Here is a 60,055-nt window from a genome sequence, read left to right as displayed (position 1 = left end):
TCCCCAGTCGCTGGGACTACAGGCTTGCACTACCACCCCCAGCAATATTGATAAGAAGAACCTATTCATGGAATTTAACATGAATGAATACAGGTAGTAGTGAAGAGCAGCTCAGGGAGGCATGGACTGTTCTGGGCCTGCACCAAATCAAGCCATAGGTTCATCTGTTGCCTGGTGAAAAATCTAGGCGTGGGAAATTGGCAGACCTGTCCCCACCTGGTGTCCCCATCTGGCTGCATGACCTCAGGAAGGTCCCAGCCTCTTTCCTGGCCTCAGTGTCCGCATCTGCCCAATGGGAATCAGATTTCTGCATCACCCAGGGATGTGGGAGGATAAAGGGAGGGCACAAAGGGGAATCCCATGAATGTAAGAGATTATTCTCTGGGTCAGGGGAGGAGAGGAAGCGGAGGCTTCCCGTCCACCTGCCAAGCCCTCAAAGGCACAAAGGAAGTGGAGGGCGGGCCAGGGACCACCCAGGCAAGCACACAGCCATCTGCTGGACAGGCCGGTGTGTGTGGGGAGGGTGCTGGGTCTCTTGGATCTCTCAAGGGCTGGAGCTGGCAGAGCCGCCACCCAGGCTGCCTGGAGAATTGGGATGTCCAGCTGGTTTCTCACACTGAGCCCTCTTAGCCTAGTCACCCTTTCAAGCCCCCAGCGTCCCCTCCCACCCCGACACACATACACCCAACCCAGAGGACTGTACCACAGCAGCCCCTGTTAGCCCACCCTCCCACCAGAGCCAGAGGGGCTTCACCAGGCAAACCCAGTGATGCCCGTGCTTGCTCAAACCCTCTGACAGCTTCTCATTGCTCTGAGAACAAACTCCAGAACCTTATTTTCAAGAAGACTTGGCCTGAGCTGCCACTTCCCTCTTCAGCATCTGCCATCCGTGTTAAGAGCCTGGACTCAGAAAGAATCCATTTTGGTGAGGATTTGGGCTCATCTCTTCACTCTTTTATTAAAAAAATGTATATTGAGCACCTACTATGGGCCAGGTACTGTTCTAGGCATTTAAGACAAACATTCCTGTCTTCATAGCGTGTCCTTTACAGCAGAGGGAGGTCGACACTAAACTTAATCAGTAAGGAAATTACATAGCCTGCTGGAAGGTGACAGGCTACAGAAAAGAAGAAACATCAGAGCAGAGGAAGCTGATCAGAAGTACTGGGAGGGTGTAGGTTGCATTTATGATTAAGGTGGTCAGGGTGGGTCTCATTACGAAAGTGACACTTAAGCAAAAACTTATAGGAGGTGAGGAAGAGTCATGTAGGTAGCAGAGATAAGAGTAGGCAGAGGGGGCAGCCAGTGCAAAGGCCCTGGGGTAGGACCAAGTCTGACTTTTATGAGAATCGCCAGGAAGTAGGAGAGAACTCAAGGAGGGAGGGTAGGTCATGTAGGGTCCTGTGGGCCTCGGTGAGGAGTGAAATGGGAGCCTTAGAGGGTTTTGACCATGAAGGTTTGGGGGAGACAGGACAGGGAAGAAGAGGAAACAGAGCAGGGTTGTGATCTCAGAAAAAGTTCCATGGGGGGACTGCTTTAGCCAGATCCTGCAGAGCAGCTCCAGGATGTAAGCTCCACCTCATTGCCACCCACCCCACCCCTGCCTTGCCACAGGCCAGGAAGATGGCTGAGATGTTAGGCTATGCTTGAAGGTTCCTCCAAGAGGCTCCAGCAGCCCGAGGGCAGTCCTCCCCAAGGAGAGATGGGGGTGGCTGGTCACTGAACCTACAGAAGTGGCTAAAAAAAAAGACATAAGGAGAATAAATGGGCATTGTTCCTGTTGGCTCCAGTCCTCACACACCAAAGCCCCGGAAGCCACCTCCCTGGATTGGGATGGCTAAAGCTGGGGACACACTCCAGAATTATGCTATGGAGGTTCTGGGTTAGAAAAGACCACCCTGCCCAGACCTTGAGCTCCTCTGCACTCTCCGGGCACCTGGTGGTCCAGCCGTGACTCCCCTGCCTGCCTCCTGTGATGGTGAGCTGGTTGCCCTGAGTTCGCTCTGTTCGTCTTCATATAGTTTGGATTTTAGGAAGTTCAGTCATTCATTCCATAAACAGTGCACGAGTGAGTGCCTACTGTGTGCCCTACTGTGTACCCGGCTGCATCCTTGCATCTGGAGATACACAGTAAACATGAGAGACTCACTTCCCATCCTGAGGAGCTCATGGTCAAAGGGAGAGATTCAGAGAAACAAAACAAAACAAAACAAAACAATCCATCTGATAAATGCAGAGATGGGAGAACCCAGGAAGCTGCAGGGGTCAGAAGAGATGCTGGCCTAGTGGGGGATTTGAAGAAGTTGTGCAGGTGAAAGAAAATCCATCCAGGCTGGTGGTGGAGTGTGTGCAAAGGCCCCACCATGGGTCACTGCCCCACTGTCCCTGGGTTCAGCAACCGTCCTCCTCTGGATGGTTGCAGCCACAATCCACAGGACAAAGACACCGGGAGGCCATCATTAATTCCTCTGACTTCTTGGTGGGGTTCCTTCCTGCAGGTGTTAACTCACCCGCATTCCCTACTTAACCTGCATCAGCAAGCAGAGACCAGCCACAGTCACAGGCTTGCGGTCCAGGGAGGAGTTTGTGGTTTGGGGCGGGACACTGACAATGCTGTCTCCAGCCTGGTATTCTCAACACCTCCATTCCCCCTCAGACCCCATCTCCTGCTCTCTCCCTCTCTTTCTGGCACTGGTCTCTCTGTTCTTCCAAAGGCTCATCTCAGGGCCTTTGCACCTGCTGTTCCTTCTACAGCAATGCTGTTCCCCCAGACAGCCACCTGGCCCACCATCACCTCCTCAGAGAAGCCCTCCTGAACCACGTGCAAAGTTCCCTCTCTACCTTGCTCAGTTCTGTTTTCCCCTCTAGCACTTATCACCACCTAATTTGAGGAACATTTACATGCTCCTTTGTGGATTATCTGTCTCACCCAGTGACTGGGAGCTCCTTGAGGGCAGGGACCATGTCTGGTTTTGCTCATGGCAGATTCCCTATCACAAGGCTGGGAAGTCAATACACATTTTTGAAATAAATGGATCTGAAACGTTAAGTGATCTCCAAGAGCCCTTCCGGGTCTAATCATCTTGAAGTTTTGGTTATGACAATGACTCACTTCCCCAAATTCCAGCGGCCAGGGGTGGCCTCTAAGAAACTGCTGATGTGGGAGCCTCCATCCACCCCTCTCCATGCAGACCCATCTGGCAAGGGTCAGGGGTCACCCTGTCCAGCCCTCATTCAGCCCCAAGGTGGGAGACACCTGGTGCTAGGGTACAGGCATCTCTGAGGCCCGGAAGTAAGGCTCGGCTCTCCTTGGCAAATGCCCCGCTTCCTTCCCAGGCCTGCGTCTGCATTTCTGAACCAGAAGGTGTTTACACAAAACATCCTGGGTTTGACGACAGATTCACCCTCGATGAAGAATCCTTAATGAACCTCCCTTCTTCCCCTCACCAGGCGGCTTCAGGGAGAATTAGCTGTGTCTCTGGTAGTTACAGGCAGCCGAAGGCCAGGCAAACAAGAGGTGCTACTGCGTTTCTGGGGCCACAATTTTGGCAAGAGTCCAGAGACAGCTGTGGAGTGGAGACAGCGCACTTCCAGACCCGGTCTGAGCCTGATTGGCTGTGTGACAAGGCGTTGCCCTTCTTGTGTTTTCTTTCTCTTTTCTTTTGTAACTAGGGATTGAACCCAGGGGTGCTTTACCACTAAGCCTCAACCCCAGTCCTTTACTTTTCACTTCTTATTTTGAGACAGGATTTTGCCAAGTTGCTGAGACTGGTCTCGAACTGGTGATCCTCCTGCCTCAGCCTCCCAAATCATTGGGATTACAAGTGTGCACCACCATGCCTGGTGAGGCATTGTCCTTCTGGCCTCAGTCTGCAACTATAAAATGGGGCAATAAGAATCCTGTCTAGGCGGGCATGGTGGCGCAGGCCTGTAATCCCAACAGTTTGGGGCGGGAGGTGAGGTAGGATGATCATGAGTTCAAAGCCAGACTCAGCGAAGGTGAGGTGCTAAGCAACTCAGGGAGACCCTGGATCTAAATAAAATACAAAATAGGGCTAGATGAAAGAAACTCTTGCTTTCTCACTTTCCTTTCACTGGGGATGTGGCTCAGTGGTCAAGTACCCTTGAGTTCAATCCCTGGTACCAAACAAACAAACAAACAAATCCTGTCTATACAAATGTTGCTGTGATTAAGTAAGACAAGAATGTGAAAGGGCGATGCTGCCAGGAGCCAAAAGAGGAGAATAAAAAGCTGGAATCAGGGAGGCAGGAGGTCAGAGTCTTCTCCTCTCTCTGAGCCTTGGATGTGGCTGCTATACTAATAAGGGGTTTAGGCATGGAGATCTTTAGGGGACTTCTATTATTTTGTATGTTTTGTTTTTGTTTTTTACAATAACAAAATGTTTATTTGGTAAAGCAAACAGACGCAGACCAAATACAAATGGCAGGAATACCAAAAGTTTAATTGACCATTTTATGTTTAAGTTCTAGATGTAACAGTGTAGCCGAAAGCCTCTGTCCTCCTCGTCTTCAATCCAATAACGAAGACAAGGTCTTGAGAAAAAGGGAGAAGAAGGTTTATTGCTTTGCTAGCAAAAGAGAAACAGAGGGCTGGGGATTAGCTCAGCTGGTAGAGTGCTTGACTTTCAAGGGTGGGGAAAAAGAGACCATGAAACTGACATCTCATTAAAAGTCACATGATTCTGAAGACAAGAGAACATCATCTTTCAAGTGCTTTAAAAAAAAAAAAAAGTCAACCTACAATTCTAAACCCAATAAATTTCACTTAAAGAAAGAAAGTGGGCTAGTGGGCAGTGGCACACATCTGTAATCCCAGCAACTCAGCGAGGCGCTAAGCAACTTGGTGAGACCCTGTCTCAAAAAAAGAAAAAAAAAAAAAAAAGAGCTGGGGATGCGGCTCCGTGGTTAAGCGCCCCTGGGTTCAATCCCTGGTACCGGCAACAGCGGCAGCTGGGAGAGTCGTGCTGTCCCGGCCTGCAGAGGGCGCTTCAGACCTACCCCACGCTAGGCCCCGCCTCTCGGCCCCGTGCGTGAAGTTTGCGCGTCACCGTTCTTTGAATTGCGCAGGCGCGCCGGAAGCCCTCTCCAGCGGCGCTTGCGCGGACGGGGCCTCGGTGCGGCTTGAGTGGAGCTTGGGGCCTGATCGGATCTGTGACCGGAGCTGTCAGGAGCCATGCTGTCACCGGAGGCGGAGCGGATCCTGAAGTACCTGGTGGAGGTGGAGGAACTCGCCGAGGAGGTGCTGGCGGATAAGCAGCAGGTGGGAGGCCATCCGCGGCCCTGGGCCCAGCGGCGAGGCCGTGCGGAAGTGCGCGGGGGGCAGTGAGTTGGCCTGGGCTTTGCTGTGGCCCAGCGGCTGCGCCGACGTGGGTCCGTCGCTCGGCCTGGGCCCTTTTTTGGCGGGCGTTGGTTAAGAGGGCATTCCCGTTCTTGCCCCTCTCTGGCCCCGCGGGCTCCCCAGCATCCCTTTCAAAACGCAGTTCTGAACCCCTTGGTGGATTTCAGTGCTGCACCCGATCAGGGCTCCGAGGGGACAAGAGGAACACGGAAGAGGCCCGAGGGGCCTTGTGATTCGGCTCGAGAGGAAACGTTAGGGCCTGGTAGACCCGCACAGGGAAGTTTGGGTGGGTCTGGTTCATAATTTTAATGCTTGAAGGTAGTTCATAGGTTGGGGGGCGGGTAGGTTTTTAAAGGATCCCTGAGACTGCTGCGTGCAGTGCACAATATAGTGGGGGCGGAGACAAGGGTGGAGGCAGGGAGACCTGCAAGGGGCCGTCGTCCTAGCACAGACTCGAGATGGATCTAGACCAGGTGGTGGTGGTGATGTTAAAAAGGGAATGGATCAGAAACATATTTTGGAGACGGACTCAGTAGGTTGTGATAATGTCTAGATAAAGGAGTGACTGAGCCATTGGAATCAAGTATGGTTCCTGAATTCCTCACATCTCCAGTGAGAACACACGAGAGGGGGTCAGGTATTCACTGAGAAGAAGAGGGTCTTGGGAAGAGCCTGTCAAATTACTGTTTAAAGGTCTGCCAAATGAGAATCAAAATAGCAGCTAAAGTTTATCATGCAGTGTGCTAGGTACTGTGTTAGCTTATTCAGTTTCTTGTTCAGGTACCTACAAGGTAGGTTCTGTTCATAGCTCCATTTGGTGGGGTGGTGCACCAGGGATTGAACTTTGGAGCACTCAATCACTGAGCCACATCCCCAGCCCTATTTTGTATTTTATTTAGAAACAGGGTCTCACTGAGTTGCTTAGCGACTCACAGTTACTGAGGCTGGCTTTGAACTGGTGATCCTCCTGTCTTAGTCTTAGGTGCTGCTGGGATTACAGGCTTGTGCCACGGTGCCCAGCTCTTTTATTATTGGGTTTCTTATAATACCAGATCAGAATTAACAAGAAGAGCTTTTCCAAAAACAGAGCTTCTTAGGTCTGCTTAATTACAATGTCTGGGGAAAAGGTTTCCACTCCATGGTAATTCTGATATATCCACAAGTGTGAGTGGATAATATAAAATCCCCCACTTAGTCAGTGAATGTTTTCTTAGCACCTTCTGTGGGGACTAGATACCTGCACAAGGCCTCATCTTTAAAGACCTGGAAGTTGAATCTAGTTTAGGCAGGATGTTATCTTCGCAGCCCCTCATCTGTTGAGAAGAGACAGGTTGGGGCAAGAGACAGCTAAGTTTTAGTCTGCTCCTGTTTCAGATTGTGGACCTGGACACCAAAAGGAATCAGAACCGAGAGGGCCTGAGGGCCCTACAAAAGGATCTCAGCCTCTCTGGTAAGTTGAGACTTCCTTACCTGGAGATCTATTCAGTCTTTGAAGTCGTTCACCTTGTCTTTGTTAGATATGGGGCAGGAGGCCACAAATGTGTGTGATTCAGTCTCATGGGAAATTAAAACAAGTCTGTGGAGGTGAAGGAGCATATGTCACTGTTCGATAGGCCATTATTAGCTCTTGTCTCACTGATGATGGTAGACATTGAGATGGGGGATATATATAAAAATGACGGTTTAGGCCCTTGAGCTGTACAGATAAGAAAAACAACATAAGATATATAACTGGAAATTTTGCAAAAGCTAAAGATAAGATTGGATGTGGGTAGGTATTGAGACTATCCAGGAGGAAGGGAGGGGGTGATATTCTTTGGATAAGGCCAGATGGCTGTGGCAGAGTAAGTAAGAGGGGCAAGGTGTGAGATAAGCTTGGAGATGGGCAGCAATCAGGTCATAATGAAAGGCCTTGGGGCCAAGGGATACATTTGCATTTTGTTTAAAGTTTAGTAGCATGTACAAAACCTTCCAGTTGCTTTCTATCTCACCAGAGTACCAGAGTTGTCCTACAAGACTCCATGCAACCCAGCCCCCATAAACATTCCCCCCACCCCCACTCATTGACTCACACTGTCTTTGTTGTTCCTAACACCAAGCACACTACAGATCTTTGCTGTTCCTGTTTCCTCTGCCTGACTCCCTCTTCCCCAGATGTCTGCCAGGCTTACACCCTCACTTTCTTCAGTTCTTTGTCAGATATCACATCATCAGTGAGGCCTGTACCACCTGGTATGAGTAATGCATCCTCTCCCTAGTATTCCTCTTAACTGGCTTTCTTTTCACACCAGCTCTTATCAGGCTCTAACAAATCATAGTTATTCCCTGCCATCTACTATAACACGAGCTCCATGATGGCAGGAGCCCTGTCTTCTTTTGCTGTGTTCTCAGCATCTGAAACAATCCAGCAGATAATAGGTGCTAAAAATAAATACTTGTTAAAAAAATGACTGTTTTCTATTTCAGAAGATGTGATAGTTTGCTTTGGGAGCATGTTTATCAAGATGTCTCACCCTCAGACGAAGGAAATGATTGAGAAAGGTAAGGCCTCCAGAGGATAGGGATGTGGCTGCCTTTCACATCAGCTGAGCTTTAACCCAGGCAGTGTGATGGAGGGCAGCTCTGCTACAGGGTTCAGACTGATGTGTGTTTTCATCCCTGCTCTGTCACTATGGGCTATTTCCTCATCTGTAAAAGGGGACACATCCAAATAGCACAGTTAAAAAGTTGAGATGAAATAGCATATGTATAGCATAGTGCTTGTTTATAAGCTGGGTTACAAAATACAGAAGACCCAACAAATTGAGGCTTAAGGAACTGTGATTCTATTTTTCCCGTGTAGGAAGTTGCCCAGAAGACTGCCACAGCTGCCCAGCAGTGGCACTTTAGTATATTCTCATGTCACCGTTATGGGCCTCATATCCCATAATGTGCCAGACTGAAGGAAAGGCAGATGACCCTCTACATATGGCCTTGCATTCTGTTTGGAAGTAAGGCCATCCTCCCCAGGGACTTCCTGGCAATACCTCATTGGCCGAGGCCATCCATAGCTAAGTCACAAGCCTACTCATAGTTGCAAGTGAGCTTTGTGTTTACGTCCCCTGCAGTAGAGACTGGTTGAAAACAGAAGTTTGGGGAGAGCAAACTTCTAGTGTCTGCCACAGCCTGGGCACCTAACGTGTTGTTTCCAAAACCATGAAAATTCTGAAAGCTCTGGAGAAACATCATAGAAGCCAAAAGGCTTTGTAAACATGGGTTCTTGACTGGGAAAACATTACACATATTTCTCCTTATCTTTGAAATCATATGGACCAACAGGATCAGCAAGGTTTCCTCGGTTCCTGAAGACAGAGTGTCTTCTTTATACATACCCTTTGAAACCAAAATTCTCAGGAAACTAGATCAAGTCTATAAGAGTTTCCAGCTTTTGTTTGAAAAACACAGTCACAGTGTGGTTAGATAAAGAGTTCCTGTGCTTGGTGGTGGGCCGGAAGCTGCTCAGGCTGAGCTTTCAGCAGGGCCGCTTATCTGGGTTTAGGATCTAATTCTGGGTTCTGTTGGCCCACAGATGTGATCTAGTCACTGTACCTAGAGAGGTTCTAGGACATATCAATGTTCTCAGGGATATACACTGACTAGACGGACTCAGGAGACACTATTTCCTATTTACAATGAGAAATAGAACCATTGAACCAGATGCAGCGGTGCTCACTTGTAATTGCAGTGACTTGGGAGGCTGAGGCAAGAGGGTCTGAAGTTCAAGACTGGCTCAACAACTTAGTGATACCTTGTCTTAAAATTTTAAAAAAGGTCTGGGGATGGAGCTCCGTAGTAAGTCACCCCTGGGTTCTATCCCTAATACTGGGGGTAGGGGAAAGAATAAAGAGGATCATTGTCTAGAGCCTGAAGCTTGGCTATCCAGGGCTTCTCCCCAGCCAAAAGATCGAAAGTCTGAGGGAAGACAGATTAGCCAGAAAGTTACCCATAGCAGGTGGGATTTCATAACATTTGATAGATGGTTAAAATTTGAGAGCTGCTTCTGTCATGTACAACTTCTTAGGTTCATGTCACCTAAGAAGTGAGTTAGGGTCACTTTCTCTGTCCTCAAGGTTAATTATATTAAGCTGAAGCATTAGAGTTGCCCATTGATTGTTCAGGTCACACATTTTCTAAGAATCCCTAACCTTGATGGAATCGGGTTTGTAAAATTCGTCAGTCATCTATTTTCCAGCCATCAAGGTTGGCTAGATCCCTCATTTTGTTTCTCACATTTAAATCTTCCCTTGCTCACTGAGGGCCGGTGGCCTGCCGTGCTGAGGTGGCCTAGCCATCCACTGGCCACCTCAGTGTTCTTTGCATAACGAAAAAAAGATGATTAAACCAGGAGTCGGGGAACTGGATGCCTAAGCCTCGTCCTGGGCAGGTCATGTTCCTCTTGCCTTTAGCCCTTCCTCAGTTGGTTTCTGAGGTCCCTTTTTCTTTCCCAAATTCTCCCATCTTGAGGGGGTTAGGGGGAGGCTGGGTTTCTCTCTCTCTAATACAGCCTCATTTTTTCAGATCAGGACCGCCTGGATAAAGAAATAGAAAAACTCCGGAAACAACTTAAAGTGAAGGTCAACCGCCTCTTTGAGGCCCAAGGTATTGCCCTAGGGGACCTGGAACCAGGAGGGGAGGGAACCATCAGTCACACTTGGAAGGACAGGATGGACAGTGATGGGAGCTTCATGTGCTGAAGTAGTGGTTGTAGCCACCCAGAGATAAAATGGATAGGGAGGTTTGTGGGTCTTTTAACTCCTGTCTTAGCTTCTTTTCCAGGCACCAGAAACTGCCTGGGGTGATGTCATATCATATGCCAGCACTTGATGTAGGGACCATGATAATTCTGACCCAAATAACTCAGGTGGTAGGCTGGGGCTGGGGGTCAGTGGTAGAGCGCTTACCTGGCACATGTGACACACTGGATTCGATCCTCAGCACCACATACAAATAAGTAAACAAAATAAAGGCCTGTGTTCATGTACAACTAAAAAAATCAATTAAAATTAATTTTTTTTTTTTTTTTTTTTGAAGCTCAGGTGGTGAAGGTCAGAACTAAAATCCTAGGTAAACCTAAGCATTTCTGTGATGGGGTCTGGCATAAATCTGTAGTTCTGTAGGCAGCAGCTGTGACTTTGCAGGTTCTTGAGGCCCTGGAGCTGTGTTGCTGTGCATCCTCTAGTGCGCTGCAGAACCTGAGGCCCATCCTGTCAGACAGGCTGTTTGGCAGCATTAATGCAGAGTTAGCCGCTTTCCTGGGCCTGACTCCAGAGCCAGCAGTAGGTTGGGCAGCAGGAAGCACAACTTGCTCATGAATTCTTCTCCCCCCAGGCAAACCGGAGCTGAAGGGTTTTAATCTGAATCCTCTCAACCGGGATGAGCTTAAAGCTCTCAAGGTCATCTTGAAAGGATAAGACTCAAGTACCAAGATGGGGGACCTATGGACCGGCATCCAACCCTCCAACCTTGAAACCTGCAAGGACAGGATCAGCCCTATAAGGGCACGGGTGTCAGAAATATGGCTATGGCTCCTCTATCTGTCTGCAGCACTTGGCTGCTGTGGGATCCCTCAGCTTGTCCCTCTCTACTGTCTGACCACTGAGGCTTGGTGGACACAAGACCTATTGACAGGCCCTTCTGCTACCAGTAGGTGTGTGGGGGTGTTGAATGACTGCAGCAGGCACTTCTCAACAATGGCCTGCTGTCCAGATGGGCCCTGGGTAGGGAGAAGGGAGAGGTGGAGCGCAAGCTCCTGCCAGCATTCCTCTAGGTGGGGGGAGGCCTTTTCAGGCAGCATGTGTAACAATGGAAGGAAAGCAGGAGGCTGGGCTGGCAGGTGGCTTCTGAATGAAGCTCGGACTCTGTTCATCACCGCCATCCATGAGGCAGACCCATGTTTCCCCCACCTCCAGTTTTGTCCTTCCTGCTGGCTTTCTGGAGCAGGTGCTGCTTATCAAGCCCCACAGCTGCTCTCAGTGGGGCCTTGCAGAATGCATTAGGGAGAGCTTACCTCCTAGCTCATGTTCATATCTAGTGCCTCTGAAAGCTTTTAAAGGCAGTGGTGCTGCTCAGACTTGGCTTCTTCCTGGCCTGAGATGCTAGGATAGCTGTGCTGTGAGGACAGAATTGTCCTTTGTGTTTATTGAAGGATCAATAAATGTTAGCTGTACAAACAAGTAGTTTCTAGTTGTCACTTCATTCAGTCTTTCACTGAGGACATAGCATTCCTTTAAAAATATAATTTATGAAGGGAGGAGGCCCTTCCCTTAAAATGATACCAGGCTCAAACAGGTAAAAAGTAACAAATGAGGTGTTGCACTTCACACGGTCCCCTCGCTCCACTTGGCCCCAAGTGATGGAAGAACATGGGCCAGTATGGCCAGATCATAAGACTTCCAAGAGGAGCTAGAAATCAGGTGATTAGGTTGAATCTCCTGTTTTTTAAATATTGCTGATCAAATGTTTAGAAACTTGAGTTTCAGTCAGGTAAAACACCTTATGGAAGCCAAATCTGACCCAGACCTGCAATTCGCATCTCTGTGTAGAAATCCCTGTTTTCCCTGTAATAACCCTGAGACGTAAAAGGTGGAGTCGAACAAGCTCCACGTCTGTTCGCAGGGGACTAGTTAGAGGAGTGAGTAGTTCCAGAGTGGATAGCCACATGGCTGTGAGCAAGGAGAGGGAACTTGGACCCCAAGGTAGAACAAGTAGCAAGCTACACTGAGAAAAGCAAGAGGCAGAACAGGTGTGTCCGGCTGTGTGTCGACACTATGTGGTTCCCTCAAGGAGAAACTAGGGTGGGCACAAGGGTGGGAGGGAAGGTGTCACTGTTTACCCTTTTTTGTAGATTTTGAACTTTATGTAAATATATTGCATATTTTAAAATAGAAATGTAAAGGTAGGAGTTGCAGAATTAACTTTGGTATATGCCGTCTGGTATGACTATCTGGCTTACAGTGTCCCCTTTGGAACATTGCTCCTGCTTGCCTGGTGGGTGGGTGCCCCAAAAAGCCAATCAGATTCTTTTTCCTGGAAACAGGAAACCTGGAGCCCATGCCTTGAGTTACATAGCCTTGCCACTCAGGGATGAAGGGAAGTTCCCCTCCTCTGGAGGCAGAAGGTCCAAAGCTGGGTTCTTGGCCTTTCCAAGACCAGTTGGCTCACTTTTTGAATTGCTGTTATTTTTCTTCCCCACATTTGCAGCCAAAACAACCCAGAAATGGAGAGTTAGAGGGAGCCACCTGGATCCCTGGGTAGGTAGGTCCCCATGGAGCAGTTAGCCGACCAGTCAAGGTTGTTGTAACCCCTCTGAAACCAAGAATAGAATTTGGACTGGAATGTCGAAGGCGGGGGTGGGTAGGGATGCAGAATATTTTACTTATACCCAGTTCCCCAGGCAATCTTGTTTACCAGCCCAAGGATTTCTGGTTTTGAAAACTCAGCTCCCAACTCAAATAGGAAGCCCCAGATAGGTGCCTAAGGCACCTAGATGACAGACAAAAGCATTTTGGGGTGAAGGGGTGCTGGAGATTGAACCCAGGGGTGCTTGATCACTGAGATGCATCCCCAGCCCTTTTTATTTTGAGGTGGTCTTGGATAAGTTGCTTATGGCCTCACTTAGTTGCCGAGGCTGGCTTTGAACTCACAATCCTCCTGCCGAGCTTCCTGAGCCACTGGGATTACAGGCATGTGTCACCACTCCCAGCCACAAATGCATTTTTGAAGAGGCACTAAGCAGCTTTACCTTCCCAACTCTCATCTTTTCCATCTGAAAAATGGGCATACTGGCTTTCAGATGGTGACCAGGGAAATCCATGGGTTCCACTGAGAAGCAAGGTCATTGTGTTGCAAAAAGGAGGGCTCAGCACTTCCCCAGACACCTAGTAAACACAATCTAATAATTGCTTGCTTTGCAAGAACAGTTTAAAGAAATTCCCTGGAGCCTGAACTCTTGATCCAAGGGACCCTTCCAGCATGATCTGAGAGGCACCAAAATGCCAAAGCCAGCCAAGCCTGGTGGTGCACACCTGTAATGCCAGCTACTTGGGAAATGGAGGCAGGAGCATTGCAAGTTCAAGGCCAACTTTGGCAACTTAAATAGACCCTGTCTCAAAATTAGAAAAAAAAAGGACTGGGGATGTACTCAGTGATAGAGCACCCCAGGTTCAAGCCCCAGTACTGCCACATTAAAAAAAAAAAAAAAAGCCAAAGTTCAATGAACCTGGCTGCAACCAACAGCCTCCCCTGAGCCAGACCCAGTACCCAGTGACTTTCCTCCAAGTAAGGCCTGTGCTCATTTATTAGATGTGATCTCTCTGGGGTAGCAGAACTTGCTGCACTTGTCTTCTTTGGGTCCATTCACCAAGCCAGTCTGTCAAGGTTAAAGCCCCTCCAGTCCCAGGGATTGGCTGTCTCCTGGTGCAAAGAAGCGGCAGGGTGGGGGTAGGGATCCAAGGGGCCCATCCAAGCAGCAAGCAGAGGCTGCTTAGCCAGCAAAGCTGCTGCCAAGCTGGAGGGAGGGAGAGAGGGAGGGGGAAGGCCGCAAGGTACCACTGTGCTGGAATCTGGGGTGGCACCTTGCAGGGCCTCTTGGCTCCCCATGGCAGCTGGGGTCAGCTGGATGCTTTCTTCTGGGCTTGGAGGGAGCGGAACAGCTGCCTCAGCTGTTTTTTCCGATCGTTGACGCAGCCTGGAAGGGAAGTGAGATGTTGGCTGGGATGCTGTTCTTGGGGGGAGTGGAGGGCCCCATGCACCCATTAGGAGGGAAGAGGGGACAGCAGGAGTTGTGCAGCCACACGTGGCCAGGGTTTGCATCCTGGCTCCACTCCTGAGCTGCCAGGGCCCTCAAGCAGTCATTTACCTCTGTGAACGTCAGTTTCCTCAGTCAGGACAATACCACCCACCTTGCAGAGAGAACATAAGGACCCGGCAGCAAGAGCTGAAGCTGGCTGGCCTCCAGCCAGGTGCTGCAGGTGTCACACACGCATAAACGTCTTAAACCCTCACAGAGCCATGTGCAGTCAAGAAAGTGGAAGCACAGAGAGGCCATGTGCCCCAGCTCACACAAGCGGCCCCGTGCCGTGGGGACTTGAACCCGGGCTCTCTGGTGCTGGAACGAAGCTCATAACCGCTGTCCCACCCACACTCACTTTAGTCCTGCTGTAGCTCAGTGAAGATGCGTAAAGCTAGCACAGCATCTGAAGCCCAGGAAATGCCGGCTTTCTTGCCCTACCCAGCCTGTGTGCCAGGCACAATTGTCTAAGAGATGAGTTGTCCCCACAAGTGGCCCCTGGCTCACCAGAATGTGTCCCTGGGCAGTCCATGCCGAGGCCACCTCCCAGCATGTTCATGGCGTGGCCTGTTTCTGCCTGCTTTCACAGCTGATCCTTAAGGCACCTCCACACTCATTTAATCTGTGCCAGGCATATTGATGGCACTCATCAGTGCTGCCTGAATGACTTGGCCACAGTACTGACCTGGAGGTACCTGCCATCTTAGCACTCAAACCCCTGCCGGTCATCAAGGCCTCCCTGAGCTGAGAGCCCACTATGTCTATCTGGCCTTAGGATTTTCCAAAGTGAGTCCCCTGGAACCCTACCTTAACTGTCTATCATTGGCTCGTTCATCATGCCAAATCTTCCTGCCAGTGCAAACCCCTTTTTACAAGTTGCAGACTGATCTCTTATCTGCTGACCTTGTCATCCAGATATCCCTGAGCATATCCCTAACTCAGTCCTCAATTATCTTCCTCCTGCCCCCAACCCCCACCTCCTGTGTTTACCACCACCCACCCAAATACTCAACTGGAAACTTGGAATAATTCTAGAGACTTTTAAAACAGTGGCTCTCTACCTGCACTGAGTCATTGGGAGCTTTTTAAAATGTCAATGCCCAGTCCAACCATATCTTTATTTCTGATAGGCATATATTTTTTAAAGTTCCCAGGTGGTTCTGATGTGCCACTGAGATGAAGAACTACTGTGCCCTCCCTGGGCTACCCAAACAGGTGCCCAGGAGCCAGCAGCACTGGTATTGGGAGTGTTTTGCCCACAGAGATGGCTGCGATTTTCCCCATTGCTACACATACCTCTGTGAGGTGACTGCCACTCCTCTCATCAAGAGGGGGTCTATTTCCTCACTCTGCAATTCTGGGATGGCAGAGCAAATTGAATTGAGCAATGGATGGCAGCAGAATGCCAGTGTGAGATGTCCAAGCCTCGTCTCGAGAGGCTTTACCTTGTCTTCTCTTGGAACCCTGGGACTACCAGGGGAAGAAGCCAGGGACAGGCTGTTGGCCACATGAAAGAGGCCCAGCTGACAGCTAGTATCAACCCTCAATTGGGATAATGAGATTCTCCTGGGTCATTGTGTCCCAATAAAGCTGCCAGGGGCCTGCAACCCATGAGTCACCCCAGGAGAGACTTGAAGAATCATGAAGAAATAGTCATTTGAAGCCGCTGGGTTTGGGGAGGGCTGGTGACAGCATAGTTAACAGAGCATCACCTGAGAGCCTTTCAAAAATGCAGCTCTCAGGCCCCAGCCCTTACTGAATCCTAATACATATTTTAACAAGATTCCCAGGCATTACAGTCTCCACCAACAAGGCAGCACGGCAGACACTGGGGCTCCATGTGGAAAGGCTGATCACAAGCCCCCTCATCTTTGCCTTCATCAAAGCAAACTGTTTGTTCCAAACTTGTAGCTGGGGTGGCCATGTGACCCAGTTCTGGCCATTAAGATGCCTTACAGGTCCCTGGAAGGGCTTCCCTTTTGGAATAAGAAGTTGATGCCTTTAGGACTTTTCTGTCTTCCCTCCTGGGACAAGGCACACAGTGTCTGGAGTTGGTGCAGCCGTTTTTGCAACCATAAGACAATAACTATGAACACCAGACCAACTGGTTAGTATGGCAAGGCAGAAAGAAGAAAGAGCTGGATCCTCAGGGTATCACACAGCCATGTGTCAGCCCTGTGTGGCCTACCCAAGACTTCTGTGGCTCAGACAAGCCAGCCCCTCTCTATTAGTTGGCTTTTTAGTTGCATGCAGCCAAACCTGATCCTAAGTCCTACCTACCTAAGTCCTAAAAAAGATAAAAAGTTTCATCAAAAAAGAAAAAAGCCACCATGAAACAAAACTTAAAAACAAATGACAAACCCAGGGAAATCTTTACAGTAAGTTTGACACAGGGGTAATGTCTCCAACACATTAATATCCAAAGCTTTTATAAATTGAAAAAAAAAAAGCTATAAGCAACCCATAGAAAAATAAAGAGCATGGATAGCTTACAAAAGAAGAACTGCAAATTTAAGAAACTGAAACCTCACCGGGATCAATGGAGTGCACATAAAACAATAATGTGCCACTGCTTTTTACCTATCAATTGGGTTGGCGGAGACTTTTTTCTAAATTACAAACTGGCAAATTGGCGTGATCTTTCTGGAAAGCAGTTCGGTTGTAATACGTTCATTCCTTTGGCCCTGTAAGTCTGCTTCTAGGAATCTGCCCTAAGGTAATAGCCAGAATTTCAGTTGGGTTATGGGAGAGGAGTCCATTATGATATTATAAAAGTAAAAAGTTAGACTTGTGCCAAATGGCCAATCAGAAGAGACTGGCTTGGTGAATTTGGGCACACACGCAAACTCAAGTATTTCGCAGCTGTATGGGAGTTTTAACTAAGAGGTCAGGAGAGTCCAGCAGTGAATGTTCGGGCCTTGGGGTCACTAGAGTTCAAGTCTGACTCATCACTTAAGACTGAGGCCTCCAGCAACCCATGACCCATCTGGAGACCATTTCCTCATCTGTAGAACGGTAACAAAACTCACCTAAAGATACAAGATAATGTGTGTAAAGGGTTTAGTCCAGACCTGGCCAAAACATTCTTCCAAATGGGAGGTTCTGCTTAATATTCTTGAATGGGAGATGCTGGACTCAAAATTCCAGCCCAATGCCAATTTTATAGAAGAAAAAGTATGAATATATGCATTTTTTGTAAAACTCAAAGGAAACACACCAGATTGTTAAAGATGGTTATGTCTGCATGTTTTTTTTTTAATTTCCTTCTTTAGTTTTCAAATATTCTACAATGAGTGTGAATATGTATATATGTGTGTGTGTGTGTGTGTGTGTGTGTATTTTTTTTCCCCAGTACTGAGGATTGAGTCAGGGGTATCCTAACCACTAAGCTACACCCCTAGCCCTTTTTATATTTAATTTCAAAGCAGGGTCTAAGTTCCCCCTACTGGCCTTGAACTTGCAATCCTTTTGTCTCAGCCTCTCAAGTCACTAGGATTATAGATGTGCACCTGGCTGTGTGAATAATTTTTGGTCTTTTTTTTGGGATTGAACTCAGGGGCACTCAACCACTGAGCCACATCCCCAGGCCTATTTTGTATTTTATTTGAGACAGGGTCTCAAATAGTTGCTTAGCGCCTCTCCGTTGATGAGGCTGGCTTTGAACTCAGGATCCTCCGGTCTCAGCCTCTTGAATCACTGGAATTGCAGGTGTGTGCCACCATACCTGGCTGTGTGAATAATTTTTATAATCAAGAAAAAAATTTCACTTTTTAGAAACTAGCTTAAAGCCAAGGCCTGAGGCCCTTAATTTCTCTTAATGACATTATGCATTTTTTCCATTGGTTTTCCACTTAAGCCTTTTGAGATCCGCCTCCTGACAGATTAACAATGTCTCTCTGTGTGCCAGACAGTGTTCCAGGCATACACGGGAACTGTTCCTCTTAATTCCACAGATGAGGACCAGGGAGGTTGACTCCCTTGCCTGGGGTCACAGAGCTGGTGAGGAGCAGACTGATTCAGACATTCCAACTGCTCCTTGAGGCTGCCTCTAGACAACCCACCACCTCCTGGCACAGCCCTGGTGCCCACGCCCCACCTGGCACGACATACCGAGGTGTGTGTTGGTCACAGAGTTTCCCATCCCTGACAGGTCAGCAGCCCCCTCCTCTCTGCTGACAGGGCCATCATTCCACATAAGGTCAAAGCCTCCGACTCGCTTTTCCCTTCCTGTGAGCCTGCACAGGCAGAGACACGAAGGTTAAAGAGGCCAGGACCCCGCCCTCTCTCAACCCCACGGGTGTCCACCCTGTCAGAAGCCCTTTTTTTGGTCCAACCATTCACTGTCTGTTCCCTGGACCCCACAGTCTCTAAGAGGTTGAACTCTATTTTTATGCTGAGGTCCCCACACTTGCCCTCAGGAAGATGCACCCAGTTGTGATTTTCAGTTTAAAGTCTGTTTTCCTCCCCAGACCATAAACACCACAAAGCCAGGGACCAGGTCTGCCATCTTCGTTACCGTATTCCTAGTGTGTGGCCCAGGGTCTGGCACACAATAGAGTCTCAAATGTTTATTGAATGAATAAGTAATGGTAGGTTTAGTGGATGCCTGAGGTTTTCTCTGCTCAGCATCCATTTCACCTTCTTTCAGTCCAGTGGTGCCTCTGCTTTTCTTGAAGAGTCACCCCTCTCTCCCTCACCCCTAGGCCTCAGGTGGGTTGCTCCTACCCCCTGGTCTATCAGAGTTACAATGATTGGTTCAGGAATGGGCATTCTCACTTCCAGCATTGAGAGTTGGCCCTCCAACTTTTGCTGGAATAATTGGGAGAAAGCTGATACAGAAGAGTGGAGGTGGGCAGAGAACAAGTGTGTGAGTGTGTTTGTGCAAGAGAGGGAGGGAGACCAACCAACTAACATTGACTAAGTACCTGATGCACCCATTCCTGAAGCTAACCCTGGGTCCTTCCCATTACATAAACATTGTTATAACAATAAATAGTCTCTTATTGGGGCAGTTACTGTGAGCTAAGCATTTTGCAATAAATGATCTTAGTAAATTAAAATAACCCTGAGGGACAGTCATTTCCCATTTTACCTCTGAGGAAACTGAGGCTCAGAGAGGTGAAGTGATTGGTCCAGGGTCCCATAGTTAGGAAATTTTGAATAAATCCTGCTAGACTGAGTCTCAGAAAGCTGCGGATGGCCTTGCTCCCTTCTGGAGAGGCCGAGTCCTTGGGCCAGGACCTGACCCTGTGTGGACATCCATAAAATGTGGGGCCATCCAAGGGCCTGAGTTCTCTTCCCTGGTGGAGCGCCAGCTGCCTCGGCCAGGGCTGCCTCACCTGGCCTCCATGTCCACCACGTGCAGTGTGTCCTGCAGGAGTCGGGTCTTGAGCTCATAGTCCTCCTGGCTGCTGGCCGTGAGTGACGGGGATGCGTTGACCTCCAGGAGCCACCTGGGGAGGAACGGGAGGGAGAATCTGAGGATTTCCCTGAGGCTAGATGCGGTGCCTGGGACCCACTGTCACTCCACCCAGGCTGCTCCGTCTTTCCCTCTGAAGAAAGGGAGCTTAGAGCAGCGGAGCCGGCCCTGGGCGAGGGGGACCGTGGGGCCCTCCTGCTGGTGATGCTTTTCCTTTTCCAGTGGAGACGTGAGTGCAGGAAGATCCCTTCGAGAGGGAAAATTTGCCACGGCTGGCAACTGACCTGCCGGGTCAGGGGCTAGGCAGGCGGGGATGGGGGTGGGAGGTGGCGGGAGACGGCATCTAAAGGGAGAGCTGTGGGCAGCTGCAGGACAGCGTTGCCCCAGGGGAGCGTGAGCCCAGAATTATGAGATCATCTGATTTTTCTAGAAAAGCCCCAAATCCTGATTTTTAGGTAAACATCTCCCAGATTTTGTCAAAAAAATTAAACACAGAAACATTCTGAAGATCAAACCTAAAATACCTGTATTTGCAGGTCCCAAACAGCCCAGGACCTCCAGTTCCCTGGAGCCCACATGGGTCCGGAGGTTTTGTGCAGCCTGGTCATTTTACAGACAGGAAGCTGGGGCACAGGAAGAGCAAAGGGCTCCCCCACTGGACAGTGGGGGGCCAGAGACCCCCTTTCTACTCCTCCCAGCTTGTTCCCACCTCAGTCTACCCTAATGATGCAGCCAGAGCTCGCTGCCAGGGGCAAAGGAGAGAGACTGCTGGGTGCTGGGACTCAGTGTCCCTTTAGCCAGGAGCTGACTCAGGTGTCACTACTCCTGGCTCTGAAAGCCCACAGCACCTCTGGAGTGACCTTGGGCAGGGGAGTGGCCTCCTGCATCCAGCAGTGCTGGTGGGGAGCAGCCCAGCCCGGGCACTTGACCCTGAGCTTCATTTTGCCCTTGACTCGCCGCTGACCTCCCCCTCCCCCAAGCCGACAACCCACGGGTTCCCATGTCCTGTCGTGTCATGTGAGGCCATCGCTCTGGTCCCTGCCAGCTCTAGCTTGTTCTCCTCGCCAGCTCAACCCCCTCCATGGGCAAGAATGCACCACATTCTTGGCAGGAACAGCCACCGTGACAATATTCCCTTACGTGGCACTTCACATCCTCCAAGTGCCAAGACTTCCAGAGGGGAAGTGTTTTGCCGGGTATGAGGGGAGCACCCCTCACTCTGCCCACCAACAGGACAGGCTTCCCAGAGCCAGCACCAAGCCCCGTGTCCCACAGACAGCTCATTTGTCCCTCCTAGAGGCACAGCAAGGTGACCAACCCTGTTTTACAGACTGGCAAACTGAGGCACAGAAAAAAAGAAGTGTGTCCAAGGTCACACAGCCAGGAAGTGGCCGAGCTGGGCTCCCAGACCAGGGTGCCCGCGTGTAAAGCCAGACCCCAGGCCCGGCCGCCCACTTACGGCTTGAGGTCCTGGTCGATGAGGATGTCGTAGCCGTACAGCTCGAAGCAGTGCTTGTCGCTGATGATCACCTTCTGCACACTCTGCAGGCTCTTGATGAAGATGTTGTCCATGTCGCGGAAGAGCGCCTCCACCGCCTCGGGCCCGTGCCTGGACGCCAGGTACTGCCGGAAGCGCTGCAGCATCCACTTGCAGCCCTGGGACCCGGGCAGTGGGTTGGCAGAGGAACTTGAGCCACCGGGATCCGCCTGCCACGACCCTCCTGCGAGCCCATCGGCACTACCCTAGGCCTGGGCAAGGGGGGCCCAGCCCTGAGTCCCAGGATTAGGACAGCTAGAGTGTACCCCCCTCGTGGGTGGAGATTCTGATCACCCATAATTGGCTACCCAGGCCCCCAGAGGCCCCTGCCCTGATGGCCGGCACAGGCCCTCTCCCTGGGCCTGCTTTTGAGGGCATCTCAAGGCCTAGGATGGTCAATGGGCTGCTGGTCACAGGGTCGTGTGTGTGTGCAGTCCCCCTGTGTGGGATGGAGGCACAGGACAGAAAAGAAGGGAGCAGGTGTGAGCTGAGGCTCACTCTCCCGTGGCCCTAGATCAGGCCCTTCACTCCCAGAAGCCCGAGCTCTCAGCATTTCAACCTGGCTCTGCAGGTTACTATATAGATGACAGATAGATAGATAATAGATTGACAAAAAGAATGTCTATATGATACACCAATCAATGGATTGATCAATAGGAGGTCTCTGTCGGATGGAGCACATTTTCTTTAGGGGTGCATTTTTTTGACCTGAACTTTTAAATATTGAGGTACATGGTCCATGGACCTCTGTTGTACCTTGTCCTGGGCTCTGCAAATGGCAAGGGTGGGCCTGTCCTCGCTGGTGAGCTATGAGCCCAAGACAGGCCTGTCCTGGGTGCCCTGCCTCTGCCCTTCCCTCCCAACCTCATCCCAGAAGGCTGCCGGGGAGGGTAGAAGCCCAGCTTCTCACCTTCTTTGGGTGGTAGTCCGGAGATGTCTTTTGCACAGCGACATTGGTGAGGTGAACATCTGGCAGAGGTTGGTGGTCAAGGACAAGTGTGGACAGGAAGGACAAGATACCCTCCATAGTACCCCCAGGACTGAACTGAGACCGTTTGGGAATTGATGAGGAAAACTACAAAACAGCTTAAAGTTCACATATGTGGGCTGTGGAGCCAGATGGGCCAGGATTCAAATCCGCCTGCCTCTTTACTACCCGTGAGCCCCTGAGCCTGGGGCCCTTGCCCTCTCTGAGCCTTTCTGCCCACCTATTATAGTATGTTGGTTTCACAGGATTATTTGAAGGATCAGATAAAACACTGTATAAAAATGCCTCTTAGCCAGGTGTGGTGGCCCACGCCTGTAATCCCAGGTACTTGGAAAGCTGAGGCAGGAGAATTGCAAGTTCAAGGCCAGCCTGGGCTACTTAATAAGACCCTGTTTCAAAATAAAATTCTAAAAAGGGTTGAGGATGTAGCTCAGAGGAAGAACACTCCTGGGTCCAGTCCCCACTCCCAACAATCACAAGTGCCTCTCACAGGGCCTGGCAGAGCTGATATTCTGATGATTTTTTTTCAACTCAAGAGAGTTTTTTAACAAGTAGAGACACCAAATGTAGCACAGTCATCTCAGGACACACTGAGCTCCCTGTCACCAAAGGAGTTTGGACTGGGTGGCCACTAGTAGGAATACTAGAGAAGGGATTCAGCATTGGGATGGGGTCAGGTGGCCTTAAAAGGCCCAGCCCTGAGAGTCTGCTTTTGGTATAATCACTGTTGTTACCTTCAAATGACATCAGTGACACGGTGCAGCTCAGAGTTCACACACATCATCTCATTTGTTCCCAGATACTTCCCATCTAACACATGAGACTTTGGAAGCCCACAGAAGGCAGTGACAGCCATTTGAGATACCCCTTCCTCAGCACCCTCCCCCAGGGAACAGGATGGACACCTGAACCTCATGAAATGACCACTGTACGCAGCTTCCTCCAGGACTCATTGGGAAGGTAGAGGCTCTAGGTCGCTGGCTCAAGTCTAGTTCCCCTAAAGCATGCTTCTCCCTGTCTGTCACATATGGGACAGGGCAGGGTGGCTTCCACCTCTCTGAGAAGGTGGGTTTCCTTGTTAGTGTCTTTTTCCTAGAATGTCATCTTCAGAACTTTTCAAAGACATTTTTCCTTTCATATTTGAAAATTTTCCTGCCTCCACTTCTAAAGAAGGAGCACACAGACAATCACTCCATAGGATGGAGCCCTCAAGCCTGTGTCCAGGTCATTTTCCAAAAGGTGCTGGGGCGATTCAATAGGGTGTGTGTGGGGGGTGTCTTTTGAACAAATGACAAATGGAGCAGGAACTCCTGGATATCCAGGTGCAACAGAATAAAACAGAACCCCTTTCTCATACCTTAGACCTACATATAAGAGACAAAACTAAAAATTCTTAGAAGTATACATAGGAGTAAGTTGTACATTGGCCTAGGCAGAGTTTCTTAGATATGACACCAAAAGCACAAGCAATAAAAGAAAAAATAGATAAAATGGGCTTTACCAGAATTAAAAATGTTTGTGCTTTAAGGGACATTATCAAGACAGCGCTAAGACACCCCACAGATGGGAGAAAGTATTTGCAAATCACATATCTGATGCGGGACCAGTATCCAGAAAACATAAAGCATTTTTACAAATCAACAATAAAGAGACCAACCCATTTTTAAAAGAGCGAAATTTGAATAGACAGATCTACAAATGGCCAACAAACCCATATGTGTCATGAGGGAAATGCAAGGTAAAACTACTTCACAACCACGGGGGCTGCTGTAATAAAGTGGTTAGACGATATTGTGTGTTGGTAGGAGGTGGGGAAATCGGATTCCTTCACAAAATGCTAGTAGAAATGAGAGATTGTGCAGCACTTTGGAAAACAATTTATCAGTTCTTCAAAGGGTTCAACAGAATTACCACGTGGCCAGCAATTCCATTCATAGCCAGCCATGTGCTCAAGAGAAAGAGAATAGCCCATAAAAAAGTTTGTACCTCTCTCTCTACTCTTTTAGTACTGAGGATGCAACCCAGGGCCTTGCACCTGCTAGGTCAGGGCTCTGCCACTGAGCTACACCCCAGCCCTTTTGCACAACAAGTTCTCAAAGCAGCATTTTTTCATAATAACCCCAAAGGGGTAACAACACCTAGTGTCTATCAGTAGGAAAATAAGTATCATGCCCCCTTTATTGGAATAGAATATTATTTGGCATCAAAGAGATAGGAAGCTTAATCCCAGCTACCTGGGAGGCTGAGGCAGGAGGATGGCAACGTTCAATTCAGCCTGGGCAACTTAGACCCTGTGTCAAAATAAAATAAAAAGGGCTGGGGAGGCAGCTCAGTGGTACAGCACTTGCTTAGCGTTTGTGAAGCCTGGTTCAATCCATCTCCAGTACCAGAGAGAGAGAGGGGAGGGTATTGGTACATGTTACAATAAGAAAAATCTTGAAATCATCATGCCCAGTGAAAAAAAGGTGGACACCAAAGACCACACACGATTGCTCCCACTTACATTAAACGTCCAGGACCTTGCACATTCTGGGCAAGCGCTCTGCCACTGAGCTACATCCCCGTGTCTAGGAAGATGCCTGGAGACAGAAAGTGTTAGGGTCTGTAAACAAGTCAAGATGGCACCTGGCATTTTGCCAGAGGGAGTGGTTTGTGAAGTAACGCCAGCGAGCCATTAAGTGTGGAGATTCCTTATTGGTTGACTGCTGTATCTAGTTTATGTTAATTAAGATAAGCTGTGTGTAATGTATATATACCCCTCCTGTCCTACAATAAACGGCTCCCACTCCAGCTGTATCAAGTTGTTCGTCACCCCCCGGGTTATTTTGCTGCAGCCTGACTGTGGCAAGAAAGCAGTTACAAAGGGCTGGGAGGGGAGCCGAGGGGGCATGGAGAGTGCTGGCTAGTGTGTGTGCGATTTCTTTTGGGGGAAGATGGAAATATTCTTACTGACTGTGCTGATAGCGGTTTGATTATGATACACACCATTCCTTTGCTTGCTTTATCTGGGTGAATTGCACGCTGTACAAATTATATCTCAATGCTAGATATAGATCTCAGTATAAAAATAAGTTGTAAAGCTCAATTATATCCCAATAAAGCTGTTATTAAAAAAAAAATAGGAACAAGAGGAAGCTCAGGAAAAACAAGTTCCTGACGACGACGCAGGGGAAGAAAGCTTGGCTCCCAGCTAGACCCGCTTCCCTCTGCTCCTTCCTGCAGGGGGGAGGAAGCAGGGCCTCCCCAGAGCAGAGGAGGAGCAGGGCTGAGGGAGGAGAGCCAGTGAGCCAGCCTCAGCCCTCGCCTCCACCGGCATCCCCAGATCAAGTCCTGACGGACCCAAGAGACAAGTAGCAAGGAGCAAACAAGCCATCAAAATCAATCTGTGAGAGGTGCAGCTGTTGTGAAGTCTTTAGGGGAAGAGAACTTCCCTCGCCTAACGATGACAGTAGAGATGACAGCGGATCTCAATGGACAGCGACGGAATCAGCTGAGTGCAAATGGAAACAATCACATCAGGACAAAAATTAAGGGGCAAACCCAATGAGAGACTATGGCAAATGTGACAGCCTAACATTTCTGCCACATGAAAATCTCCATAAATTGTCAACAGTAAAACGCTATGTCCCTAATAAATAAAGGCTGTGAAAACATAAAAGAGAAACTGTCCCTGGTAAAAGGCCATCTGGGAAAATGCTCAAAGTTTCTAGTAATAAAAGATACACAATGTAAAAGGAATGTAAATGAGGGGCATGGAAATTGATGAAATCCTGAGGCAGAAACCTCCTTCCTCATCAAGGCAGTTACACCTTTGTGCTTTTTCATTTTGGAAAATTTATAATTCAGAATAGTTGCAGGATAGCGTCACGAAGGCCTGGGGATTCTTCACCCAGTCATGCCCATTGTCTTAGAAATGGCTTTTTAAAATAACTGTCCCCAACAGTGGGGACCGGAGATGAAATGAGTGTGTTGGGGTTGGGGACATAGAGAGCTCCTCTGGAAAGAACCCGGTCAGATGCCCTTGACCCAGTATTTACTCCTTTGTCACATCATTCAAAGGAAAAAAAATGCAGTAAAATTGTTGACCAGTAAAGTTGTCCCTTTCTCCTAGAAGACAATGTACGGTCGACACTCCAATGTGTAGGTGCAGGCGCGACTTTCTCAATAGGACCCTAAAGCTCAGGAAGTAATGCCAAGAGTTAATAAATGGGATGGTATCAAATTAAAAAGCTTCTTCACAGCAAAGGAAACAATTAAGAATGTGAAGAGAGCCAGGAACAGTGGTACACACCTGTAATCCTAGCAGCATGGGAGGCTGAGGTAGGAGGATCGCAAGTTCAAAGCCAGCCTCAGTAACTTAGAGAGGCCCCAAGCAATTTAGTGAAAGCTTGTCTCAAAATAAGATATTTTGGGGCTGGGGATATGGCTCAGTTGGTAGAGTGCATGTTCCACATGCACAAGGCCCTGGGTTCAAACTGTGGCACCACACACACAGAATATATATATATATATATATATATATATATATATATATATATATATATATATATTTTTTTTTTTTTTTTTTTTTTTTAAAGGGCTAGGGATATGGCTCAGTGGTTAAGCACTGCTAGATTCAATCCCTGGCAACAAACAAACAAACAAAAAAATAATGTAAAGAGAACCCATAGAATAGGAGAAAAATTTCCCTAGCTACTCTTCTGATAGAGAATTAATATCCAGGATATAGGGGCTGGGGCTGTAGCTCAGTGGTAGAGCACTTACCTAGCATGCATGAGGCACTGGGTTCGATCCTCAGCACCACATTAATAAAATAAAATAAAGGCATTCTGTCCATCTAAAACTACAAAAAAAAATTTTTTTAAATCCAGAATATATAAAGAACTAAAAAAAAAAAACAACTAACACTGAGGAAAACAAATAACCTAATTAATAAACGGGCAAATGAGTTAAACAGACGATTCTTAAAAGAAGAAATACAAATGGCCAACAAATATATGAACAAATGTTCAACATCATTAACAACTGGGGAAATGCAAATCAAAACTAGACTGAGATTTCATCTCACAGCCAGAGCATGAACATGAACATGAACATGAACATGAACAAGCTGGGCACGGTGGCGCACGACTGTAATCCCAGCAGCTGGGGAGGCTGAGGCACGAGGATCAGCCAGCCTCAGCAAAAAGCCAAGGTGCTAATCAACTCAGGGAGACCCCGTCTCTAAATAAGTACAAAATAGGGCTGAGGATGTGGCTCAGTGGTTGAGTGCCCCTGAGTTCAATCACCCGCATCCAAAAAAAAAAAAAGGAAAAGGAAAATAAAAAGAACACGAATAATAATAAATGCTGGAGAGGATGTGGAGAAAAAGGGACACTTACACTGTTGTGAGGTTGTAAATCAGCACAACCATTACAGAAATCAGTATGGAGGTTCCTCAAAAACCTAGGCATGAAACCACCATATGACCCAGCCATACCATGCCTCGGAATTTATCCTAAAGAACTGAAGTCATCATACTATAGCTATGCATGTACACCCGAGTTTCCAGCAGCACAATTCACAATAGCAAACTAGGGAGCCAGCCTAGGTGTCTATCAACAGGTGAATGGATAAAGAAAATGTATCTATATACACAATGGAGTTTTATTCAGCCACAAGGAAAAGTGAAATCATGTCATTTGCAGGAAAATGGATGGAACCTGAGGATGTTAAGTGAAATGAGCCAAACTCCCAAGGTCAAGGGTTGCATGTTTGCTCTCATATGTGGAAACCAGAGAGAAAAAAGGAAAAGAAGGTGTGGGGGGTGGGCAGGCAACTCATAAATATGGAAGGGAGGTCAGTAGAGTAGAGGAAGGGGACCAGGGGGAGAGGGGAAGAAAGAGAAAGGGGAAATATCAGGGAATGATATTGGCCAAAGTATATTGCATGTACAAATGTGTATCAAGTCCCACCATGTGTACAACTATAATGCACCAACAAAAATATGGGAAAAAAGTTCCCTTGGAGCTTTGTATGTTATGACAGTAAGGAATTGAACAGTTCCCAAGTGCCCACGGCATGGAAGATTAGTACACCAGTACGTCCACTCAGTGGGATGTTTTATAATTTAAAAAATGTGCACAAGGAAAATACTGATGATAATGTTTAGTGAAGAAAAATTTATATTTATACACATGGGATCACTCATATATAAAATGTAAATGACAGCAAGATTTTTAAAATGTTCTACAAATGAACCTGGAAGAAAATACACCAAATGCCAAGTAGTTTGTTTCTAGGAAAGGACACTAGAGAAGGTTTTTTCCTCTCTCTCTCTCTCTCTCTCTCTCTCTCTCTCTCTCTCTTTGTACTTTCTTGAATTTCCTGATTTGTCTTTAACAAGCTATACTACTTTTAGGATGAAACCCATATTATTGTTTTTATTATTAGAGTAAAACGTGTCAGTTGCAGACACAATTCATACTGTAGAGAAATGTATGAAGCTGAAAATCAACGTGTCTTTGCCTGATTCTCATCCTTTGTAGTGTTCAGAGTTCCTAGATCAGTAACGATGAACTTCCTTTCATACATGTTTCCTAAACAGGAACACACATTTTTAAAAGCAAAAATAGGATTGCAAACAAACGGGCACTACAGCTTGCACTTCTTTCCACTTAGGAGTCTGTCTTGCACACCTTTCCATGTCATGACATTTCTACTATAGACTTTTTTTTTTTGTACTAGGAATTGAACCCAGTGGTGCTTAACCACTGAGCCACAACCCCAGCCCTTTTTATTTTTATTTTATTTTGAGACAAGGTCTCACCAATTTACTTAAGACCTTGCTAAGAATCTTTGAACTCTCAATCCTCTTGCCTCCGTCTCCTGAGTCGCTGGGGTTACAGGAGTACGACACCACACCTGGCCTTTGACTATAAACTTTATTGTTCTTAACAGATGCACAACATTAGTAGGTGCTTTATAATTCAGTTCACCATCCCTCGAGGATGATTTAGATTGTTTTTACTTGATCATTATTATATACAATGGTTCAGTTAATATTTTTATAATTTGTGTATGTTTGCATAGGTGTGTATTTGAATAACTGTGTGTAAACTATATATAAATATAATACATATGTTAAAATCAGGTTAAAGATATTTCCTGTTATTTTGTGATCCAAAAATTTATCTGCTTTTTTTTATATTATTTTTTAGTGATGGACACAACCTCTTTATTTATTTATTTTTATGTGGTGCTGAGGATTGAACCCAGGGCCTTGAATGTGCTGGGCGAGCGCTCTACCACTGAGTCACAACCCTGGCCCCTTATTTGCTATTTTAAAGTTGGCATTGTGGGAGCTGAAGCAAATGGGTAAAATATGATAAATCTGGAGGGTAGATACATAGGACCCTGCTATAGTCTTTTCTGCAGTTTCTACACATTTTAATATTTTTTTCCAGATTTAAAAATCAAAAACAATTTAAAAGAAGGGGTGGAAAATAATGCGTATTCACTCCATTCACTCACTGTGAATGTTTAATGAGCACAGGCTCATTAAATAGAAACTGGCCCCGGGAGAGGGCTCAGTTTGCTTAATAATCCCTGAGATGCCTGGAAATGTACAAACACTCATGAATGTGGTGGTGCGGGGGTGGGGAACCCTGAGTTTACCCAGGGTCACTCCGGCAGGCACAGTTCTATGTGCTTTGTACGCATTATTTAATTTTAATAACAAAAGAGGTGGCAGTAAAACTAAACTAAATTTGATGACTTGCATGTGATAAATGTGTGTTAAAATTATACAATAAACATGCAGAAAATGAAGTCAGCAAAGTAGGAAAAAAACAATTTGTGAAAAGTACTCAGAAGGGCCTGAGGTGGGTCCCTTGTTGAGGCAATGCCAATGCATGACCCTAGACAACCTCAAGTTAAGTGACAGAACCAAGGCAGAGAGGTGGGTTCTGAGATGTTTGGGGGGCACTGGAGGTTGAACAGGGGACACTACAGCTGAGCTATACCCCAGCCCTTTTGATTTTTCATTTTGAGACAGGGTCTAATTGCCCTGCCTCCACCTCCTGAGAAGGAGAGATGAACTGACTAAAAACATTGCCTGGGGTTCCCAAGCAGGAAACTAGGCTGCATCATTCTCTGTTTCCAAACACAGATTGTCTTCCACATGCAGGTAATCTAGCTTCTAGACCTTTCTGAATTGACTCTCCATTTTCTTCTAATCTCAGGCCTGGAAATCTTAAAAACTTTCTCCTTTTTTGGCACCTGGGATTGAATCTAGGGGTGCTTAACCACTGAGCCACATCCCCAGCCCTTTTTATTTTTTAGAGACAGGATCTTGTTCAATTGCTTAGGGCTAAATTTCTGAGGCTGGCCTTGAACTTGTGATCCTCCTGACTTGGTCTCCTGAGTTGCTGAGATTACAGGCATCAGTTGTGCAGTACTGTAACTGGCTAAAAGCTTTTCTTGATGTGTATCATTTTATAGCTAATACATTCACATGACCCAAAAGTCAAAAAGTGCAAAATATATAGAAGAAAAAAAAAATCTCCTTTTCACCTGTCCCTATCTACACATTTCTTCTCCCAGAGACAACTTCTGTTTCCAGTTTTTCTTCCTTTTCTCTCTCTCTCTCTTTTTTTGTGGTGCTAGGATAGAACCCAGGGCCTTGTGTGTGCTAAGCAAGTGCTCTCCTGATGAGCTACACCATTAGCCCTGTTTCCAGTTTCTTGTCTGGCCTTCAGAGATATCTACGCACAGATAAACAGACATATATAGATATATAATTTTTAAACATAATTGGGAACATGATTTTTGCTATTCTATACTTTGCACCCCACCCCAGGCACCTATCAGTACATAAAGCACTCTCCCCTTTCCATTTTAATGGTTGCATAGTACTCCGCAGTATGAGTACACCATTTGCTTCATTGTTGCCTTCTTTTTTGCTCTCACAAGTGAGGCTGCAAAGTGCCTGACCTTTAAGCCTGTCTTTCTCTATACTGTGAGTATACCTGTAGGATGGAATTTCAGAGGGAAATTGCAGGATCAGGAGGCGTGAGAATTTGGCCTTCATAGATATTTACCAGATTGCCTTCTAAGGGTTTGTGCTAATTTAAGCTCTCACCAGCAACAGAGGGATTCCCCCAGCCTTGCCAAGTCAGCGTGTTTTCAAAGTTTTGGTCCCTGACAATCAGATGGATGAAAATTGAGTTGTATTTGAGCCAACCACCAGGCATTAAAGAAAAAGGCATGCGCGCGCGCACACACACCCAAAATGCAAACATTTTCGGGGGTGAGGGGGTGCTAAGCTGTCTGCTATTTTGCATATGAATAACATAAATCTTAGGCATCAGTCAAAACCTGCCTCAAGCCTGGCGCAGCGGCACATGCCTGTAATCCCAGCGGCTCTGGAGGCTGAGACAGGAGGATCAAAGCCAGTTCAAAGCCAGCCTCAGCAACAGGGAGGCACTAAGCAACTCAGTGAGACCCTGTCTCTAAATAAAATACAAAATAGGGCTGGGGATGTGGCTCGTTGGTCGAGTGTCCCTGAGATCAATCCCCAGTACCAGAAAAGAAAAGAAAAAAGAAATGCACCTGCCTTAAGCAAAGCAGTCTGCTCTGCGCCGCTCCCTCCCGTCCCCCCCAGCCCGGGATGCCCCGATGGAGAGGCCCGCGCCGGTCCTGTGCCTGTTCACGCTGGTCCCCCCCGCCCCCCAGGCACCCAGCAAACATCGATGGGGTGAAGAGGCGCGCGGGGGCTGGCCCCTGGGTGGGACCCCAGGCTGTGGGCGGTGGCTGGTGGGACCCAGGATACACTGGTCGTCGATGCTGTTCAGCGTGAAGCGGGTGTTGGAGAACCGGGCGAAGCCATCGCGGTAGAGCCAGGCCCGCAGCGGGATGTACTGAGGCGGGGGCGGGGGCGGGGGCGGAGGTGACCCGGGTGCCCGCTGGCACCCGGCACACCTCGAGCGTCGGCGCCTTGGGGTCCTCCACCTGGAACCGCCCCCTCTTCCTTTCTACCTCCTCCGCGAGCGCCGCGCTAACGTCACCCCTTGACTCCACCCCGTCCTTCCCTGGGGCGGTGGCATGCAGGAGGGAACCAAGGTGCTGGCCACCACGTGTGACACCCCGCCAGAGTGAGAGGTTCAGGAGGAAAGGGGCCAATCCTGTCTCAATCCGTCTGTGGCCTTGTGCCCAGGGAGGAGTGGCACACCGAGGGCTTCGCCGTTTGCTGAATGAATGAATGAGTGAGGGGCGGGGGTGGAGCGAGGTCAGCGACTCCCTAGTTAAGAGAGCAGCCTGGAGCCAGGCTGTCTGGATTTGAACCCCAGTTCTGCCATTCACTCGCTGTGTGCCTTTGGGCAAGTCACTAAACCTCTCTGTTTCTGTAAAATGAGGATAATAATAGAACCTACTTCACTGTGTTATTGGAAGGACTGAAGAGATACAACCTGCTGGGTACTAACTAGGGCCTGGTACTTAGTAGGTGCTCACTACATGTTCACTGTGGTTACCACGGATGACTGAATGATAAAGAAGGACAGGCAAGCAGGGCATGGTGGCTCAGGCCTGAAATCCCAGTGACTCCCGAGAAAGGATCATGAGTTCAAAGCCAGCCTCAGCAATGGCAAGGCGCTAAGCAACTCGGTGAGACCCTGTCTCTAAATAAAATTCAAAATAGGGCTGGGGATGGGGCTCAGTGGTCCAGTGCCCTGAGTTCAATCCCTGGTATCCCCTGCCCCCCACCCCCCCAGAAGGACTGGCAAATCCAGATGTTGGAACACCTAGGATAATGAAACTGAGGTGTATCTGGTGGCCCACTCCAGCCCTAGATGTCCCCTCTGAGCTCTCCTGGGCAGAGAGAGAGGCTCACACAAGCTGCTCTCAGGCCGGCGCCCTGTCCCCTGCCCTGGTGACTCACCGACATCACCAGCACATAGACACGCAGGTCAAACTTGCGTCCTGTCAGGCAAAGAAAGAATTAATCGGTGGAGCGAATACTGGTTACCAGATGTTGGGGTGCAGCAGTGCAAAGACGGAGCTCCCCACAAAACACGTGAGGAGCCAGGAGAGAGGAACTGGGGGGTCCCTGTTGGGGAAAAACCTATGACTTAGTGGCCAAGGAAAGCCCCTTGGGAAGTGGTGGCCTGCCAGTGAAGAAGGGGCCCACCTGACCCAGAGGGGCACAGGGCCTTCGGGCAGGACAGAGGCCCTGAGGGGGCAGAACCGGGCCAAGGGAGAGACAGGAAGGGGATGAGGGGCGTGCAGTTGGTGGGGTCCCTGCGATCTCTGGGGTTTATTCTACAAACCGCAGGAAGCTGCTGGAGGGTGTCTGATGCCTCTGGCTATTGGTGCCGCTGTCCAGGGAGAGGACAGTGGCCAGGATCCAGATGGAGGCAAGAGGGACAGAGGTGAGAGGGGTGGCAGACAGCTGTGTGGGGGCTGGGGGTGTTGCTCAGTGGTAGAGCACTTGCCTAGCATGCATGAGGCCTGGGTTCCACCCCCAACATGCAAAACCAAAACCAAAAAATCAGACAGGATGCGGGGGGAGGGGAGGAGAGACCCAGGGGCTGCCCCCTGGGGAGGGTCATTGGCCCAGGAGATAGTGGAGGGGAGGGGCACTAACTCTGTTGCAATGAAGTGCCACCTACAAGAGCCCCCAGACCCTGTCCCTTCTCCCCTGTGTGGGCAAAGGGAAGAGGCTCCCTGGGCCTCAGAGAGGAAGCCGGCTCCACCAGGAGCCTTTGTCCTTGCCATTCCCTCTTCCTGTTTTCTCCCTCCAGTTCTACCTACAGATGACTCCCAGGTGTCACTGGGTCCCCTGACCCAGCCTGATTTACTTCGCAATGGCTGCAGCTGTGTGGGATTCTTGTATTTCTTTGCTCTCTGGCTTAAGGCTGTCCCCTCACCTAGGGTAAAAATAGACTCCACAGGAGCAGAGCCACAGCGGGCACCCAGGCCAGCGGCTGGCACTGAGGAGGGGGCGTCATACTTGTTGGGTAAATGCATACGTGAAAGAATTGGTTCTCAAAGGAGAATTTTCATGAATCCAGAGCGGGAGGGAAGGCACGTCAACCACAGGGAATCTATGGGCAGCAGCCAGGACAGATCTTTCCTGTGCATCCCCCTGCCCTGAATGTGAGCCTGGGCCCTCAGTTGCAGCTAGTCAAGGTTTGCTGAGTGAGTGAGTGACTGGTCAGAAGGGCAGGGAGCTGGGCACAGCCATCTCACCTCCGATCAGGTATGGATTTTCGATGTAACGCTGAGCTACGTAGTTCTCCACAGGGATCTCATCTCTTTGGTCATCAGAATTTCTTGGGTCCTAGTTGCAATAATATTATTAACATTTATTGAGCACTCTTGTGTACAAGGAATTACGTTAGGCACTCTACTTGGGATATCTTTTTTTTCTTTTTCTTTTTGGTGCTGGGGATTGAACTCGGGGCCCTTAACCACTGAGCCACGTCCCCAGAGCCCTATTTTGTATTTTATTTAGAGACAGGGTCTCACTGAGTTGCTTAGGGCCTCATTAAATTGCTGAGGCTGGGTTTGAACTCTCGATCCTCCTGCCTCAGCCTCCCGAGCCACTGGGATTACAGGTGTGTGTGTCTCTCCGTGCCCGGCCCTTTCACAATTTTTTGAAAGGAAACAAACAAAAACTTTAGTCCTTCAGTATCAGTGGCCACGGGACAAGTGCTCGATATGATGTCCACATGTGGCCAGTGGTCAGATACTAGACAGCTCAGATATGCTCTGTTGCCATCACTGCAGAAAGTCCTGTCAAGGTGCTGCCACAGGGCATCAGCAGCCCCTGAGGCCCGGAGGCCATCCCTGGCCCTTCTCCACTTGCCCACCCAGCTGGGGACGATGCCATGCTCTCACACAGGTGCACAGCCCTCCAGGTCTGCAAACTTTTTTACCCATTGTCCCCTTCACAGTCACCTGATGAGGAGCCCAAGCTCAAAGACAAGGGTCACATACTTCCTGGGCTCACACAGTGGCCCTGTGCTGGGAACACTCTCCTGAGCAGACTCCCCGCAGACCTCCACACTGCTCCCCACCCCGACAGCCAGACTTCCCTCCAGGGACCCCGGCCACCCCCTCTACTCACATGGCTTCCAGAGGAATTGATGGAGTAGCGGGAAGGCTGGGCCTCAAAGCCCTGGAACTTCTTGCAGGCAGTGCCCTGACAGGTGCCCAGGGAAGAATGGGGACGCAGGCAGCAGGGGGAAGTGCATTAATTGAGCACCTGCTGTGAGCCCACAGGAGTCAGGTCCTCCAGCTCCCCCCACCCACCCACCATCTCACTGCCATGGTTCAGAGGGCTTCAGTGATTTCCCCAGGGACACATGTCTGTTGAGAGGCCGAGGCAGGATTTGACCCAGGATTTCTACTTGCCCAAGGTCACACAGCTATTGTTTGCAAGGTCAGAATTTGAACCCAAACAATCTGGTTCCAATAACCCTGCTCTGTGGGCAGGCCTGTGCTGGCTCTCTGAACTTGGAAGGGAGAGGAGGGGAGAGGGCAGAGGACGTGTGGAGAGCAAAGGGAAAGAGGCAGACTCACCTTCCTCCAGTCCATGATGTCCTTCAGTCTCCGGAAGAGGAAGATGCCCTTGCCCTGGGACCGGGCTACCTGAGGGGAGGGGTGAGGGACACGGAAAGGCCACTGTCAGCTTGGTAGTTTCTTGTTGACCTCAGTACCTGGGAGCCCTCCCCAGCGTTTCTCTATGTCCTTCCCCCCCCCAAACCCCTCAGGCCCAGAAAAATGGTCCAGGACCCCCCCCCCAAGGCCTGGGAGAGCAAAGATGCTAAACACAGGAGGGAGCTCAGACAGGAGGGGGAGGAGAGACTCCTCTGCGCACAAAGACGCGCATTTGCATGAATAATGCAGAAGAGGAGACAATTAAAAAGCCATTCCTACAGTCCTGGGAACATATCATCCAATTCTTTTTTTGGAAATCAATTTGCCTTCCTAATTAGGTTTTGCTTCTGCTAATACGGAAATCAGTCTGCCTGTGCTGAACTTCAGCATGGAGAATTCACAGCTCACAGGGGCTGGGGCCCAAGGATCTTGACTGCGCTGCAGAGTGGTCCTCCTGTGTGTAAGGGGGCCCCAGCGGCCCTTCCACCCTGGTCACCTGTCAGATCTTGCACATCCACAGTGCCCAGCAGCTCAGTCACCCTTTCCTCACCCCCAAACACAGCCCATCTGTTACAGGATAGCTTTGCAAAGTGTTCATCCAAAATGTATATATTGGGTGCCTACTGTGTGCTGGATGTTACGCAATAGCTGTGACAGACGGCAGGAAGCGTTCCCAGTCTAACCTGTTTTGAACTGAAATTTGCCAGCCAGGCCTGGCTTCTAGGGCCTCCTGGAGCAGGTCTGATTCCTGGAACCACCCTATGGTTATCTGTGGCTACTGAGCCTGTCCCCAGAGTCACCTTTATTTCAGCACAAATGCAACCAGCAAGTGCAAATTCTCATCTCTCTCTGTTCTCCTCTGAGCGTGGGCCACCTGGACCGCCAAGGCCTTCTCTATAAACTCGGGGTTGGCAGAGCTGCCACAGGGCTGTAGGTTGCCCGTCGGTCGTGCTGAGGCCCCCTGCCCTGCCTGCCCTCTGTGCACCCGGGTTCAGGGTTATGTGTGCCCAGAAAACAAGGTGGACACAGTGAACAGGTCCTGGGCTTCCCTAGCCACCAGGGAGACGCAAACGAAAATCACACTCCTTGAGCAACAGCAAGTGCTGGTGACACTGGAGAAGCGGGAACTCCCACATGCTGGACAGACAGGCACATCCCTAGGAGGGTCACAGGGCGGGCCTTCCGGGAAACTGAAGCAGTGTGAAGACCCCCCTTCAAACCCTGATTCTGCGATCGAGTCAGAAAGATTTCAGACATGTCACTCGGAGTAACAGGCGGGAGTTTATTGAAGGGATAGGGAAAGGGATACTCCCGCGGAGAGAGTGGGTCCTCTCTGAGAGGAACAACGTGGCTCCCCTGCACTGGTTTTCCTGAGATCCCAGAGAAGTTTCCAGAGAGTCCTGCCCAGGTCCACCTCTTGGCTTTTGACTAACAGCAGCATGACATCACACTTTCAAGTCCCCACTGCCATGACAACCCTAGGCACTTTGTCCCATGCTGATGGGTTCTGGTTTTTTTTTTTTTTTTAATATTTTTTAGTTGTAGATGGACACAATGCTTTATTTTGTTTATTTATTTTATGTTATGCGAAGGCTCGAACCCAGGGCCTCACACATACTAGGGAAGAGCTCTGCCACTGAGCTACAATCCCAGCCCCCTAATTGGATTCTTAGCCATATATTCTTATGTGGTTTTATGATCAGGAGGAATTATGCTTATCTCCCTGAGTTTCGGGATCTGGTCTGTGGAAAGGGTTACAAAAATCCCCCCCTCAGGGAATTTGGTTCCTTTATTCAACATTATTTCGGGCCTGCATTTCTCCTGCAGACAACAGGTAGTTTGCTGAGGAATGTGACAGAGCCTGTCCACCTAAGCCAGGCAGGGCTGCAGGGAAATTGCTTCTTGGAAAAGAAAGCATGTGGGGGTCAGCACAGCGGGGCCGTCTTATATAATTATTCCCTTAACCTTGTGTTCCCACCAGCCTCATCTGTCTGTTACATGTCAACAGCACCATTCATAAAAGTGCCAACCTTGGAAATACTTTCTCAGTGGAACAGTATACAGCAATGACAGTTAGCAATTCCCAATTACTTACACCCGTAGGGTGAATCACATGACTAAACTGTTGAGGGAAAGAACTAGAAACTGTGGAAATATTCGTATTCTGAGTATATCGAGTACAGAATCAGAGAGAACAAATCTGTCAGTGGCTTAGGGGGTCGTGAATGGAGGAGGTCAGAGGGGAAACGCTGAGGGGCTGGTAGGGTTCTGTTTGTGACTTGGGTGCTGGTTACTTGGATGTGTTTACTTTGTCAAAATTCATAGCAGACCCCTATAACGTGGGCACCTTTAAATGTTTATCTTCAATTAAAAAGTGTCTTTTGGGGCTGGGGTTGTGGTTCAGTGTGAGGCACTGGGATAGACCTAAGCAACACATAAAAATAAATAAATAAAATAAAGATATTGTGTCCATCTACAACAAAAAAAAAATCTTTAAAAAAAATGTGTCTTTTAAGGCATCTATGTACCCTTTGATCTCAGAACCTCTCTCACCCCGGAAGCCATTCTCCCTCTGTTTCCTTGCAGGCAAAGTCCCTCTCTCTGCGATGGGGCTAGAAAGGCTTCCTACTCGTTTTCCCAGCTTCCCTTGCAATTACCATGAGCCAGTTTGGGCTAATGAGACCTAAGGAGACATCTTCTTATCCATTCTGGGGAGATTTTCCTCTGTGTTAAAAATATAAAGAGAGAGGGAGGGGCCAGGTGCAGAGGCTCACATCTGTAAACCCAACTACTATGGAGGCTGAGGCAGGAGGATCGCAAGTTCAAGGCCAGCCTCGGCAACTTAGCAAGACTCTGTCTCAAAATAAAAAAAATGAAAATAAAAGAGCTGGGGGTTTAGCTCAGTGGTTAACTAACCCTGGCACCAAAGGAAAAAAAAAAAAAAAGAAAGATAAAAGAAAAAAATTAAGAGAGAGAGCAGAAAGGGAACACAGGGAGGGAGAGGGGGCGTCAGAGAGACAGACAGGGAGAGAGACGAGAAGAAATGTCTGGCCCTTCCTTCTTTTTTGCTGTTTTCCGAGGAGGTGAGGTCTGCAGTCACAGCAGCCATCTCATAGACATGAGGTGACAGATCTGATGACTAAACACAGGGAGGAAGCAGAGTGGACAGGGAGAAGACCCAGGGGGCCCTCAAGGCATCGCCATGCACATGCCCCAACCTGGAATGGCCGACCTCCAGCTCTCTCATTGTGTGAGATGATGAAATGTCCTTATCGGTTAAATCACTGTAGTAACTTGACAAACCTGTTCCAAGAGATGCCCCCCCCCCAAGGGAATAATCTAAAAGTGAAAATAAACTTCCTGCACAGTAATAGATCAGGGTTGTTAAGACTGGAAGTCACCTAGAGCTCCGGCAGATGGTGTTTCCAAAACCAATCACAACATCTCCAGTCCCGTATGTTCTCTAGAACCCCACCAAGAGGTAAAGTCAGTGTCCCCTCCCCTTGAGTGGGGGCAGGGCTTCAGTACGGTCACAGTTAATGGTGTGTGGAAGAAGTGGCAGGGTGAGAATTCTAATGAGGATCAGGAAAGACAATGTGGTTTCTACCCAGCCATGATGCAGAGCCCAGATGCCATGCTGTGAGGAAGCCCAAGTCACATGAGGGGCCCACAGGGAGGACAGCTGAGTCTTCTAGCCCTTACCCTGGCTGGGCTCCCAGCCAGCAGCCAGCACCATCTTGCCAACCCAGCGAGTGAGGCCAAATTGGAAGCATCCTCCAGCCTCAGCAGAGCTGCCCCAGAGGATGCTGGTGCACAGATGAGCCTTCCCTGTCAAGCTCCAGTTGGAGGCTCATGAACTAAAAACAAGAGGTTATTATTGTTTCAGGGCCTTCCATTGGGGTGGTTTGTTACTCAGCAATAGGTAACCAGACTTATTACAATGATTATGTTCATGGCTGATACTTACCAGTTTACCTTGTGCCAGGCTTCTATGACATGGGCATTGATAGTATTCCCATTTTCAACCAAGGAAACCAAAGAACAGAGAGGCCAAGCATATTGCCCCAAGTCATCCAGCCAGCGGGTCATAAATCCAGGATAGTGAAATCTGTGCTACACAATTCCGGGACTCATGTACCTCTTGCAGAGTGCCATGGGATACACAGAATCATACAGCAAGCATGGGGTAGCTTCTGGGAATATTACTTGATAACTTGGGAGGAAAATATTTTTACATATAAAGATACATTTATGATTGGAAAACATTTAAATGGATTATTAGAATGAAACATAACTTTGGTTTTGTACCAAATGTGGCCATTCACAGTCCTTGTCCCCTTGCCAAGAACCACATTTGGGTCACCCTGTGGGTTGTCCAGCCCTCTGGAGAGGTCTGAGCCCTCATGCTACTGCCATGGGATTGGATCAGGCGTTAATCTACAGCACGGGAAGTCTGCTGCTGAGACTTCTGGGAAGAGTTTGTGACTTCTTCAAAAGTGACACAAAACCAGGGCATTCCTGTATTCCCATGGCATGTAGAGGTATAAGGAGGTGAAGGTAGAGCTGTGGCAACCACATTGTGCCCAAGAGGAACCATCTGCCTGTTGGGCTAGGAATTGATGGGGTTGTCGAGCTGCCCAAAACCATCCCCTGTCCAGCTATTCTTCATTAAAGGAAATTCCCCTGGACCTCTGAATTTGAATGAGAAAAACAACATCTTCCTTTTGACACCCTGCCATGTACCCTGTGTTCCCTTCTATGATGAGTGTGGTCAACACATCATAGGAGTATCTGCCATCAGAAGCAATCACAGCTATTTTTATGTATCACATTACAATTGTTGCTGATATCTCAAGATGCTGTTTATGCACCTGTGGTTTTGAAATTATGATAGTGCGGGGGTCTGCTGTTAATGAAGAGCACGTATATTCTACAGCACAGAGGGTCTTTTAATAATGTGCGTGGCAGCCCTGAGAACACACCTCACAGACCTCCAGCTGCAGGAGAGCAAGGCCCTGAGGGCGCCAGCTGCCGCCTGCTGACAGGCGCTGTATCCTGACCTCCTGTCCAGAGGCTGCTCCCAACCAATGACTGGCTGGTTCCTGAGGCACAGGGGACTTCTCTGACAGCCTGAAGCCTCCCAGGTCTGGCTGGACTTTGCTCAGGCTGCTCATTGCTAGGAAGTTCCACTCAACCTCCCTCCTCCCTCCCCTCAGCCCTTCCTTCCTTCCTTGCCTCCCCCTTCACTGAGGTCCCACAACTCCCCCAGCCTCTCCCAGCTCCCCCCCCATTTTCTCTCACAGGCTAAGCTCTGGCAGGTGGAGTCTTGTTTGTCAGCTATTTCTTGGGGGACCCCCAACTAACACACATACCTAGTTTTCAACATAGTTGTTTTTTTTTTTAATATTTATTTTAAAATTGTAGGTGGTGGACACAATGTCTTTATTTCATTCTTATGTGGTGCTGAGGATGGAACCCAGTGCCTCACGTGTGCTAGGCAAGCACTCTACCACTGAGCCCCAGCCCCAGCCCTAGTTGTGTTATTTTGTAATCAAACATGTTTAGATTATGCCTGTGATCCCAGTCACTCAGGGAGGCTGAGGCAGGAGGGTCCCATGTTCAAGGCCCCTCTGGGCAACTTAGTGAGACAGAGTCTCACTAAAAAAATCAAAAGGGCTGGGGATGTAGCTCAGTGGTAGAGCACCCCAGGGTTCCATTCCCAGTACCTTAAAAAACAAAACAAAACAAAACAAACTAGTCTTTCATGGATATGTACTGTACATACTCAGGTTCGAGCTCATTCAACTATGTACATCAAATGTGTGCAGATTTTATGTTGATCAGATCTCAATAGTGTGATTTTTTTTTTTTTTAGTTGTAGATGGACACAGTACCTTTATTTTGTTTGTTTATTTTTATGTGGTGCTAAGGATGGAACCCAGTGCCTCACATGTGCTAGGTAAGTGCTCTACCACTGAGCCACACCCCAGCCCCTCACTAATGCCATTTTACATAGGAACACTGTTCTTATATTTCACCAAATGTCAAAAGGTCCGAGGCATTAAAACAGTTCAGAAGCCCCACCCTCTTGTTCCAGGAAGCCATGTTGGTTGGGTTTTCTATTATTTGCTGACCAAAGCATCCCAACTCTGAGAGGGTTTGGCGGAACAGTTTGAGATGCTCTGTTTGGTGCACACAGTGTAACTGTATGTTCAAATGCGGCTCTTCCTGCTGGTGGGTTGAGAAAAAAACAGCCCAGGGTCACCAAGGATACCCACAGCCCTGTGAAAAGGGCTAGACTGGCTTGGTGGACACACAGACTGATGGACAGGCTGGTCCCTGACCACCGAGCACCACAGAAAGGTGGGAGCAGTGGGAGTGGGCCATGTGGTCTGCGCCCTGCCACCTCCCACACCCCACAGGCCAAAGCTGCAGGGAGGGCAGAGTGCTCAGGTGGGAAAAAGGATGTTCATGCATGTGCTTTTTACACTAGACTGGACATTTTTTCCCCCTTTGCTCGGAATCAAACCTGGGGCCTTGCAGGTGCTCAGCAAGAGGTGGCCACTGAGCCACACCCTAACCCCTAAGCTGGACTTTAATGGTCAGATCTGTTTATTCTTATTCTCTCCAAGATTGACAGCAAAGCTGGGAGATGGTTTGGGCTCCAGCCCCATAGGAAGAGGGTCCCTGAACAGCGGCAATGGGGGACAATGCTGTCTCTGCCTTTCTGATCCAATCTGCCCTCTCCCTGGCTGTTCTGCCACCCCTCCCTGCAGAGGAAAATGAAGGGTCACAGGCTCCAGGGAAACTTCAGGGAAGACTTGGAAGGACAGGGCTGCCAGAGACTGGCCTGGCCACAGCAACCCCCTGAGAACTTCTGCCTGTGAGTGGACAAGGACAAACTAGGTCACAACAACAGGCCTTATGGGAAGAGCAGAGGGACCCAGGGGACATCTATTTCCCAAATTTAAAGTAGTGTTCTACCTTTTAATTCCCTTCTCCCCAGTAGTATCCAAATAATAAGATCCAGAACTAACACTCCAGGACTCTGGTTCTCAGAGTGCCGCTGGAGCAGAAGAGCCCTCAGACCTGGTGTGACCTTTCATCTTACACATCAGCCAGGTGAGTCTCTGCTGCCTAGTTGTTTGGTCAAACACTAGTCTAGGTGTTGCTCTGAAGATTTTTTTTTTTTTTTTTTTTTTTTGCAGATGTGAGTAACATCTGTAATTAGTAACTTTAAGTAGAAGTAGTGCCCTCCATGTGGGCCGGGCTCAACCAGCCCTTGAAGGCTTATTAAGAGCAAAAACCGAGGCTCCTTGGAGAAGAAGAGATTCTGCCTAAGACTGTAACAAAGAAATCCTGCCTGAGCTGCCAGTCTGCTGGCCTGGACTGTACATGTTGGACTAGTGGCCCTCACAGTATTGCAGAAGTCAGTTCCTTAAGCGCGGGCACACACCCTGCGGGCTTCGGTTTCTGCAGACTGCGCAGGCTGATGGGGGCTGGGGGGACTTGACAGGCAGCACATATTGGCTCGCAGGTTTGCCCAGGCCTCCGGGGTCAGCCACTCAGGTGGACGCAATGTACGGCCTCTGCCAGAGTCTGTCGTGCCCAGTTTGGGAACGGCTTCTTTCCAACCTCACCAAAGTATCACCTGGGGACCAGGGACCAGCAGTGATGGCATCCCCTGGACACAGCTTCTCAGGCCCCACCTAGATCTGCTGAGTTGGACTCTGCATGTTAGCTAGATCCCTAGGGGATGCGGGGACACAGAAAGTTTGAGAAACACTGCCCTAGTGCTTCCCAGCGGCAAGAAGAAGAGGGGTGTTTCCTGGACTCTTGGAAAGAACAAGAAAAGTGAGCCAATTATTGGGCACCTAACGCCAAGCCCTTGATAGAATTTGGGCGATGTATGGGTATAACATGCACAGCTTCTTTGAATTCTCCACTACCCCGTCGGGCACGTCAGCTCAGTCCCGGTTTACAGACAAGGAAGTGGACTGGCTGGGGCTGAAACCTGCTGGGGTCACGCAGGGGGAAGGGGTGGATCAGAATTTGGCCCCCGGCCACGCCCACCAGCCGTGCCACCCTCCAGGCCACGCCCACTAGCCCTGCTACTCTCCCCGGCCACGCCCACTATCCCCACCGCTCTTCCCCCACAGACAGTGCAGTGCGCCTCTTCTCTTCAGGGCGGAAGACGCACAACCAAGATGCCACCCCTTAATTACAGCTGTCTTGTGTCTGCCGCTAACAAAGGCCGTGGGCCGGGAAAGGAATCAACCTAATATGCAATTGCTCATTCCCAATTAGCACAAATTATCATTTGTCTGAGAGGATAATGCTGGGAGCCCGACTCTGTCCCTGGTGGGTGTCACTGTTCATCTGCGTAATCCCTACTCCTCCAGCCCCAGCCGCCTCACCGTGCCTCCCAGGACGCAGAGGTGGTGAGAGGGTCTGGGTACATCAGGCATCCCTTGTGCCCTGCACTGGGTCCCCCTCCAGGCACCCATGCCAGCTGACTCCGTCCACGCCAGCCAACACTGAGCCACGCTCTTCTGCTCCACGGGAAGGCTGCTCACTCCTCCTCACACCCAGCTCCTTTCCCGAAGCCTGGCCTTCTCAAGGGGCTTTGATGATGCCCTTTGAGGCTTTGGTGGTGTCATGGTTTGGATCTGGAATGTCCCCCAAAAATCTCTGCAGCAATGTCCAGAGGTGGGGCTTTGGGAAACCATTGGATCATGAGGGATCTGGTCTCATCAGTGGATTAATCCATTTAATGGATTAGTATTTTGAATGGACTACGGAGAGGTGGTAGTAACTACAGGCATATTGAAGGAAGTAGGTCACTGGTGCGGGCCCTTGGGGATGATACCTTGTCCCTTGCCTCCTCTCCTCTCTCTCCTTTCTCCTTCCTGACTGCCATGAGCTAGGCAGCTTTCCTCTGACACAGCCTTCATTCACACACACACACACACACACACACACACACACACACACACATTTTTAATGCAAGTGCAGTAGAACTATACCACCAAGCCACATCCTTATACCTTTTTATTTTTATTTATTTATTTTTTTTTTTGAGAAAGGGTCTTGCTCAGTTGTTGAGGCTGGCCTTAAACTTGGGAACCTCCTGCCTCAGCCTCCAGTGCTGCTGGAATTACAGGTGTGAGCCACTGCATCTGACCAGTGTGATAGTCTGATTCTGCCTCACCTCAGGCTCAGAGCGATAGGGCTGCTGACCACAGACTGAAATCTCTGAAACCATGAGCCATAATAAACCTTTCTTCCTCCAAGTCACATCAGGTAATCTGGTCACAACAATGAAAAAGCGGACTAACAGGTGGCATGTGGCCGAGAGGGTAGCCCGGGCACAAGGAAGGGCTGAGCGCCATCTTGCCCTGTTTCTTGACCCTGGAAGGGTTGTCCAGAGCAAGGCTTCACACATGCAGTCCCCTCTGCTGGAATGCTCTTCCCTACCTCCGCCTTTCTCCAGGCTGACTCCCAGGCATCCTTCAGCTCAGAGATCAAGACTAATTCTTATAGTCTCAATAATGACTATCATTTATAGAGCAGGTACTATATGCATTAACTTGTCTACTGCACAATACTATGCAATAGGTACCACAGTTCTTCTCACTCTGCAGACGAGGAACTGGGGTGCAGCAAAGTTGAGTAATCTGCCTGAGGCCACACAGTAAGTGGGATGGTTAGTGTTTGAACCAAATTTGACCTCAGATCTCAGTCTCTCACTTCTGAGTAGCTGCCTGGCTGGGGAGGTCCCTCCCCCACTTGTTCCCTCTCCTGACACCATTCTCCTTTTTTTTTTTTTTTTTTTGGTACTGGGGTTTGAACTCAGGGGCACTTGGCCACTGAGCCACATCCCCAGCCCTATTTTGTATTTTATTTAGAGACAGGGTCTCACTGAGTTGCTTAGCACCTCACCGTTGCTGAGGCTGGCTTTGAACTCACGATCCTCCTGCCTCAGCCTCCCAAGCCACTGGGATTACAGGTGTGCGCCACTGCACCCGGCACCATTCTCCTTAAGGACACTCAGCACACCGTAACCATGCAACACATGTATCCTCTGCTGGCTTATTGTCCATCCTCAAAGACAGCAGAGACCACGTCTGACTTGCTGAGAGCTGAATTCCCTGGGCCTAGGTCTGTGCCTGGCACATGGCAAAGGCCCAGTGAGCATTTGTGGGATGCTTGAATAAATAGGCCCCAGGCCTCTCCATCCTTAAAATGGGGCTGGTGAGGCCCACCCCAAGGCTGATGGGCAGTAAAGCACTTGGCTGGTTCACCCACTGTTTTCTTCCACGTTAGGAAGAAGGGCTCTGGACCCCTGCCTCGTCCTGATGACCACTTGTGCATTCAATAAACGCTTATTGAGCACCTACTACGTGCCAGCAGTCACAGCCACTGGCTCTACACACTGCCAAGAAAAGGAACTCAAGTGGCCCTTTAGGGACGGCAGTCAGTGCTTCTAGCAGATCACCCAGGCAGAGCCGGTCCCTGTCAGGGTGCCTAGGGCTTCCCAGGATCCCCACTGACTCCCTCCCCCAGGCCCCTGCACCAGGCACTCACAGGCTTCATGATCCAGGTGATCCCCGGGTTTTTGCGAAACTCCTCCACAAACAGGTGGTACTCGCAGGGCATCTCAAAGGTCTTGGGGAAGAAGTCGCACTTGGCCGCCTCCAGCTTTTCCCCGTCGCGCTCCAGCTGCTTCCGGAAGCGCTTCAGGTTCTTCACCATGTAGTTCTTGCGGGTCAGCTGGCAGCGGTGGGCAGGCTGGGTGAGCCTTCAGCTCCTGCCCGGCCCCAGCTCCTGACCCCAGCCCTGCCACCCAGCACACCCCCAGCCTCCTCTCTCTGGCCACAAAATAGCAGGAACAGTCAGAGCAACCCAGACCGAGAGCCTCTAGTCTATGATTGTCCCACGTCCCAGGCAGGGACACGGAGGCAGGGCAGAATGCAGCCGGTTGCCCAGAGCGCCAACGAACAAGTGGCACATCCAGAGTTTGATCCGGCCTTTTCTGACTTGGAAGTTTATATTTATTAACCATTAAGCCACACTAACATTTTATTTTTTATTTATTTTTGGTACTAGGGATTAAATCCAGGGGCGCCCAACCACTGAGACCTATCCCCAGCCCTTTTTATTTTTTATTTTGAGACAGGGTCATGCTAAGCTACTTTGGGCCTAAATTGCTGAGGCTGGCCTTGAACTTGCGATCTTCCTGCCTCAGCCTCCCAAGTCTCTGGGATTACAGGTGCGCGCCAGCTACGCTAACATTTTAAATCCCTCACCACTGGTCCTCCAGGTCTCTTTGAGGTCAGGTTCCCTCCAGATCTCCAATCTATCTCCGGACCCAAACTTCTCAGCTTGCCTGCACCCTGAAGTCCCCCAAGACTCATGCTCCTTGCACCCCCAAACCAGCCTGCCCCCCATAGCCTGTGTCCTTAATTCTGCATCCTCAAACAGGCTGCTCCTCAGGCTTTAGATCCGCACAACCTCTAACCATTGAGCTTGCCAGATACCTAGGCCACATGTCCCCCACCTGGCATATACCCCATCATCCCCTTATATTTTTCTCTTCTGGTCCTTGTCCCTCCCAAACAAGCTCCTACTCGTCACCACACCCAGTAACTTGAGTTTCGGGCTGGGTCCCCTCTGACCGGCCCGGCTCACCTCATAGTGGTTCCGAAAGTGACAGATCCGCACATGCTCGTCCATGTAGGTGTGGTCAAAGTTCTCCCGGAGCCAGCTGACGTCACACCAGTAGAAGTCCCACTCCCCTTCACTGGGGTGAAGAGGCAAAGGTCATGACCTGAGGGCCTCAGCACTGCTGGGGTCTGGGGCCCCGGGACATGCAGCTGAGGGGCCCAGGGAAGGGCGCGTGGCAGTGCGTCCACCAGGAGTCCCTCAGAGGCCATGGGCACCACTGTCGGCAGATTGTGCCTTCCCTGAGCCCTTAGCACATGTGGGCACACTGAGCTCAGGTACCAAGTGGCCGCAGCTTTAGGCAGGGCCTGCCTGTCCAGTCACAATCCACACCAGGCCCTGCAACACGGGGCACACCTGTCCACACCACCTGCCTTCCTCCTCCACAGCCCACGGTATCAAGTGATGGAACGGCTCACGCCTGAAAGGTCTTCCCAGTTCACAAAGACCCCTCTTGCTAAGCCTCAGAGTGGCCCTAAGAGGTGACAACGATCATTCCCTCAATTCCAGGACAGGATGGCCTTGTTCACCAAAGACACGGCACCCCCAGAACTCCACCGGGCTCCACCAGGTGCCACGTTCTGACCCTGTTCTTCACCACTATGCCAGAGAGGGGGACAGGAAATCAAGTGATGGACTAAATCCAGGGACTGGAGCCAGGTGCTGGGAGCTGGGGTGCTCAAAAGAGGCATCAGGAAATAAAATAGTGCTGCCATGATTATGCCACTTTTTTTTTAAGTACATATAACTGAAGGTCCCTGTATATCCCTGCATCTATCTCCTCTTTCTGCCCCAGAGGAAAACCAGCCTGGGTTTAGTGGCTTGTCATCTCTTCACAGTGTCTGGATGGCTTTCCTCTGTCTGGACACGGCCTGTGACATTGTCTGGCGTTTTTTCCCAACTGCCTTCTTGCTAATCCTTATGGCTCACCACCCTCCCGGCGCTGTTCTAAGTACTGTGCAAATATGAACTCATTGATCCCCACAGCAATTCCAAGTTCTGTCGTTATGCCCATTTTACAGATGAGGGAACTGAGGCCCACCCAGAGAGGTTAAGGAGCTCACTGAACAGAGGCCGCTGGGCTCTGGCCAGAACCACTGCAATCTGCTTCCTTATTTGACACATGGGGTCTAATTCAGTCATCTTAACCACCACGTTCCACTTCCTTGAGTGAACACACTACAGTGTATCCATTTTCAAACTAAGAGGTGTTTGAATTGCTCCCTACTTTTTTTTTTCCCCTACTATGGATAAATGGACTGAGTTTTGAAAAAAAAATCTTTGGGAACTTTGAGGCAGAAACTGAACAAGAAGGGGGCAGCTACAAGAAGGGTGACCCATGACCTTGGCCTGAACATGACCAACTGTGGGAGAATTCTGTGGTGGACTGCAATTCTAAGAGATGCCAACATGAGCCAGGAGTGGTGGCACATGCCTGTCATCCCATTGGCTTGGGAGGCTGAGGCAGGAGGATCATGAGTTCAAAGCCAACCTCAGCAACTTAGCAAGGCCCTAAGCAACTAAGCAACACCCTGTCTCTAAATAAAATATGTGTGTGTGTGTGTGTGTGTGTGTGTATATATATATATATATATATATATATATATATATATATATATGAATGAATGTTGCTCAGTGGTTAAGCACCCCTGGGTTCAATCCGTAGTACTGGGGTCAGGAGGAGTTTAAGAGCCATGTCCCTGCTTTAATGTCAAATGGGGGGAAAATAAATCAATAGCAAGACAAATGCATAATCCCACAGATGCTTTCATAGCCATATAAAAGTTCCTTTATTTAAGTAAAAGGAGTGAGTCAGCTTGAGGACAATCCTAAGCAAACACCACATGCCTGCACAGGTGGTGACACAGGTGGTGGCAGCGATGGAGCGACATGAGTCAGGAATCACCCTTTTCCAATTCCATCCTGAGTTATGAATGAAAACCTGGGCCTGGGCCTCCTCCAAAGCTTCTCTCAGGCTGTTGCTGCACACACAGCAGTCGTGAGCAATGGCTTCCGTAGCGGATGGAAACCCCCTGGGGACATGGCCATCTGCCCTCCAAACCCTTGGTCACCAGACAGCCCCATTCCAGGCTGGCCGCCAGCGCCTCATCCAGCTCCCTGTCCCTCTCCACTCTGATGCTTGCACTGGGCCACATCATGCAGGAGAGAGAGCCCCTATTCTGGTTCTGCCACAGGCAATGACTCTTACGTGACCTTGCCCTCTTCTCTGGGCCTCAGTTTCCCTACTAGAGAATCAAGGAGTGGATATTTCTGCTCAAGATGATGGATATCAATGAGCCAGACCAATACTAAATAAGTAAGAAGCAGGAGAGAAAAACTATTTCCTTACAGAAGAACCCTACCCAGCCGGGTGCGGTAGCACATGCCTGTAATCCCAGCAGATGAGGAGGCTGAGGCAGGAGGATCGTGAGTTCAAAGTTCATAGCCTCAGCAATGTCCAGGTGCTAAATTATTTAGAGACCCTCTCTCTAAATAAAATACAAAATAGGGCTGGGGGTGTGGCTTAGTGGTCGAGTGCCTCTGAGTTCAATCCCCAGTACCCCCCCCCATAAAAGCTGATCTTCACTGGAGAAACACCACCTCAACTTAGCGACCCAGGTAACACCAGTGTAAGACCGGCTGGGCCCATGAGCCCCCTGATGCGGTTCACTGGGGAGGACACCGCATCACTTTGTGGTGTTCAGCCCTGTGACGAGAAGACATCAGACAAATCCCAACCCAGGGACATTCTGTAAAATAAAGAGTCCTCTTTGAATGTATCAAGGGCACATTTGTGGATATAAAGATCAATTAAATGCAATGTGGACCTGGAATGGATTATGAGGCAGAAAAAGAATATTAGTAAAAAATACTGGTGGAATTCCAACGATGCCCTCTGCTTGCTTCATAGTGTCTGTTCACTTCCAGGCATGGACAGACAGACGTACTGGTCACATCAGCAGCTAGAGGAGGAAACTGGGTGAAGCTGCTAAAAGAAGGAGCTGTGTCCTGAAACCAATGCCCCTCATCACCAAGGGACAACTGTATTTTGAAGCTTTCAGTTTAAAATGATTTCAAATAAAAAGTTTAAAAATTACATTGAAAAAGTTAAAGTTGGATTCCTAACTCACACCATATTCAAAATCAAATCAAAGACTTACACGTAAGAGTTAAAAATATAAAAAAACTCTTAGAAGAAAACATAAGAGGGCTGGGGTTGTGGCTCAGTGGCAGAGCGCTTGCTTGGCATGTGTGAGGCCCTGGGTTCAATTCTCGGCACCACATATATAAAGGTATTGTGTCTATCTACAACTGAAAAGGTTTTTTTAAAAAAGAAAGAAAATATAAGAGTAAAATTTTGTGATCTTGGATCAGGCAATGCTTTCTTAAATATGATACCCAGAGTACAAGCAACCAAGAAAAAAATAGATAAATTAGACTTTGTCAAAAATTAATTTTGTGCCTCAAAAGTCACAATGAAGAAAGTCCACAACATGAGGGGAAATGTTTGCAAATCATGTGTCTGATAAGGGTATAAAGAATACTTACAACTCGACAATAAATCGACAAAGAACTGGGTTTTTCAATGTGCGATAGGTTGTAATAGTCACTTCTCCAAAGATTTACAAATGGCCAACAAGCAAATGAAAATATGTCAAGCATCATTGGCCACAAGGGAAAAGCAAATCAGAATGAGATGCTACTTCACACCGACTTGGGATGGCTAAAATTTTTAAAATATCAATGAGTACTGGTGAGAATGCCTAAGAACTGACATTTTATACAGTCCTGTTGGAAATGGAAAATAGAGTCCAGCAGTTCATCAAAAAGTTAAATATAGAGTTACCATATGACCTAGCAATTCTACTTCTAGATGGAGTTTCTCCCAAGAGAAAAGAAAACATGTTCCACTCAGAGTTCATACATGCATTTTCATAGCAGCATTGTTAGCCCCAAAGTGGAAGCAATCCAAGTGCCCCTTCACTAATGAATAGATAAAGCATGGTATGTCCATACAGTGGAATAGTATACAGCAAATGAAGGGAGTTGGGGGTCTAGCTCAGTAGTAAGGGTGTGTGTTTAGCATGTGGGAGGCCCTGGGTTAAGAACCAAAGGAAAAAAAAAGAAAAAGGAAATTCAAAGAGGGAAAATCCGTGGTAGCTGCCATCATCAGCGTCATTATCCTTGCTGTAACAGTCCCCAAAGTCCCAAGGAGAGTGCTCTGTATTCACTACCTGTACCACAGCTTGCCACGGACAGCTGACTCCTAATTTCTTGTGGGTGATTTTAAGTCAGTCTCGCTGCTGACTGCAGCATCAGGATCCGGAATATTCACTCATCTTTCCTTCCCTCTCTGAGAGCCCACTGAGGGGGGCGGGGACAAGCCTGTGACTCTGCAGACGTGCACACCAGCTGCAAATCCTAGCCTTACAAGCGAGGGACCTCTGAAACATGGCATTTTCGTTACTCTGTGCCCAGGTTTCTTATTGGTAAAGTGGGATTGACAGTAGCACCTACCCAGATTTTGGGGGGATGGCTAAAAGAGATCATGGATACCAAGGACTACAGTGTCTAGCAGGGCTTTTTTTTTTTTTGTACCAGGGATTAAATCCAGGGGCGCTTAACCACTGAGCCACATCCAGGGAGGAGCATGCCTTTTTTTGGAGGGGAGTATTGAGAATTGAGCCCAGGGCGCTTTACCCCTGAGCTACTTCTCCAGCCCTTTTTATCTTTCATTTTGTGACAGGGCCTCGTTAAATTGCTGAGGGTCTTATTAAGTTGCCAAGGCTGACCTCGAACTTGCGATCCTCCTGCCTCAACCTCCCAAGTTGCTGGGGTTACAAGCGAGCGCCTCTGTGCCTGTCTGGCATGGCTTCCCTGCCTCCTTCCGGCCTCCTGCTGTGTGGAACGTGAAGGTGGGCTGGAGCTCCACTTGGCACTGAGGACGAGGGACTTGCTCAAGGCAAAGCAAAATGAAGAGCCGGAACTAGCCAGGCCCCTCATTTCTTTCAGCCTCCTCGCCATCCCGGAATTTCCTATTTACGAACCTCAGTGGAGGGGCGGGGGGCAGATAGACGGGCTTCTAGCCCATCAGAGCCTCTTTGCTTCAGGTCCCTGGCACATGCATGCCAACTTCACCCCTCCCTCACGCAGCCGGGGGTCATATATTTATTTTCCTCCCTCAGCAGCCCCAGGGCCCAGCACCAAGGCAGAAACGTAGGCCTACAGGTCAAGTCACTTGTTCTAGGCCACAGAACTAGTAAGTGACCAGCTAGGTTAGTCCTTGACCTGGGCCCATCCCGGGAGGACTCAAGCCAGCAGGTCTGTGCTGCCAGCATCCCTCTGTTTCTCCAGAGAGCCACAGGATACCCCCGGCATCAGTCAAATAGACTGGGCACCTACGTGCTGAGTGACCTTAAGCAGTTGGCTTAACACCCCTGAACACTGTCATACCTGATTGGATGGTTGTAAGGCTTAAATTAGAGACAGAGACGGTGTGAGTGATTTGTCCACCACAGTGTGGGTGCTAAATAAATGTCAGCGCTACTTTAGGGCAAGTCCTAGTGGCTACTGGGCTGGGGGGCTGGGAGAAAAACCAAGGCAGGCAGGGATCTGTAAGAAACAGGGGAGGGGGTGAGGAGAGGGAGAGGGTGAGGAGAGGGAGGGGGCAAGGAGAGGGAGGGGGTTGAGGAGAGGGAGGGGGTGAGGAGAGGGAGGGGGGTGAGGAGAGGGAGGGGGTCTTACTCTTTCACTTCCACCCATCCCGGCCTGTGGCGCAGGACATCCATCAGAGTGTTCATAAGGGTAGTCTTGAACCGGATCAATGCTCTCTGTTCTCTGCAAGACAAGGCAACAGAACACTTGCTGGAATCCAACTTTCCTAGCACGCTCCAGGGATAGGATAAAGGGGGAGGAAGAAAGATCAAAGCCACAGCTAGAAATGCCGAAAACAGAATCCCCGAATTTCAGAGTTTAGCATCAGAGCGTGACAATCCCTGAAATAATCAAATTGAGCATTACAGAAACTTTGAATCATCAAAAAACAGCAAGCGTTTTGTCCAGAGCCTACTATGTGCTGGGCACGACCGGGCTGCTCCACGTGCACCATGACTAGCTCTCACACTCCATGCAACACTCCCCTTCCTGACATCCATCTGGGAAGATGGAGCAGATGTCATTTCCCCTATTCCTCCTACGAGGGCACTGAAACCCAATACATTCTGTATAAAACAAACATATGGTGGGGAATTCCCTGGGTTTTCTTTGGGCTTCCATATCCCAGGTGTGGAGATAAAAAAGCCAGCCAAGGGCTGGGGCTGGGGCTGAGCGGTGGAACGCTTGCCTGGCATGGGTGAGGCCCTGGGTTCCATCCTCAGCAGCACATAAGGATAAATACACAAAATAAAGGTATTGTGTCCACCTGTAACTAAGAAAAAAAAAGCCAGCCAATGGCCACCCAGACATGCCAATGGGCACAGACTTAAATAAAGCCCCAGCAGAAGCCTGCTCTCTTTAGCCACAAGAGCAGAGCCCCCCAGCAGGACGCAGGGCAGAGAACAACTGCTCCATCAGCCAAAGCCCGCAGAAAACATCTGCGTCCCCCACTTGTGCCAGCAAAGGCCAGGGAGTCTAGAAGCGATGCCTCTGCCCCTGTGGTGTCAGAGAAGGCCAGGGACAAGGCTGGGGCTTCCTCCCCACCCGGGAGACCCCGTGGAGAGCCTGGACCTCCTCTCCCACCCCCTCAGTGACCAGCTGCCCTCTCGCTCTGGGGTGATGTCATAGGAGGCCTGGTGGAGAGGGAGAGATCAATACAATTGAAAACAGGAAAAAAATCAATAAAATAAAAGGCTAATTCTTGGGGAAGATCAAATCAACAAAACCATTTGTCAGCAAGATGACGAGAGAGAGAGAGAGAGAGAAGATACAATTACCTAGGAAGGAGTGACACAGGCCCTGCTGATGGGAAAAGTACAGTTAGGAGCAGGCCAAGGCCCCCGCACACCTGCATGTGACGACCCACACAGGGTGAGCCCCGAAAAGCACTCGGCACCATACACACCTAATGTGAGACAGGTCATTTAAATAGCTCTGTGACTATCGAGGAAATAGAATACATAATTTTAAAACTCCCAAAAAAGACATCTTCAGGACCAGATGGTTTCACTGGAGAATTCCCCCAAACATATAAAGAAACATTAACCCCAGTTCCACACAATCTCTTCCAGAAAAGGGAAGAGGAGGAAGAGCTTCCAAATTTACTTTGTGAATTTAGTGTTCACCTGCTATTAAAGTCAGGTGAAGAAGTTGGGTGTGGTAGCACATGCCTGTAATCCCAGCGGCTCAGGAGGCTGAGACAGGAGGATCACAAGTTCAAAGCCAGCCTCAGGAATTTAGTGAGGCTGTAAGCAACCTAGTGAGACCCTGTCTCTAAATAAAACACAAAAAAGGGCTGGGAATGTGGCTCAGTGGTTAAGCACCTGATACCCACTCCCAGAATAAAAAACATACCAAGGTAAAGCACAGTCAGGTTGCTGGAGGCCAGGAAGAGTTACTGCCAGGGGTGGAGTGGGGAGACAGAGACTGACTTCTGACTTCTAAGAAATAATGTCAGTCTGAAGACAAGGGAATGTCATCTTTCAAGTATGTAAAGAAAAAAGTCAACCTAGAATTCTATTCCCAGTGATATGGAAGGGAAGAGGAGAGGGAAGGGAGGAAGGAGGAAGGGAAGGAAATTCGTTCCAATAATTGGACGGAGAGGAACCACTCACCGCTCTTTTCCTTTTGAAAATCCATGGCCCTTGTAATTTTGATTCTGTAAGGAGAAAAGGAAAATGATGTCACTGGTTTTGTACATCCACCTGCCTTCCCAGCCCACACTCAACCATGCCTCCGTCCTGAGACAGGAAGGTGCAACCTGGTCAGGTTCTCATCCACCATCAGGTGCCCAGAAAATCAGTGCAGAACTTACCTGGTACCCTTAGGGTGAATTCCCAAGCAGCCCACTGCACTGGAGGCTTGTTCCATGAGCAACACCCGCAGAGTGAATGCCTGTTTTATTGGCGCTCCAAAATTCGACCCTGAACCCCAGTTTTGAGAGCTCAGTTTATCAGGCTCTGAGTCTATCCTAATTTGGGGGGTGTGTCTCAGCGGTAGAGTGCCTGCTAAGCACATGTGGAGCACTGAGTTTGATACCCAGCTCTAAAAAAAAAAAAATTAACTTTGCATGTTTGATTGGACCTAGAATCCAGGAAAGGGCTGTATCAGACTCAGCAACATGAATTCCTTTCACCCAAAACAGACCTTTCAAATCCTCAATGTGTGTGTGGCTGGTGGAGAGGGGTGTATTTCAGCTCCAACCATATCCAAAACAGCTTGTCCCCTCAGTCCTGGTAAGACTGATCCCTAAGGCATGTATGAAAGAGAAACTGATATTGGCCCCGTGCAGCCAACCTTTACAGTTGGGACAGAGCTGTGATCCGAATTCATTTTCCAAGACTGTGTAATAAATTGCTATAAATTGAGTGGTTTAAAATAATGCACATTCACTATCTCATTGTTTCTGTGGGTTTGGAATACGTGCACAGCCTAGCCAGAATGTCTGCCCTGGTCTCCTAAGGCTACGTTCAAGGTGATGGCTGGAGTTATGGTTCTCATCGGGGCTCATCTTCAAGCTCATTCACATGTTGGCAGAATTTGGTTGCTTGGGGTTGTAGGACTGCTGCCCACTGGGTCTGCTCCCAGTGTCTAGGGGCTGCTTGCTATTCCTTGCAAAGTGGCTCCATAGGCATTTCACCACACGGATGTTCTTCCTGTATGCCACCCTTAGCATGTCCCTTGGACTTCCAACCCACTGCCTCCAAGTCAGCTATGATGGTTTCATATAACATAATGTCATCATGGCAACAGCGATGCCATCAAATTCACCCACACTCAAGGGGAGGGAATTATTATTATTTTTTAAATAATTTTTATTTATTTTTATTGTTTAATTTTCGGCGGACACAACCTCTTTGTGTGTATGTGGTGCTGAGGATCGAACCCGGGCCGCACGCATACCAGGCGAGCGCGCTACCGCTTGAGCCACATCCCCAGCCCCAAGGGGAGGGAATTATGCATGGCATGTACACCAGGCATGGGGACCTTGGGGGCCATCTCAGAATTCTGCTTACCACATTATCATACCCCTCAAAGAGCCTGTGGAAGGGAACGTGAGATAGCGCTTTCCAAAACAAGTGGTTAATTCCCCCGCAAAAGAAAATGAAATTGTGTCCTTCCTCCACCCAAGCCCTGCCTACTCGCCCAGCACTAGTCAGTTCACCCTATATATCTTTTTGAAAATCAGATCTTTAATCCTCTCTCTTTTCAATTCCACTTTTCATGGGTTTATCCAGTTGCTCCAGAGTCCTTGGTTGCAAATCGTTTCCTTTCCTTACCAAATTGCACCGGCATGTTTGTCAAAATTCAGTCGAGCATGACCACGTGGGTCTGCCTCTGGACCATATTGGGCTCTATTTACTTGTCTATTCCTATGCCACCATCACATGTTCTTAGGTACTGTAGTTTTCTAGTAAATCGTGAAATCAGGCAGTGTAAGTCCTCTGGCTTTGATTTTTAACATTGTCTTTGCAATGAGGTGCCATTTGCACTTGGATATAAGTTCTTCTATCTATCTATCTATTTGTTTGTTTATTATTTATTTATTTATTTTTGGTGCTGGGAATAGAAGCCAGCTAAGCATGGCTAAGTGTGCTGTACCACTGAGTTATACTCAACCCAACAATACAAATTTTAGAATCAACTTGCTGATTTCTACTAAAAGACATGCTGGGATTTTGAGAGGAGCACATTGACTCTAAGATCATTTGGGGAAGAAATGGCATCATAAAGCACTGACTCTTCTAATCCATAAAATGTGCTTGTTCTCTCTCTCTCTCTCTCTCTCTCCCCATTAATTTAAGTCTTCTTTATTTTTTTCTCAATGGTTCTGGTTTTTAGTAGAGAAGTCTTGCACATTTTTGTGAGGGTACACACAATTTATTCTGTCCTTCTCTCTTAAGAAGTTCATGTACCCAATTTCTTGGGTCATTTAAAAGAAAGCATAGTCCTACACCAGGTCTCTTGCCTAAATCTAGAAAGTTAAAGGCAGAAGCCTTAACTTAAATCCAGGCAAGAGGCCCTGGATTTGATCCAAACACCAAAAATAGGGGGGACCTTCTTGGATGTGGGAGGTGAATGGGGAGGAGTCAAGACAGAGCCCCGGTGTTTGTCCTGAGCAGCTACCGGAGTCCTCCACCAGTAGCCATTCAACAGTGATCAGCGTATGTCTGCTCCCTGCAGGAGCCGGCGTTAAGGCAGGGAAGATGGACCTCAAATAACCATCAACGGGAATTATGACTCCTGACAAAAAAAGCGAAGTTCACGACACTCTGAAAGCAGATAAAGTTGTTTTTTGTTGTGAAAGGGAATTTTAAAAAATGGAGATGCCCTTCTTGAGAGGTTGGAACCTGAGATAAGAAGCAGGTTGGGGCAGAAGAGCTGGACTCTACAGTAATTCATTTCCCTTTTTGCGCCTCATCTTTCCTAGTCTTAAAATGAGAGTTGGCTGGTCGGTCTTGGAGAGCAGGGTTTTGCCTGATTCATCTCTGTGTCCCTTGGTCAGGACTGGGCTCGGCTTGGAAAAGGCACTAATTAGAGTTTTACTGTTGTTTGTTTGTTTGTTTTAATGGGCCACGGGGAAATCTGAACGCTTGAGCTTCCCACGGGTCACAGAATGTCTATTTTTATTTGTTTGTTTGTTTTGTAACAAGGATTGAACCAGGGGCGCTGAGCCGCATCCCCAGCCCTTCATATTTTTTAGAACATGGTCTAACTAAATTGCTTAGGGCCTCGCTAAGCTGCTGAGGCTGTGCTTGAACGTGAGATCCTCCTGCCTCAGCCTCCTAAACAGCAATCTTGGTACAGCTTAGAACCCGGTCCTGTAACTTTCCTGCCAGAGGGTCTGCGAGCAGCCGTCGGGCCTCCTAGTCTTGGGTCCCATTTGGACCTTTCCTTCCTGGGTCGCAACGCCCCGTGATGACTCGCCCCCGGGCTCTGAACCCCGTGGCTTCCCTCCCTCTGAAAGCCTCTGGCTCGGTGCCACTCCTACCTTCGGTCGCGACATGACGCGATTCCCGGGGCCAGATCCAAGCCGCCACTACGTCCGGCTAGAGCCTGTCCGTCCCGTTGCCAAGGTGACGAAGGGACGCCCGGATCCGCCGCTCTGATTGGACGAGCCAAAGGCGCGCCTCCTGGTGGAGTGTCCCCGCTCCCGCCCACCGAGGCCCGGCGCTCCCAGGGCGTCCCACACCCAGGTCCTCGACCTTCTCGACCTTTCCCTCCCAGTCCCACCGTTCTGCGACCCTGGGCACACGCGGCCAGAGGATGGCTGCCCGCCGCGGGCACTTACTGCCCAGCACCGCGTCCAGCCAAGCTTCCTTGATCTAAAAATGCTGCTTCTGAGAAGTTGTCACTTTTTGATAAATGCAATGGTACTGCTTCCTTACTCAACGACCACTAAGACACCTGGTCAGTTGGTAACGTCACCAGTTCCCTCTGCTCTCTTTCAGTCACCTTCTAAATTTTGAGCACCAACTCTTATGCCAGAACTTCCCTGGACACCTGCAGCAGCCTCCTGACCAATTATCCCTCTGGCCATCCAGATTCAGCCATGCTCTCCCCAGCTTGGGTATAACCTTCCCTGGCTCCCCATGGCCGTTAGGTGGAAATCCTCATCCTGATTGGCAAGCCTTTTTGTACTGGGGATTGAGCCCAGGAGCACTCAGCCACTGAGCCACAACCCCAGCTCTTTTTTGTATTTTATTTAGAGACAGGGTCTTGCTGAGTTGCTGAGGGCATCCCTAAATTGCTGAGGCTGGCTGTGAACTCGTGATCCTCCTGCCTCAGCCTCCTGAACCGCTGGGATTACAGGCGTGGGCCACCGTGCCCCGCTTCAGTAAGTCTTTTACTGATCCGGGGTCTGAGGACTTAGCAGCCTCATCCATGCGCTGCTCTTCCCATTCCAGTCTCCTCCCTTCCTTCAGATACTGGTTTGACCCTTGGCCCCCCTCCCACACTTCTGGAAACACACTTATCTCTGTTCATCTTGGGGTTCCTTTTTCTGGTGGCTCTTTTCATCCCCTCTGCCCAGGCCTCAGCTTGCATTTGATCTCAGGAAAGTCTTCTCTGACTACCCGCTTCTCTAGGCAGATTCCTTTGAGTCCTCAATATCTCCGCCAAGAAAGAAAAAAAAATGAGTTTTATTTATTTGCCACTGCATTCCCAGAGCTTAGCTCATGGCCAACACTGCTTAGTGAGTGAATAAACAAGACACATTAACTCAATGAATAATAACAAACTATGAAACAAAGCACAAGAAACCTGAGGTATAGACCCCCAAAGAACCGAAAATAGGTATTCAAACATTTATGCCCACATGTTCATAGCAGCATTGTTAATAGTGAAAAAGTGGGGGCTGGGGTTGCAGCTCCGTGTCAGAGCGCTCACCTAGCCTGTGTGAGGCA

The 60,055-nt window shown here is 49.0% G+C and overlaps 2 protein-coding genes across 3 annotated transcripts; one reads left to right on the top strand and one right to left on the bottom strand.

Annotated features, from left to right (window-relative positions):
• Positions 1–5,097: 5,097 nt before the first annotated feature.
• Positions 5,098–11,571, top strand: Pdrg1 (p53 and DNA damage regulated 1). Of its 2 annotated transcripts, none has more exons than XM_027945303.2 (5): positions 5,098–5,281; positions 6,734–6,809; positions 7,829–7,900; positions 9,917–9,997; positions 10,727–11,571. In XM_027945303.2, the coding sequence occupies exons 1-5, from the start codon at positions 5,195–5,197 to the stop codon at positions 10,807–10,809; spliced, it is 399 nt and encodes a 132-aa protein (XP_027801104.1). In that variant the 5' UTR covers positions 5,098–5,194; the 3' UTR covers positions 10,810–11,571. The 2 variants fall into 2 exon arrangements, with proteins under 2 accessions (XP_027801104.1, XP_027801103.1); XM_027945302.2 differs by having other exon boundaries at positions 7,826–7,900.
• Positions 11,572–13,928: 2,357 nt separating this feature from the next.
• Ttll9 (tubulin tyrosine ligase like 9) lies at positions 13,929–58,656 on the bottom strand. The gene is made up of 15 exons (XM_027945078.2): positions 58,642–58,656; positions 55,265–55,308; positions 53,241–53,333; positions 47,463–47,574; positions 46,359–46,544; positions 35,694–35,762; positions 35,239–35,313; positions 34,359–34,449; positions 33,049–33,089; positions 31,942–32,029; positions 22,053–22,111; positions 21,065–21,261; positions 19,526–19,639; positions 18,297–18,421; positions 13,929–14,084 (listed from the first exon to the last, which is right to left on the bottom strand). The coding sequence occupies exons 1-15, from the start codon at positions 58,654–58,656 to the stop codon at positions 14,008–14,010; spliced, it is 1,386 nt and encodes a 461-aa protein (XP_027800879.2). The 3' UTR covers positions 13,929–14,007.
• Positions 58,657–60,055: the final 1,399 nt, after the last annotated feature.

The sequence above is a fragment of the Marmota flaviventris genome, chromosome 2 (genome assembly GCF_047511675.1).
Source record: "Marmota flaviventris isolate mMarFla1 chromosome 2, mMarFla1.hap1, whole genome shotgun sequence".
NCBI lineage: Eukaryota > Metazoa > Chordata > Mammalia > Rodentia > Sciuridae > Marmota > Marmota flaviventris.
This window is presented reverse-complemented; position numbering and strand designations above follow the sequence as displayed.

Excerpts from the sequence above, each read along its gene's own strand:
- Pdrg1 (XM_027945302.2), top strand. The coding sequence starts at position 5,195 with ATGCTGTCACCGGAGGCGGAGCGGATCCTGAAGTACCTGGTGGAGGTG. Across the intron at positions 6,810-7,825 it reads AAAGGATCTCAGCCTCTCTG|AAGATGTGATAGTTTGCTTT; the intron begins GTAAGTTGAGAC and ends TTTCTATTTCAG. Across the intron at positions 9,998-10,726 it reads CCGCCTCTTTGAGGCCCAAG|GCAAACCGGAGCTGAAGGGT; the intron begins GTATTGCCCTAG and ends TTCTCCCCCCAG.
- Ttll9 (XM_027945078.2), bottom strand. Across the intron at positions 47,575-53,240 it reads GGATGGGTGGAAGTGAAAGA|TGAAGGGGAGTGGGACTTCT; the intron begins GTAAGACCCCCT and ends TCTTCACCCCAG. Across the intron at positions 19,640-21,064 it reads ATCGACCAGGACCTCAAGCC|GTGGCTCCTGGAGGTCAACG; the intron begins GTAAGTGGGCGG and ends GTTCCTCCCCAG.